Genomic DNA, 60,948 nt, shown 5'->3' on the forward strand with positions numbered 1-60,948 from the left:
GACAGAGGGAGAAGCAGGCTCCTCACAGGGAGCCTGATGTGGGACTTGACCTGGGACTCCAGGATCATGCCTGAGCTGAAGACAGATGCTCAACCACTGAGCCACCCAGGCCTCCTGAGTTGGTTCTTTTTAAACCTTAGGGTATCTCAGGGTTATCTCTATTTGAGTATATATCAACATATATCAATACTTTTTTTAAAAAAAGATTTATTTGAGAGAGAGAGAGAGAGAACACATACACGCAGGCACTCACCAAGTGAAGGGAGGGCCAATGGGAGAGGGAGAGAAATTCAAGCAGACACCTCGTTGAGTGCAAAGCCCGATGTGGGGCTTGATCTCACTACCCTGAGATCATGAGCTGAACTGAAATCAACAGTCCAACATTTAATCGACCAAACCACCCAGATGCCCCATAAATTGATATCTTTTTAATATTGAACTCTATGTTTCATGAATTTATTGACTTAAGAAATATCAAAATGCTGAAGTATTATTTAGCCATGTAGGTTATTGTTCACTGCAGAAACTGTAAGATCATAAAATGTTAGTAATGTTTGAGTGTTTTCAAAAAGACTGAGTTCATCATGGATTTGATTAAAAATCAATTTCGTAATTCTACATCCAAAATCTGTAAGACCGAAGTATAAAAATATAGTAGTCTCAAACATCAGATTTCTCTTATTGTGATGAAAGATGTTGTTGCTAACTAGTGTCAATCTCACGTTCTGTGACTCTGATCTTGGCCCTACCTCTCACCCATTGTACTTAGTGTATATATTTGGTATCTCTAGATTTGAAGCTTGGCTTTTTCTAGAGGATCCTTGCTCGACTTGATGTTTTGAATCAAGGTTTCATGCTATGGTGCGTCGAAAATGCGTCACTTACACCTTGTTATTTAGACATTCCTGCCAGACTAGCACTTATATCCCCTTAGGGGAGGACGGAAGAGATTCCGATTTCATAGGAAGCCCTATAGAGTTCACAGGTATACAGTAAAACTGGATTTAGGGCTTTAAAAACAAGGATTAATAAAAGGTGCTTTAATATGTTCAAAGTAATAAGGCTCTAAGAAAAGTCTTACTGAATAATTTTTGCTTAAAGATATCAGTAAAAATATTGTTATTGGGATGAATAGATATGTGAAATTAAGTGAAGTTTTGTCAAGACGATTTTTCTGGAGCAAATTAAATTACTGTTAAAGCTTCTTTGAAGAGTTGAATCTTGAGCAGTGTTTTAATGATGAAGAGATGGATCTAGGTAATAGAAGTTCATTCTGTGGAGAAGTGTGGCATGCATGATGAAATTAAGCCTTGTGTGTGTATTAGCCTGTACTGATTTCTTAAAAAGAGAAAGGCTGAGCAAAGACTACAAGAAAAGAGGAAAAACCAAGGCTGGGATGAATTTAGAAGAAGAAAGAAATGGTATATATGCTTTTGTTGTCTAATTAAAAAATCCTTATGGTTCTTGCATTACCTCACAGTGCTGAAATGCCATACTTGTATAACACTTGCCACATATTTTTATTTCTGTGTGAAATCACAATTAAAAAAAAACTCCTTAAGGACTTGAAACAGAGAGATTTATAGGACTCTGCTATGCACTTTGAAAATCGTCATGTTCAAACATATTGCTAGGCCACAAACAAAATTTTTTCTTCAAAGTAAATCCATCATTAAATAAAACTCAATGTAAAATAATTCCTAGTCATCTTTGAGAGTTCTTTATCAGTAGCTAAAACATATTGTTTCTACAATTTATATATTGAGAATATCTGAGGGCGTACTTTACTTGGCATGGTTGCCTATTATATATATAGCTAGACAAAAATCTCATTTTGAAATATTTTCTAATTTTTCTTCTAAAGGCAGACGATTAGTAACTAGTTAAAAATATACATTAAAATCAACTAAATTCATATGGCTTAGATTAAATAAAATGCTACTTTCTAATCAATAAGTCTGATATCTTTTCAAGATATAATACTAGACTAGATACTTCACCTATCGATGCTAAAAATTGAGGGAAAAATGTATGTTTTTTGATCTCTTATTTTCCTCTAAAAGTCTAGTCTAGGTTTTTTCTTTATTGTCAAAAGATTGGACAGGATTTATATTGCTTTGTGGGTAATGATAGAGGTACCTAATACTTTCAAAAAACATGTTTGTGTAAAATTTGAAAAATAAAATGGCATTTTTTGTTAAAAGCAGTTAGGTTATAAAGTCTTCATCTCTATTATAAGAAAGTAAATAGTTTAAAACTCTGGCATTTTTTTTCAAAGCACACCAACATTTTTAAAGTATAGGAGAATGTTATCCAAGAAAAAAACAGATATACATACAGGCAAATATGAATATGATCTCTAACCTGTTTCTGACCTACTGTATTCATGAAAAGTCTTCTGAAACTGTACTGGAATCTGGCCACATCTTCAGAACTTGTCCATCTTCATTAAGACTCCATAGACTATACTGGGTGATCTTTTTGTCTGAATATTCCCATATAAATTGATCTCATCAAGGAATGTAGGAATTTAACATGTAGAAAGTCCTTAGGTTTTTACAAGTATGTCATAGATCTGACTGTAACTACCAACTGCAGTTTTTAAGAGAATTTGAAACCAAGAAGTTTTGAAAGACTCCTTGCCATTGTTGCTAATGAGGCACATACTTGTCCAATATTTTCCTAAAGGACTTGGGATCAAAGCAATTATCCAAAATGTATGTGTGTTGATTGAAGTAACATGCAGTCTCTCACTCATAAGCCACCGCTATGGCCTACAATGTCCAGTTTTAGTTGAAATTGTTCACAACGTAATATGCATAAACCAGGAATTTTTAGCAGGTCCAGAAATAACAGATTCTGAATGGAGACAGAAAATTGGTCTTTTAAAAAAAATCTCTTTGATCTATTGATTTAAAGCAAATCGAACTAGCATTTCCTTTGTGAAATATATATGATAACTAATAGTTATCTCTGTCTATCTACCTATGACGAAAACCTTGCATCATGTAAATATATCCACATATAAACATTTTCTTAAATGGAAAGATTACTTTCAACATTTTATATCCTCAACATTTCATCATTGCATGAATACAAAAGAGCTCTCTCATTATACCTCTATTTAACTGATTTCTAAGATTAACCAGTATGGTTAATGCGTATTCAGGGTCAGTTAGCTGTATCCTAGAACATATCACTTACCTTTTTTCTGAACAATTAGACTATCATGCTTATCAAGAAAGTATTGTGCTTTTTAAAAAACTTGATGAGGCCATTTATTCTTCTTGTAACAAGTTATTGCAACTAGTCAAATATTACATAACTGGTAAAGCAGCAGTATGAGAAGAAAGAAAACTTGTTTTCACAAAAAACAAGTAAAATAGTTTGGAAAAATCTGTCAATTACCTGCAACCAAAGAGGTGTGCATAAAACACATTTAAAATATAAGATTAGGGCAGCCCGGGTGGCTCAGCGGTTTAGCGCCTGCCTTCGGCCCAGGGCGTGACCCCAGGGTCCCGGGATGGAGTCCCACATCGGGCCCCCTGCATAGAGCCTGCTTCCCCCTCTGCCTGTGTCTCTGCCTCTCTCTTTCTCTCTCTCTGTGTCTCTCATGAATAAATAAATAAAACCTTTAAAATATATATAAGATTAATTTTAAAAATCTGTGATGGTTTATGAATATTACTTTGAGAACAACTTCAACTAAAACTGGACATTGTAGGCTATCAGCCATAACAGTGGTTTATGAATGAGGGACTGCATATTACTGCAATCAATACACACAAATTTTGGATAATTGGTTTCAATCTTGCTAGTTAAAAAGAAGCATCTATAAGTATATCAAATTCTTTTTTTAATCAAAGAAATAACACTGTAAGAAGCCCCAACTGCTGTTTTAAAATTACATAAAGGCAATTCAAAATAGACTGATATAAAACAATTTAGCCAGCCTATCTGAAATCTAAAATTCTTCCTTCCCTTCCTTTTTTACTTATATTTTTTCCTTATTTTTCTTTCTCTTCTCCGCTCTCACTCTCTCTACATAAGCTCATTCTGTTTCGAATTTCTCAAAGTTCTTGTTTAGAGCACTTCTATTTGCATCATGTGCTTAGATGCTATGTAAAATTAAATTGTGATTCCAAAAATAGCATTTCCAGTTCTCTGCCGTATTTTAAGAATAGCTCTTGGCACATACAAACATCCCTGTAACAAATTAACAATAAGAGGAGTAAATATTCAAAAATGTTTATATTGGTTTATTTGAAAGAAGAAAAAGTTAAATTCCCATTCTAGAGCTTAAGGAGGTTGAATTACTTGTAAAACAACTGAGGAAAAATAGATTTGAAAATTATATTGTATGCTAGATAACTACCTTAAAACTTTTGTGAGATACAAATCAAAATGGAGACACCTCCAAAATGGAAAGTTCAAATAAATGGAAAATCTCCGCGATCAGAAATGATGGTATGTTTTAATTCTCCCTATTAATTTTTCACATAAATTTGATTAGTTATTTGTCTCATAGGGATAATAACTTTCTCTGTTTTGGAATTAGCCATTTATAGCTCTTCATCATTTGGGCACAGTATTTTTAGAGTCCCTACTCAAGATAGTTTTAACATTTGGATTTTGGCTTCACTGCTTTAACTGCATTGTGTGTTATGAGAAAGGAAATAACTAATGAAGCTGATTAAGAGGAGCATTCCTTTATGGTGAAATTCTGGCATCAGAGTAAGCTATATTTGTGAATGCCAAGTTTAGTTATAATGTTCATTGCTGCCAGCATAGATTATCTTTGAGGGACATATAAAAATAAGACCCTTTGTTAGGAGGTTTTCAAGACCTCAAATAACATTTAACCTTTTTTTTTTTTTTTTTTAACATTTCCACCATGACACAGTCTTCTCATTTTATAGTATTAATAAGTATACTGTGAAGAAAAAGTGATAGGTTTCAGTTATACTTCCAAGGAAAATCTCTCACAAGTTTGGATAAAATTTAGCCCTTTACTAAGCTTAATATGTATTCTAAAATTTAAAAAGATAGTAAGTAAATAAATGAATAAAATTTTTAAAAAGACAAAATTCAAGTAAATGAAAAAATAGACATTCAAAACATTCTTTTATTATTATTTTTTTTTGTTTATCTTTTTTTTTTTTATTGGTGTTCAATTTACTAACATACAGAATAACACCCAGTGCCCGTCACCCATTCACTCCCACCCCCCGCCCTCCTCCCCTTCTACCACCCCTAGTTCGTTTCCCAGAGTTAGCAGTCTTTACGTTCTGTCTCCCTTTCTGATATTTCCCACACATTTCTTCTCCCTTCCCTTATTTTCCCTTTCACTATTATTTATATTCCCCAAATGAATGAGAACATATAATGTTTGTCCTTCTCCGACTGACTTACTTCACTCAGCATAATACCCTCCAGTTCCATCCACGTTGAAGCAAATGGTGGGTATTTGTCATTTCTAATAGCTGAGTAATATTCCATTGTATACATAAACCACATCTTCTTTATCCATTCATCTTTCGTTGGACACCGAGGCTCCTTCCACAGTTTGGCTATAGTGGCCATTGCTGCTAGAAACATCGGGGTGCAGGTGTCCCGGCGTTTCATTGCATTTGTATCTTTGGGGTAAATCCCCAACAGTGCAATTGCTGGGTCGTAGGGCAGGTATATTTTTAACTGTTTGAGGAACCTCCACACAGTTTTCCAGAGTGGCTGCACCAGTTCACATTCCCACCAACAGTGTAGGAGGGTTCCCTTTTCTCCGCATCCTCTCCAACATTTGTTGTTTCCTGCCTTGTTAATTTTCGCCATTCTCACTGGTGTGAGGTGGTATCTCATTGTAGTTTTGATTTGTATTTCCCTGATGGCAAGTGATGCAGAACATTTTCTCATATGCATGTTGGCCATGTCTATGTCTTCCTCTGTGAGATTTCTGTTCATGTCTTTTGCCCATTTCATGATTGGATTGTTTGTTTCTTTGGTGTTGAGTTTAATAAGTTCTTTATAGATCTTGGAAACTAGCCCTTTATCTGATATGTCATTTGCAAATATCTTCTCCCATTCTGTAGGTTGTCTTTGAGTTTTGTTGACTGTATCCTTTGCTGTGCAAAAGCTTCTTATCTTGATGAAGTCCCAATAGTTCATTTTTGCTTTTGTTTCTTTTGCCTTTGTGGATGTATCTTGCAAGAAGTTACTATGGCCGAGTTCAAAAAGGGTGTTGCCTGTGTTCTTCTCTAGGATTTTGATGGAATCTTGTCTCACATTTAGATCTTTCATCCATTTTGAGTTTATCTTTGTGTATGGTGAAAGAGAGTGGTCTAGTTTCATTCTTCTGCATGTGGATGTCCAATTTTCCCAGCACCATTTATTGAAGAGACTGTCTTTCTTCCAATGGATAGTCTTTCCTCCTTTATCGAATATTAGTTGCCCATAAAGTTCAGGGTCCACTTCTGGATTCTCTATTCTGTTCCATTGATCATTGTGTCTGTTTTTGTGCCAGTACCACACAGTCTTGATGACCACAGCTTTGTAGTACAACCTGAAATTTGGCATTGTGATGCCCCCAGATATTTTAAAATTCCCCTGGCTATTCGGGGTCTTTTCTGATTCCACACAAATCTTAAAATAATTTGTTCTAACTCTCTGAAGAAAGTCCATGGTATTTTGATAGGGATTGCATTAAACGTGTATATTGCCCTGGGTAACATTGACATTTTCACAATATTAATTCTGCCAATCCATGAGCATGGAATATTTTTCCATCTCTTTGTGTCTTCCTCAATTTCTTTCAGAAGTGTTCTATAGTTTTGAGGGTATAGATCCTTTACATCTTTGGTGAGGTTTATTCCTAGGTATCTTATGCTTTTGGGTGCAATTGTAAATGGGATTAACTCCTTAATTTCTCTTTCTTCAGTCTCATTGTTAGTGTATAGAAATGCCACTGACTTCTGGGCATTGATTTTGTATCCTGCCACGCTACCGAATTGCTGTATGAGTTCTAGCAATCTTGGGGTGCAGACTTTTGGGTTTTCTATGTAGAGTATCATGTCATCGGCGAAGAGAGAGAGTTTGACTTCTTCTTTGCCAATTTGAATGCCTTTAATGTCTTTTTGTTGTCTGATTGCTGAGGCTAGGACTTCCAGTACTATGTTGAATAGCAGTGGTGAGAGTGGACATCCCTGTCTTGTTCCTGATCTTAGGGGAAAGGCTCCCAGTGCTTCCCCATTGAGAATGATATTTGCTGTGGGCTTTTCATAGATGGCTTTTAAGATGTCGAGGAATGTTCCCTCTATCCCTACACTCTGAAGAGTTTTAATCAGGAATGGATGCTGTATTTTGTCAAATGCTTTCTCTGCATCCAATGAGAGGATCATATGGTTCTTGGTTTTTCTCTTGCTGATATGATGAATCACATTGATTGTTTTACGGGTGTTGAACCAGCCTTGTGTCCCAGGGATAAATCCTACTTGGTCATGGTGAATAATTTTCTTAATGTACTGTTGGATCCTATTGGCCAGTATCTTGTTGAGAATTTTTGCATCCATGTTCATCAGGGATATTGGTCTGTAATTCTCCTTTTTGGCGGGGTCTTTGTCTGGCTTTGGAATTAAGGTGATGCTGGCTTCATAGAACGAATTTGGAAGTACTCCATCTCTTTCTATCTTTCCAAACAGCTTTAGGAGAATAGGTATGATTTCTTCTTTAAACGTTTGATAAAATTCTCCTGGGAAGCCATCTGGCCCTGGACTCTTGTGTCTTGGGAGGTTTTTGATGACTGCTTCAATTTCCTCCCTGGTTATTGGCCTGTTCAGGTTTTCTATTTCTTCCTGTTCCAGTTTTGGTAGTTTGTGGCTTTCCAGGAATGCGTCCATTTCTTCTAGATTGCCTAATTTATTGGCGTATAGCTGTTCATAATATGTTTTTAAAATCGTTTGTATTTCCTTGGTGTTGGTAGTGATCTCTCCTTTCTCATTCATGATTTTATTAATTTGAGTCTTCTCTCTCTTCTTTTTAATAAGGCTGGCTAATGGTTTATCTATCTTATTAATTCTTTCAAAGAACCAACTCCTGGTTCTGTTGATCTGTTCCACAGTTCTTCTGGTCTCGATTTCGTTGAGTTCTGCTCGAATTTTTATTAACTCCCTTCTTCTCTTGGGTGTAGGATCTATTTGCTCAAAACATTCTTTTAAAAATAATGTAAAAAAATAATGTAGAAGTAATAAAGGAAATATAATTGCAGTATGAAATTACTCATATAACATTAAGAAATAAAGGATGGAGAGGGTAACAGAAATGTGCAAATCCAGTAAGAATACTGCCATTGAGAAAATATACAGATCAACTGCCTGCATTTAATCATTCACATTTAATCATTCACATAAGACAACTGCTTGGGCGCAGTTTTACACAACCCATTCAAAGTAGGAGAACAGATTTTTCACATTAAAAAGGGACTTAGATATTTACAAAAAAAAACAAAAAACAAAAAACAAAACAACAACAAAAAAAAAAAGAAAGAAAGAAAGAAAAAAAGAAAAAGAAAAAGAAAACCAAAAAGCTGATACAAAAACCAACACAAAACAAAAATATTTTCCACCCAATACAGGAATCACCTGATGTGAAAATAAACTGAATAATATCCTTAATTGATGCAATCATCTGTGTTTGAAGACTTTCATGACTGAAACATTTCTACATCAGGAACCTCCCCTCAGCCCCCCAAAAAGCACACCAAAAATCCCACACTTTTATTTCATGTCCTATTTTCTCTAATTTTATAACATTCTTTCTTACTCCATTAAAATTCTGTTGAGTGCAACTTCCACCCACTGGTTATAGCTTAGTTCCTAGTTATTGCACTCAAACATTTGTGAACCCAACATGTTACACAATGTATTCTAATTTATGTGTTAGTCAAAGAAAGTCAAATAGCCCAGCAGACCTGTTGAAGCAGAATTCTTAGGAAAGAGGCAATATAGACAGGATAAGAAGCGTGTGAGTTCCACGCTACCTGCCATACTGTGGGGCAGCATAAGCATCCAGCAGGGCTGAATGTCAAACTCTAGGGGGATGACTTTGACAGGTCTTCATTCCTTCCCAGGTGTGTTCAGAGGCTGGGATATAATAACAATTAACTCTTACCTGCTGGATCCCAGGGGACAGTAGGTACCACTCGTTCCCTGGGGCAGTTATTGTTGTGTTTCAGATCCGAGGTGACAGATAGCTTTGTCATATCACTGTTCTTCATCAGGGGGCTTAGGAATACTTGACTAAGAGGGATGATTATCTTCAGTACCAGGAATATAACTATTTTCCACATAGCTTTGCAGGCCAACTTCTGTTTTCTGACAACTGCCTAAATGGAGTCAGGCCTGGACAAGTAAACCTTCCCTGTCAAAATATCTTCAGGTATCTTAAAGCAACTTGCATTTTTCCTTTAAATCATCCTTTAGGTTATTCAGATCATCAGCTTCAGGTTTTGAATTCCTTGAGTGCAAGAATCCCTTTTTCATCCCATTTATCAAGCACATGTCTAGTTCATAGTGCGCACTTCATCACTTATTAAATGCATAGGTAAGTAAGCCTTAATCCAGGATATTGTTTCAGCATGATTTCCACAATTTTGGAATTCATGAAGACTCCCCCTAAAACTGATGCCCAGACCCAGGGACTGTCTTATGGATCCATGTATTTAACTTTCTTTGATAATGCATTTGTAAATGAGTATAGTACAAAATTAGATGTTCTCTTTTTAGCAACAGAACAACGCTGTTGGCTCATATCAAGTTTGTGGTCATATAAAATCTTGGACCTTTTCATGAACTCCTGTCATTCCACAAGTCCAACCTTATATTACATTCAAAAGAAAAATGGTCTCATCTTTGAGCAGTTATATCCTGTACTTACAAAATTATCTTTTGAACTTAAAATCAGGGCCACATGGTTTTGTCTGTAACACTTTATCTTGCTGTTTGCAGTTCAGTTCATTCTGTCAAGTTCAGTTTGCATTCAACATGTGTAATCCTACATAGTAACAATTCTCTATTGCCTTCTGCAGATTTGACAAACATGTCTTTTTCATATCTTAAAAAAATATTCAGCCACATAGGATAGGGTGAGTCCCTGTGGCATGTTATAATCAAGTAGTTTTGACATGAATGCACTCATTACAATTAGTTTGGTATGTTTTTGATAAGTAGCTATGAATTAGGGCAATCTACATAAAAACAAGAACAATAGGAAAAATGTGGCAGCTATTACACCACCTTGATCTTTCAGTCTAGCACCATATCAAATGTAGCATGGAAGGAAGGACTAAGAATGGATTTACAACTTAGATCCACATACCATGCGACCAGCTGTGTGTGTTCAGCATCACTCTCGCTGAGTTTCAGGGTTCCTTATCTGCCAAAAAGATGCAGATAGGAACATTAGATGAGATGCTGTGTTTATTGTGCTGAGAACAGCTTGGGACTTGGAATAGGAATGAACTAAATGTTGAATGCCTCCTCTATAAAGAAAGAAAATTACATTTGGAACTGTGAACACGATAAACCCTTTCTTGCTATTCGTCACCTCATCCTTTGATTTGATTTCAATACGTATGAAGTTTATGGTTCTTTGAATTCTTTATTTTAGCTTATAAATATTGGTGTATTTGTGCATCTCTGGTCTTTGGGGCCTGTGTTTGTCTGGCACCTTTGAAAAATTGATGCCAAAATGGGATTAAACGTGCGAGGATGTTATTAGAGAACCACTTGTGCAGGAGCAAATGGAGAGGGAGTGGAGCATGTCTGGGATAGCTTTAAGATCACACTGTTGATCTGACCCTGAGTGAGGAGAAGGAGATGAAAGTTGGGCGGAAGCCAACAGTGTAGTGTAAGGAAGGTTCGGTGAGGCCATCTGGGAGCCCTTCAGCCAAAGTCCTCAGGGAGGTCTATGCCTTTGAGGGACAGTCCTGCCTTGGGACTGTCGTTGGCTGGTGGGAAGCGTGGCCTCAAAGGCCAAGTTCGGAGCACCGCAGCTGCAGTCTTAATCAGGTAAGCTTTCTGTAGTTGGAGGTTGTGAGCCAGGGCCTCTGAATAGTTGGGGTCTTTATTTAAAGGCAAGTGAAAATAACATATAGATCATGGTCAGCTATACTGAAGATTGTTGAAATAACATTAGAGACAGCATATTCTTGTTATAAAGACTTGTAAAACACGAGCATATTTGAATGCAAAGCTAACACATATAATTATCAATGCTGCCAACTAGTACAAATGTGCATCAGCATTGCCTAAAAGGAATAAGAAGAGGGAAAAAAGAAGGAAGGAGGAGGGAGAGGGGAAAACACCCCGACAATGAACAGTGATAAAAATGCCACCAAAATACTATGAAACTTATGAATTTTTATAACTTAAAGGGGCTTTTGAAAATACCTGATATAGACTGTGCATCTTAAAAATCAGAAGACAGGAGGCACCTGGGTGGTTCAGTCATTTAAGCATCTGGCTTTTGGCTTTGGACTCAGGTCATGATCTCAGGTTCTGGGATCAAGCCTCGCTTCAGGCTTCATGCTCAGCTGGAGACTGCTTGAAGCTTCTCTCCCCCCCTGCCCTTCCCCCTGTTCACATTCTCTCTCTCTCTCTCAATCTCCCTTTCCCTCAAAAATAAATCTTTTAAAAAAATTAGAAGACAGGACCAGAGCTTTAAGCAGTTTGGTCAAGACTGTGCAGATCCTTGATGTTCTTTCCATCTATCACTTTAGGTACCTACTTAACAGACAGAAAATTATGGAAGAGTCTAAAACATAGTAGGCAAAATGACATGGCAGTGGAGGAGTGAACCTTATCCCCACCACAGGTCACACAAAGCTAATTCTGCCCATATGCTATCGTCATTCTAGAAAAGTAGACATTGCTGTTGTTTACTCTTAGGTGAAGCAGTATTTCAAGTATAGGTCAGCAAAGGTTGGAAGCTGCATTCTGGGATAAGTGCTGGACATGATGTGACAAACAGAACTCTTAAATTACCAAAGGACTTTATTATTAAAGCAAAAAGATTGCATAGAGAATGCAGGTATAGTTCTACACACAGATGAGTGGGAGGACTGCACACTGACATGCGAATATGGGGGAACTAGCACCCTTCCTGCTGGATGTACAGAAGGGCTATTTGTGCACCTGCTTTAGAGAGGGCAAGGTTAGTTTGCACATCAGGGCGGGTTAGGAAGACAAAAGAGCTCACAAAGGTCAGCTTCTAAATTCTATTTTAAATCTAAATATGTTTTCAAGGAAAGGGCTTTCATTAATCCTACTGTCCTTCTTATTCTTCAGGACTGTACTAGACAAAATAATAAAAAACAGTTTATATGTTGGAAATGCACCAAATGGTATGAACTATCAAAATTTTTTTTAAAAATCATGACTAATGAAAGTCAGTGAGATACTTGACGATTAGGGAATTTTTATTTTCTTTACAAAAAGAACTCTATCTGTAGTTCTGTGGCTTTAAATTTCTAATAACCACAAGTAGATTTTTCTTTTTTTCTCAATTCATGAGAATGAGAAAAGGTAAATTATGCTGATTATAATTAGAGAGAGTAAGTATAATATAAAGATGACTTTATTATACAAAAGTTGTAACTAGAAAGCATGAAATAAAGATAGAAAAGTTGAACCACAAATTGTTTTTTGACGAAGTTCTTCTGGATCAAGGCCGCAGTGGTCACTGTCCAATCTCCCCCTGTCTGTCCATTCCCATGTGCCCCTGTACATAATTTTAGTTTTCAGAGGTTTAAATATAGGTTCTTGACAATAGGAGACAAAGTTTGTATTAGTCCACTCTGCTGAGATTATGATCACTTGACCCTTCGTGTAAAAACTAGGTAACAAAAATATTTCTTACCAAATACACCCAGCAAATTATTTCAATGAAACTATTAACAGTGGTTTTGACGTTAAACAACAACAAAAAAAATAAATGCAAGAGAGTAGCAGTCTCCACAAACTCATACGCAATTACTCTGAGTTTTGGTATAAATTGGAAGTGAAGGGGGCCTAAATCATTTTTATATTTTTCAGTGAGAAGTTTAACTTCGACTTAAAAATTCCTCTGCAATTACAGGCAGTGAATTTTGTTGACTTATATACTGAAAGATTCTTATTTGAACTCAGAAGGAAGGAAGGAGAGGTCTGTCAACAAACACAGGTTCAAGGAATCTGAGGTATTCGTAACAAATAATTTTCATCACTGTCTCTTGGTTTTTAACTCCTCCAATTAGTAATTTCGTCTCTCAGTGTCAAAGAAATGTAGCACCTTGCCTAAGGCCATGGGCCTAATGTTTGGAAGAACAAAGAACTCACAAGTTCCTAATTTTTATTTTTAATGCAGAATAATAGGCCACCCAGGCTCTGAAAATTCATAAACATTAAGATAAGCAATTAAAAACTATCTAAAGAAAATAATAAATAAAATTACTATGGGCTCTGGAAGGAGGCAGCCTTCCATTTCCACATGCCATTATTTATTTATAACTACTAAGTTTCCCTTTAGCTGACTGTGGTGCCTTTACTTTTAGAATCTGAAGACTGAAAGGAAGCCCTGAGGTCCCCTCTCTCTTCCCTAGCTCCATAAGCTGCCACTTCTCTATGCCTGTCCAATGTATGTCTGTGTTTTGAGCGACTGCGGGAGAAGGAGGCTGCTTAACTGATCAGCTCGAAATTCAGACTTATCACGGAAACAGGGAATTCTTATCTATAACCTATATTGTTCTTAAGATTTGGACTTAGAAAAGTATTGGTCATGGTCCAACTCTTTTCCCTACTGTATTCATATTTTCAAAGTGAATCTCCAACTTTTATTTTCCATATTTAAGAAACCTGGCCTGTTTCTTGAATAGGAGACTCCCAACTTGTTAATTCAGATCCTATTTAAATGTTTAAGATTGATGTTGGTGACTTTTACTATACATTGTCTTTTTCAAGACTTTCCTTGGCATCATGGTATGGAAGTAAAATATCACTTAGTAGGGTTAAGTTACAGATCTGGGCACTACTGGGTATTGCCACTCCTACCTGCCAGGCGTCAGATGTCTTTACTGTCTACGAGTCACTGCCCTAGAAACTAGGCACCTGCAATTGACCTCTTATCAGATTGATGGCTGTGAGATAAAATAGATATGAGGACAGATAAATAGTTTTGTGTTACCTGCTTTAAGAAATTGAACATCATGTCTTGTGACTTTAAACCTGTAAAGATGCCAAGAGACTTTTATTCTATTCCTTATCTAACAAACTGAAATGTTAGCTCTTAAAGATCTGCCCCAGGACAGAAAGCCTGGCTCACTTTCTTATAATTTCTTTCAGCGGAAGGAAGCCAGAAAATGTGTTAGTTTAATTTGGGCTATTGGATTTGCTACAAGAAAAATCAGGCCACACTACAAAGATTTATCAGATAATTATGTTTTATTTAACCACAAACTAACAGCTAAGGACTTACAAACGATTTAAGATATTTGGAGAAGAAAGAAAAATTCTGAAATTTTGAATTCCTTTTCTTTAAAATCACACTCACATTTCCAACTAAATAAATAATTATCTTCTCCATTCCTGAATTTGCAAGGCTCACTGGAATGTGTAATGGGCCAAGGAACAGACATTGCTTTAAGGAAGAGGTTATAATTATAGTTCTGCTACAGATTTACTCAGACAAATCGCTTACATTTGATTTGCCTCAGTTTATTTAGATGTATATTGTGATCAGCTGGTCTCCTTGGCAGATACTTAACCTAACTTTGTTTTATACATATGTGGAAAAATTATTTTTAAAAAAGAATGAAGACAGGTATCCTTATCAACTCATTTTGTTTGTGTGTGTGTGTGTGTGTGTGTGTGTGTGTGTGTGTGTAAATATGTTCTGCCAAAAGAACATTATTTTGGACAAACTAGAGGTAACTCTAGCATGGTTAAATATTTTCTCCTTGAGAAATGTGTCATTTGGTTTCATATACATATTTGAGTGTCTGTCATAACCTTTATCTGGTCACATGTTATTGGGATATTTTAATTTTTTGTCATTTGATTATTAATCAATTGGGCATAGATAGGGTTTATTGAATGTGTATAGTTAAAAATATGTGTGCAGCTAAATCTAGTTCCTTAAACAATGACTTCTTGGACATGAGGAAATATTTGGAGTGTGTGTGATTTCAGAGAAAAAAGAAATTCTGTAGATAGGGTGATGTACAACATTAATCTAATGTACAATAATAACATTTACCACTAAGGTCTTCATTCATCTTTACACATGACCCATACTTGGCATTATAGAAGAGTCTTTATAGGGGCTGGTGTCAAACCGTTTACAGTTTTAAGGAGAGAACATTTTTTTACATAATTAGATTGGTAATTCCTTTTATATTAGGGAATGAATGTTTCTTACCTTATTTTATTCTTTTTTGTTGTTGTTGTGTAATGAGGCTTGGAAAATATCACAAAGCCAAGTCAGTGGTTATGTTACTAATTTGATCATGTTGCTACTTTGGTGCATGCTTTTGTTGGCAAGATTTGGGGCCATTCATCCTCATCTCTGAGACATATACACAAACATACACACATATTCCTTTCATATTGCTGTTTATCAAAGTCTTCTCTCTAAAATGAATTCTTAACCTCTGTGAACTATAAGAATAGACATACTCTAAACTACCCAGATGGATAATGACATTAATGATGCTGTAAATATTACTTGCAGATAAGTGGATGTAGTGATTTTAAATTACAACATGAAATATAAGATTAGAATAATGTTTGAACTGGTAAGGATTATACTTAGTTTAGAATTTTTATTAGGAGTGTTTTTACAAAGTATGCCCCCAAAGTAAGATGTTACTCCTAGAGGAAAATTTAACAACTTGTTACAGGTCAGACTCTCTAATAATCTATTTTTAGATTAGTTAGCTGTTTGTTGTTAAGGTGAAAGGAGAGATGAATGGCATCCTTATAAGGAAGAAAAACCTCTGAAACCAAAGAGACTCCATACATCATTAAAGCTTTGCTCCATGAAAGGCAGATCTCCTCAAATGTCTTAAAAACATTACAGCCAGCCTGGTTGTCCTTGGGCTATACTTGCACTGGTCACTGGCTCACGGTCACGTCTGTTTTTCTGATTTCCTGATGGACTTTCTGTTCTACATTGCTACATAAACCACCAGACTGCACCCTCAATCATATTTGGAAGTGTTTCCAGAGATGTGGTTTTTGCAGTTAGTTGTTGTTCTTTTTTTTTTTTTTTTTTTCCCTACCCTGGCTGGCTCCTGGCAGGCAGTTCAATTTCAGCTAATCTTACCTCTTTTTTCTTTTCTTTCTTTCTTTTTTCTTTTACTTTTGCTCCTGCTTTGTTTAAATTTAAATCTAGTTGGCATTTATCAAGGAAGAAGTACTAAACAAATATTTTTTAAATTTCCAAAATCTTTTTAAAGATCCTTTCTTATTTTGACTTAACTATAATGCAGATCAAGGTAGATTATGCATGATATTTTGCTTAGATAATTTTCTCTTCATTCATTGCTATGGTAAATTTTTGTCCTTTAGAAATAATAAGAGATTAAAATTTTGCTTGCTGTTGCTCTTTTCAAAGGCTAGCTTTTAGGAAAAAATGTATTTTTGTTTAATGTTAAAACATTAACATTTTAAAATTGTTCTCTTTACCAACATTTCTATAGAAGAAAAAGAAGAAAATATAGGAAAATATATTTGTCAGTTAACAATATAGTATTGTATATTTGAAAGCTGCTGTTTACTTAAAGAGAAAAAGAAGGCACCTGTTTGGCTCAGTCAGTAGAGCACCTAACTCTTGATCTTGGGGTTCTGAGTTTGAGCCCAATATTGGGTGTAGGGATTACTTTATATATATATATATATAAAAAGGGATGCCAGGGTGGCTCAGCAGTTGAGCATCTGCCTTTGGCTCAGGGCGTGATCCTGGATTCCCAGGATCGAGTCCCACGTCGGGCTCCTTGCATGGAGCCTGCTTCTCCTCCCTCTTCCTGTGTCTCTGCCTCTCTTTCTGTGTCTCTCATGAATAAATAAATAAAATCTTAAAAAAAAAAAAACAGAAAGTTGCTAAAATAGTAGATTTAAAAAATTCTCATAATAAGAATATATATTTGTAACTATGTGTGGTGATAGATATTAACTAAATTTATTGAGGTAATTATTTTGCAATATATATATATTGCAAATCATGTTTCATACCTAAAACCAATACAATGTTATGTGTCAATTATATCTCAATAAAAGTAGAAAAAAAGAAAGAAAAAAAAATCTATTTGCCAGGCTAGGTACTGGATCCTTGATAAAGGTGAATTTCACATTCATTTATTAATGCATCAAATATTTATTGAATGTTTGCTATTTGCTAGACATTATTCAGGGCACTTGGATTAAGTTACCGAGAAAACAACAACAAAAAAGATCAAATCCTGTCCTGATAGAATTTATATTCTAACCACAGTTGGGGTGGGGAAGATCAGCGTGAAAAAATATACATAATAAAATTATTTGGTATGTTTGAAGCTAATAAATATACAGAAAAAAATATATAGCAGCCTTGAGGAATCCTGATGGAAGCATGAGCGGCAATTTTAATTGGTGCGGTCACCACGGGCTTCACTGAGCAGATGACACGGAGGCCTGAATGTAGGAGCATCCTTGGTATGTTAAAGAATCATCAGCAGTGCCAGCGTGGCTGGAGTGGAGTGAGCTAGGGGAAGGAAGAGCAGATGGCACCAAAATGGCCACAGGAGGCCAGATCTTACAGGGCCTCCTAAGCACTTGTGAGAATATTGGCTATAGTTCTAAATAAGAGGGGATGATCTTGAGGGATCTGGAGAATAGAATAAAATGATGCGACCTATGATCTCGAACAATTACTCTGACTTCTTTTTAAAGAAGCCTCTACAGTATTAATTGAGCAAGGAGGGACAATTATGATAATGATAGCTCAGATAAATGAGGTGGGTATAAATGGTTGGATTCTGGTGAATTCTGGATATTTTGTGAAACTGATGGATTGCACGTTGGCATGGAAGAAAAAATTAAGTATGTTAAGTTGCAAGGCTACCTAGATTCACCAAAGGATAGTAGATTGTAAGATTGTAGTCTTTAGATAGAGAAGAAGACCATGATTGAGTTCAGGAATATTTATTATTAAAAGTGAATAGCATAGAAGACTCACATAAATAACAAGATACTAAAGGGAAAGTGGTGACCTAGAAACCAAGAGAAGAAGAGAAGTATCAGATCAGCAACAATTACCAATTGTTTTAAATGAAACTATTCTTCATCAATCAGGGTTCAGGCAGGGAAGCAGAACCACTATGAGTGTTGTAGAATGAGGAGTTTATCGGTTATGCAACTGCAGGAGTAGCTAAGGAAGTAAGATCCAAAAAGGAGATTAAAGTTACCAGTGAAAAATGAACTGACCGGCCCTCCTGAAGCACTGGTGTGATGCGTAGGTGGGAGTTTGCGGGGATATATCTAGGGATCTAGGTGATTCCAGCTGTCAGAAGGAAACTGGAACTGATAGTTTGTAGAGAAGTCTGTGGAAGGCTATTGGCTCTGCATTTAGTGGCAGGCTTGGCTTGGTGGGTTAGCAGAGCTGCTGGTTGGGAAGACGAACTGCAAGGAGGGGGGGGGAGAGAGGAAGGACAAGACGAAACCCACTAGCACCTTGCATCTGTTTCTTAGAACAATTAGTCACTAGAATCTTCAGGAAGCAATCCATAATTCTTAAATTCTGTGATTGATTCTTGTGAACATTTCCCTTTTGGCCAAATCTAACTCAGAACTATAAAGGGGTAGAAAGAGATTCCAGAAAATGTAGTTAGAGCTTAGCAGTGCTGACACAGTAAGAAACTACCACAGTCCCCCACTTTTCAACTCAAGAACCATATATACCCGTTTAAATCATATTTCATTTTCACATAAATACATCATCAAAATACTGTATCAGCCTCACCTAATACAACTACCTCTGGTCCAACTGAAAATATACTATCCCACTCTCCAAAAGGTAATACAGAGTCCAACTGGCACAATACGTGTATTTGGATTATGTTCTGTTCTCTTCTAACTAAACCCATATTTCCCCCATTGATACTTATTAACTTATACACTGAGACATAAGTTTATTATATTAAAATATCACATATCTTAAGTATTAGAAGATGGGGAAAGGAAGAAAGTGAATAATATGCAAATATATTCATATCAGTGTAAGAAAGAAATATTCATAATTATGTTTTTATTTCTGCATGTGGTCACATGGCAATAGCTGTGATTTTTATTTTCCTTCTTTCCCTATATGTTTTGTTTCTCCCTTTGCCCTCAGATAGAACACTGGTTGTTTCCCTGCCTGGTGGGGTAACCCAAGCCTTTGTTCCTGAACAGTCTTTCGATGAACAATGTTGCCTATATTGGGATATTGTGTTTTACCATAGAATGTGGGAGAATTAGGTGTCTCAGAGGATATCCTGTGTTTCATCTATATTCCTTCTTACCCCCTCATATCAACCCAATTTCACTGCAATAGAACCATTTCTCCAATGTGTTTAGAAATCACCTTTTCCTGTTGGTACACTGAAATGAGAACTGGAGAGTGGCCACAGGGCAAATTCAGTTTCCAGTAACCACTGCTCTGCCTTCTGGTGGTAATACTCCACCCCGAGAGCTAACACCACTAGCCTAGCAGAGCCCAGTGTTGCAGGGAAGGGAGGCCAAATTTTTGTAGTGGATAATAACGAATAAAAGTGAAATGATCCACTCTCCTTTCCACCCCTAAGTCCCCAGAATCAAGTTGTGAATCCTGGATATGTGAGAAATAACACTGCATGTTGATTGTTGGTGTAGATGATATACCAGATCCTAGAGAACATTACTCTGTCTTGTGATAGCAATATATTGTCACCTAGTGGCCTCCATCTCCAGGTCGGTCCTCAAAGGATCCAGGCAAACTGGGCAAAATCTTGCCATTATTATGGTGTCTGTGATGACTTCTCACAGTTCACACTTAGAACTTGACACAGTGGGGTTTTCTGGGACTTGAATCTGGTGGTAGGTCTAGGAGCAACGCGGATGGATGGGACCAGATCTTCGGGAGGGTCAGCATTTCCCTGAGTGGACACCATGGTTGACTCCTGCTGGCAAAAGAAGCTGAACAGAATTTAGGGGTTTAAGGTCTTCAGCTTCACTTAAATCTGCACTCACATTATCTCAAATTTTAGGAACCCCCTGCTTCCCAAAAAAAGACTGTAATATTGGGAATTCAAAATACAGTTTACCCACTCATTTTGCTACCCACAGAATGAGACTTTGAGTTTGGCTTTAAGAAATTACTACTTGAGGCTATAGGAGATATAGTTTTTTCTTCTTGAAATCTTTATAATTCCTTATTCATATCTCTAGCTGGAAATTTAAAGGCATAAATTTATAATTTTCTAAGTTCTCAGGCACATTTAGAAGCAAAAAGTCAACTAAACTCACCATATTCCTGTTTTCCCTAAATATTCTATGGCAGCAATTTCTTGGTCACCTAAAGCCTTGATTCTACAGGCATTTGATTACAAGTATTCGTAGATGATAATTTAAGTAATTGTCATTACATGCTACAGACTATCCCACAGTCCCTTTGTTATGGTCAAAAGACTTATTTATGCCGTAAGTCTACTCAGACAAAATAACTAATTCTACACTTTTATCCTTAAGATCATATTAACTAATAATCTGGTTTGCCATAAAGTAAGAATTCCCACTATATTTTGATAGAAGATTTCAGATATGGATAATACTTAAACTTTTCAAATGATTTATCTGGATCTTACCTCAAATTTATCTTTAGGCAAAGAAAATTAACTATTACATACATATGTTATATATATCATATGTTTTGTATTTTATATACCATGTATATATTGTACCTTATAAATACTTATATATTTAAATTTTGAATTTTCCAAACTGGGCAACATTGATATACTTAATTTTAGTTTTATCATAGGACAATGAAGAGATCTTATTCAAATAACTTCAGTTTTAATACAATTTTACTTAAAAACATTTAAAAATATTGCATGAAATATGCACAACACCATAATATTAAAAAAAAAAAAAGAAGAAGAAGAGAAAATGCTCTGGTAATCCCTGCAGTTAGCATTTTTGCATATTTCCCTCCAATAATTTTGACATACTGCACATACTTTTTCATTTATATTACTTGAGCAGCACTATTTACAGTTACTGTCCCTCTTTTAAATTATGGCTTCTATAAGCATTATCTCACATCAGTAATGAGGCTTTTTCCTGTTTTTTTTCTTTTTGTTTTCCTTTCTGTTTGTTTTTGCTGTAGTTTTATGCTGTTGCATCAAATAGATGCACTACAATTTACTTAACCATTCCCTTCTTGTTAGTTAATTTTACAATCCAAAAGCCAGTGTATTTTTTACTGCAATCATCAGCAAACAACTTAAACTAGCTGAAGCCAAAAAAACTTTTTGGCTGAGCTAACTAAGAACATGAGATGTAGTTACTCATGATTTAGCAACTTAAAGTTCAATGTGCTATTTAATTACTGCCAACATACTTAAAATAGGATAAAATGGACAAGCCTGCACTCAAAACTCCCGTTTTGGTAAAAAGAAGCAGAGAGCACCCCGCGATCACTTGTCCAAATTTCATAACACATCCTGCAGAGCAGTAAGTACCAGCCCTGCCCTGGCAGCAGAATGAGTTCCACGCCCAGCCAATCTTCTTCTCCTTTCAAGAAAATTCTCCTGTTGTTTATATTGCGTGGTCACATCCGTAGGGTATTCTGGAGGAGAGGCCCTCTTTCTGGAAAGTGCTTAGCTTCATTGCTTATGTCCTCAGGGTATGGTTTGGGAGTCCAGAGATTGAGGAATGGGTAGAGCCGTGCCCGGTCTGACAGCCTTCTTCAGTTTACCTCCCTCAAAAGATTCGCAAAATGCCAACTTTGTTGCCTTGTGGTCAACTTCCAAGGCAGAGATCATTGAGAAATCAAAGCTCATTCATCAAGACTCTGGTCTGAGAATTCTCGTCTCTTAAAATCTTTTGGGGGTCTATGTATCCCCCTCAACCTCCGCTAGTGGCTTAGGTCTTTTTCTCAACAAATTGTGAATAGTCAGGGATGAATATAGAGAACAAATCAGCTCTTGCCCAAAAGTTATGATTCTTTATAATATAACAGTGGGATAATGCTCCCACTGTTAAATATTAGGACAACATTTGGCATGGATTTCACTGGAAAAATACATCTTGTAGTCATGTTTGTGAAACCTGGAAATGTAAGGGAGTTAATCTATTCTAGAGAAATCCTTTGACCAATGGGGATGAGAGCTGCTGGACAAATGTGCCCTTCTTTTCTTCCTTGGGCAGACAATTCTGGGGGTAAGCTTGAGTGTTTCTCAGTAGGTTCTAGGAGGACAGAGCCCACACTGACCACCCTGATGACCAACTTTACACAGCACTCTTCTGTTGATTCTCCCTCTTTCCCAGTTCCCCATCTGATTTGGAGATCACTTCTCAAAATATGCTACGTGCCCTCAAATACTTGTCCAACACTCCTTTTTTTTTCTGGAGAACAACTCAGGCTAAGTTACCTCTACTTTCATAGTCAGTCTTTTTTTTTTTTTTTTTTTAATTTGAAATTTGCCAGTGACAAGCCCCAGGATGCATTAGGCGTAGTTAAATTCACAAGCTTAGATAATTCCATGACAATTTATCTCCATGTCTCTTTTCTGTTTTTATCTAAGTTTTTGATTCAGGTAGACAATTTCTGCAGTGGCAAGATTACCATCAGCAATTCCTGTTTCATATCTTCTACTCTAAGGGAAACTCATTAGAAAAAAAAAGAAAGAAAAAAAAGCATGCTTTTTTCCCAAGAATTTTTACCGAAAATCCTGGTTGTGTTCAGTTGGTCTAACTTACATCATATCATAGGCTCAGTCAGTCACTGGCCGGAGTGTGGAAGGCTTTGATCCCAGGAATGATTGAGGGAGGGGCAGAGGTGTGGTTAGTAAAGGAAAAATCAGTTTACCACTCCAGAATAATAGCAGATATGTAATAAGCACTGTTTCTTTTATTTTATTCCTCTTTTTGCTCTCTCTCTGCTATTTTAGCAGTACAAATTTTTGGAAATGATTTCATTACTGTAAATTGGCTTCTTTGTAAACAAAGAACTTTACACTTTCCCTTGTCTTCTATAGGACAAAGGAGGATTTTTTTAAGTAATAAAATCGACTATGTTAAAATAACTAAAATATATGAGAAAAATAAAAATAAGTTATAAAATTCTGATGAAACCAGGAGTTAGAATAGAAACCCTAAATGTCATTAGTGGCCATATATGAATTTGATTTTAAGCTTTTAAGCTTTCTAGTGGTTACTATGATCAAGCAAACACAATTAGTGAGGAAAATTTGTGGTTTCAGAGAAGCAAAACAGTTGTTTAGAAAAGTAAAGATACCCTCTTGCCAGTACTAGGAATTCCTCCATTGGGTCTCACCAAGAGAACCATGTACTATTAACAACATATGAGTTCAGCCACTTTTTTATAGTCAATACATTGAAGTGCTTCATTAGAACGGGTCTTTCCCAAGCCCTTCAGTGTAAGTTCAGGGAATTATACTGAAATCTAATATGGAATAAACACTTCTATGGATGCTAATATACTAAAATGTGGGTATGGGGTTCTTTAAGAGCCTGATTTAATTCAGGAATAAAACGCCAAATATGAAGAGTAGTTTTTCCCTAGTATGATGCAAAGAACATCGGTCCTTACTGACAGACCATCCACTAAAACAGGACAAAACAAAAGGTCCCTGGTCGTATAAACTTGGGAAACATTGGATATTATCTTAGAATTGTATGATGTGGGAAAATAGAGCTGCATGTAATTAAATGTCTCTCCGAGCAGAATCACATTTAGTTAAAATGTTAATACCTGCCAGGGCATCAGCCCCACCCACTTATATTAAATCCACTGGATAAGTTCTCATAGGATGCAGCCTGCCCTGCTCTACCATCTGATTCTCAGAATCATTTAGAAATCATATAGGTACGCAGGATGAGGGGTGTGTTTTGACATTCTACTCCTAAATAGAATAGACAGACAAGGCAGTGAGTTGGATCACAAGGTAATACGATTAACAAATTACCTCACGGCTATGATAATGGAAATCAGAAACCTCTTCCATAATAGTAAATGGTGTTCATCCTACCATCAATAATCACCAAGAAAAAAAAAAATAATCACCAAGAAAGTAAGCCTAGGTTGATAAAATACCATTTGAAAGAGAAAAAAAGAATACTCCACTCCAACCAAAAAAACCTCTACAGACCATGTGGGAATTACCTGTAAGCAATTTAGAAGACTGATCAAAGGTAGGTCATAACACCAGACTTCAACAAGGGAGAGAGAACCTATTCCTGTGTGAGATGTTTTACAGTAAAAGTGTTCATTCTCAAATTTATCTGAGTCCAAAATATTCAAAATAATTCTAATAAAACTCAATGTTTTAGAGAAACATGAGAAACTATTCTAAAAAAAATTTGTATGAGACAAAGTCAGCGATTAATTCAGTTTTTAAATGAGAAAAAGAGGGGGTGCCTGGGTGACTCAGGAGGTCAATCAGCTGCCTTTTGGCTCAGGTCATGATCCTGGAGTCCCAGAATTGAGCCCTGCTCAGCGAGAAGTCTGGTTCTCCCTCTGGCCCTCACTCTGCTCCTTCTCCCCCTCTCTCCCTCTCTCTCTCTCTCTCTCTCTCTCAAATAAGTAATTTTTTTAAAAAGAAAAGTGCAAGTAGATTTTTTTTTTGCAAGTAGATTCTAAGGTGAGTCACAGAGCCATCAACATGGAAACACTGCCTTGCTGACAGAGGAGCAGGAAGATAGGCCAAGAGAGTCCTGGGCACACACACATTGGGCATCAGATTAAGGAGGCACCAAGCTTCAGGGGAGAAAAGATGAATCATTCAGTAGGTGCACCTAGAAAATGTGGCTCATTTTTGTGAAGAAAAGTAGTGAGACATTATGCACAAAGGTAAATTTTAGATGAAATAAAAACCCAAATATAAAAAGTGAACTGTAAAACCCAAGCAGAAGACCTAAATGAAAAATATTAGAGGTAGATAGGAATATATCAAATTTCAGGCTTTTTTGTTGTTCAGGAAAATTCATTAGGGACTGGATAAAAATATAGGCAAGGCCTAAAACAAAGCATGGATATCTAGAAAACATAAGAAATTCTGCAAATCAAAATAAATCCAACAAATCAAATGGAAATTTGTAAATGTGTATGAAATGGAGCTTGGGCCCCTGTGCACTGCTGGGAGGGGTTCAGCTTGCTGGAGATGCTGTAGTTATGTGATGATGCCTGTTTATTATGAATATACTTCTGAATCTATAATTTCTATGTTCTATATGCCTTGTAACTGATTCACTAATCCATACAGCATACTGACTGCATACTAAATGAGGAGGGGAGTTGGAGGTAACCAAGGAATTCGTCCCATGACAGCTAGATGATAAAAAGTGGGACAGATGCACACTGTAGAGTAGTGTGAAAAATTTAGGAGCAGTAAATTTGATGTGCATATACAACCCAGATGGATTGTGAAGGAGTGCAGAGTGAAAATGGGGGGAGAATCTTAGTACAAGAAGATTTATTTAAATGAAATAAGGAGGTATATAAGACAATTGCTAATATTTCTTATAGGTATGTACTGATCCCAGGTCACATATTAAAACTAGCGTGGCTGCCAGTGGAAGGAAAGAAGGAAACAGAAGTGGGAATCATGGCCCAAAGAGTAAGAATTATGAATCATGAAACAGAATGAAACAAAATGGTATTTTTCCTGGTTATTATTGGTATTATTATGTAACAAATCCTCCCCAAATTTAGTGATGTGAAACAAGAAAGTAAGCTTAGAGTGAGAAGATACTGTTCAAAACAGCAAAAACAATATCCACTCCCAGCAACCCTCTCCACCGCCCCCCCCCAAGAAAAAAAACCTATAGACTATCTCGGAATTACCTGTAAACAATTTAGAATATTGTTAAAAGTTAGATCATAGCACAAGAATTAAACAAATGGAAAGAGAGAACGTATTCTTGAATGAAATGTCTTATCATAAAGGTGTTAAAGCTCATATTTATCTGTGACTTCAAAATAATCCGAATAAAACTCAAGCATGATTTTGGAGAAACATGAGAAAATCTATCTGTCTGTCTGTCTGTATCTGTCTAATCACAGATTTGTGAATTAGGGAACTTGGAGGCTACACTGTGTCTAAGAATTCAACTAGGAAAATTTAAATAGCTGGGGATGTAAACATATGGGGCTGAATGATTTATTTCCAAGATGATGTCTTCAAACACAAGTTTCAAATCAATGGTGAGAAGACCTGAAGCCTGGCCCAGCTGGAACAGTTCCTCGGAACTCTGACAGATGGCCTCTCTATGTAGCTGAAGCTCCTCTTAGCCTCACGGCCAGATTCTAAGACTGATTGTTCTCAGTCCTCTCGTGAAGGATGCTCCAAGGGAACCAAGTGGAGGGTGCATGGTCTTTAATGACCTTGCCCTAGAAGTCACAACATCTCAATTCTGCCACACTTTATTGGTCAAAGAGGTCACAACGTCACCCTGGTAGAAGAAGTAGGATTATAGAGACCATCTCTGAGTGGGAGGAGTGTCAAGAAAAGCATGTGGGACTGGAGACACTGTTGAAGTCATCTTTGGAAAATATAATCTGCACAATTGTGTTCACTTAGATACTGATGACATTTCATGAAACAAGTAATAGTTTTAATCAACTCTGTCCCCCAAGTCTACTCCTCACACAAGGAAGGAAAGAAGGAAAAAGAATCGAAGGTGAAATTTAACCAATGAATAAAAAAATGGAAGAGGAAAGTGGGAGAAAGCAAAAGTAGAAAGTTTCTTTTAAATAGAGAGTTAGTAAAACTTCAAGTTGAAATATGATCAGGTTACAACATGAGGAATATTGCTTCTCCTCAGGGAACTAAAAAGCAGTTAATTGTTAAAAATGACATGACTGAATATTTATTCTGACAAGACTCCTCTTTCTGTAGTGCGGCAAATGAACAGGATGAAGATCATAGGAGGAAGAGGAAAGCCAACTAGTAGAATATGAACATAATCAGAGGGAAAGATAGAAGCTGCTTGAAATAAAATAGAGACAATGGAAATGAAAAGATATAGACTTGTTCAGGGCAGTGATATCAATGCTAATGAACTGAATGTGGGGGAGGAGGAAGTAGAATCATCAAGGCTAACTCCTAAACTGAGCAACTTTTCTGGGACAGTTGATTAGGGGAGGTTAATAGATTCAGGCTTACTCATGGATTTGGATTATCTAGAATCTTCGATGAAGTAACATCTTGGAGACCTCCGTATAAGAGTAGTTTGCTCTGAGTGTGGAAAAAAATTAACTATGAAGATTATAAAATTCAATTAAATCAATACTTCCTAAAATATTGTATCACAGTTTCCTTTTTTTGTATCACCTATAATATCATATCAAATATTTGAAATGTACAAATATTATAAAGTATTGTCTTAAAAAATGCATACATTCTTCGGGAGACTCACCTTAAATAATTTTTGACCCATCTTTTAAATGGTTTATGAAGGGAGTTTATCAAAGATGGAAAAAAATGACAGGTACTTAAAATATAATTCATCAGCAGGGGCTGGTAAATTTGTGGTCACATTTCAAACAATCAAGCTGGGAGGGAGAGTAACGTCATCTTCAGAGAGATGAACTACTTAATAGTACAATATTTATACCTAAAAATTAATGTGCTTTACAGTTCATATGAATTAACTCATATATTTGTAACAATCCTGAGTGAAGTCACATTATTATTTTTGCTTTAAGTATTTGGAAATGAAAACAGATAAATCATATTCCTTACAAAAGATTACCTGTAAGTGAAGAAGTTGGCTATAAGTTTAGGTGATTCCTATCCATATCAAAGACAACTCAACACCTTCATGAAAGAAAAACGTGAAAGTATTAATGAAAAACATTAGTATTTTATGCTGCGTTTTAAAAAAGGATGTATGTAATGAGATTTATTAATATTTTTAAAAACCCAGAAAGCTAAGAAGTCTAATTATTTTGGATTAGTGATTTCTTTTGAAATTAATTAGAGTATTTTTTAAAAAAGATTATTCATGAGAGACAGACAGAAATAGGCAGAGACCTAGGCAGAGAGAGAAGCGGGATCCCCGCAGGGAGCCCGATGTGGGACTCGATCCCAGGACCCTGGGATCACAACCTGAGCCAAAGTCAAACCATCAACCGCTGAGCCACCCAGGTGTCCCAATTAAGTAGAATAGTTTAGGTGATTTTTTTCTATCTCATCTGGAATGAGGTGTGGAGGGTTGGAATATTGTTAATTACTTGGCATAGCCAAGTAAATGACATTGTGAATAATGTCTGTGTAAAACTTATCTAGACATGAGACTTGGAATGTGCTTTTTTAATTAATTTTTGGAAGAATTGGAGCTTCTCATCTGTCTTTTGGCCAGGAGTGCTAATATTGGGTAGGGCATCATTATATTTTAGAATGTCTCATTTTTAGCCTATTTCTTGGAAGGCTAAGATTTTGGGAGGACTTAGGAATTAGCAATTGGGAGTGTGAAACATTTAAGGCAATGTTAAGATAAAAATTCAAAGTAATTTTTCACTATTTTTGTGAATAGCTCAACAAGGTAGAAGCCTTATAATAGTACATTGCCTTCAATATTGTCTTCAACTAAAGTACAGATAAAATTTTGATTCTTACACTTTTAGTTAGTAAATCTGAAACAATGGATAACATAAAATATATGGTTATGAATCTCCAAATAATATTCAATGAATACATTACCCTCCCTAAACAAAATCTACCAATCTATATTAAAACATTAAGATTCAGGTGGTATTGAAAATTATGGTGAGTATATAATGTATATATGTATATGGTGAAATATAACCATAACATGGTGCTTTATCGGGCTACTAATTTTCATATTTAAATCATATCATGGACAAACTTTTTAACTCACATTTTTTTCTATCTTAACTTCTGTATCTTGTAAGGTGGAATTAATCCACTTTGGTAGTGAGGCTTCTCTAAGATTATCTTTGCAGATAATCTTAATTAGTCAGTCTGCCTGAGTATCTAGGTCCACTTTTTTCTTATGATCAAATCCCTGCCCTAAAACTCCCTTCCCTTGACTTCATGCTAGTTGTATCATGTGTCCTTGCCTTAATCATCTACTTTACTTGGCACACTGGTTCCTCTGAAATGTGAATCTCATCCTATCCATATAAGTATTCTTTGGAACATTAGAAGTGTGTCCTCAAAAACCATGTCACATCGTTGAGATCTTGTTACTCGCTATTGGATCCACTGATACTGCTCACCACCTCTCTGGATCTCCAAAGCTTGCTGGTACTATGTCAAGTTTCCCTGATAACCTACTGAAAATCGTAACAATTGTCTTTGGGTGAATTTCCACCCAATACTGCCACTTATTATTCAATCCAAATCCAAGCTCTGTATGCATAGCTGGACCATCTGTGATGTAATGGAATCACAGACCTGGGTTCAACGCTTGGTCTTGATACTTGGCAGGTGTTTGACTTATCCAAATTATTCAACTTCATTGAGTGTTATTTTCTTCATTTTAAAATGAGGATATAAATAATAATTTATAATCTGACATTTAATTTATTCTGGAGAGTTGGTTATAGAGATACAGAAATTATGTAGATAACTGTATTATATGAATTGAACACTGAGTCTATGGACTGGCACTGTACTAAGCTCTTTAAAGGACTGATAATGATCTAGGGATTACCATGATTTCCACTTAAGTACCTTGCTAAGTAAGGCCACACAGTTTATTCTGACTCCGGAGACATAATAACTACTATGATCTAACGTATACTAATACTGTAAGAAATAGAGATAAAGCACTTGGCATAGCCTCTAGCGTTTGAGTGTCAATTCCACCATGACTTGTAGCTGAGTTTAACACGGGTAGGATTCCCATTTTGGTGTAAGTATGTCATATTCAAGTTCAGTTTCTCTTAGGATTGTCCAAATTAAGAAAGTATGTGCTCTATGTAGTATTATCACTAGCTAATATTGCTTTTCTTGTGCTGAATCTGTGTCTTCCTTATACTTCACTTATATCCCATCTGATTCCCTTTTATTTCCTACCCCATTTCGCATATTTACCAAAACACCACAATAAGTATATATTAAATACAATTATATCTTAGAGATATTAAAATTAACATTATTTTAACCTGATATAAAAGTAATGTGAATTGTGTAATTAACACAAATTAAATGAATTAACTCTATAGATGACCCTCGAACAACATGTGTTGGAACTTAATGGCCCTACTTATATGTAGATTTCTTGTGATAGTACAGTACACTACCATAAATGGATTTTCTCTATAATTTTTTAACATTCTTTTCTCTAGCTTTATTGTTAGAATACAGTACATAACACTTACAACTTATATAATATGAGTTTTTGACTGCTTGTATCAGAAGGCTTCTGGTCAATAGTAGGCTATTAACAGTTTTGGGGAAGACCAAAGTTATAAAAGTTATGAATTTTTGACTACACAAGGGTCAGTGCTCTTAATACCCATGTTGTTCAAAGTGTTAACAACTGTATTTGTATGAGTTACATGGCTTTCCACAGGATATCTATTAAAGGGACTAAATTTGTTGCTGGGATGCCTGGGTGGCTCCGATGGTTGAGCATCTGCCTTTGGTTCAGGTCATGATCCCAGGGTTCTGGGATTGAGCCCCACATTGGGCTCCTTGCCCAGGGGGAGTCTGCTTCTCCTTCTGCCCCTCCCCTCCACTCATGCTCTGTCTCTTGCGCTCCCTCTCAAATAAATAAAACCTTTACAAAATTTTTGTTGCAATTAATGAAAAGGTCTCTTAAATTGCATTTTAAAAGTAATTTATTTGTCTGTAGACCTTGGAATAAGTTGAAATATTATTTATTTACAACCCAAGTCACTCACCTGAAAATTTTACCACTACTAGTTATCAAGGAAACGGTTTGCTTAAATTCTTTTAAAAGAATATCGGTATCAAGAACTGTGGAGTATCTGAGCGTTTACCCTACTTGAGAAGTTATGAAGTTAGCCAGTCATAATTCAATGGATCGCGGCAGAAGATACAAGACTCCTGGATCAGAGACAAAGATATTTATTACTCGTAGTGTAGCAGGCTGCATAAGCTTCGTGTTTGCTGAGCTCCCCTTGCTGTCGTTTCCTACGTGGATGACCCAGGAGGGCTCAGGTGGATGCTTCACAAGCGGTAGTTTTGCATCACAGCCGAGAAATGCCAAGATTAGGGAATCTTAATCTTTTATAAAAAACTCTCAACCTGACTGAACTCGGCACTGGATGGAGGAATATTATCTGTATTGTGCTTGGAAATACAAAATGAGCAGACAGATTTCGTATGCTTAAGACAGAGACATTCCATCTCTCCTTCAAAGTTGTTCATAGTACAAACATCCTTGACAAGATCCCAGAACACAAGCTATCAGCGTTTCTGCTTGTAAAATGTACTGAAATATGGGGGACTCGCCTAGAATTGCCTCTTAACAGCTGATCAAATGGAACAGTTTTTATTTATTTATTTATTTTTAATTTTTATTTATTTATGATAGTCACAGAGAGAGAGAGGCAGAGACACAGGCAGAGGGAGAAGCAGGCTCCATGCACCGGGAGCCCGACGTGGGATTCGATCCCGGGTCTCCAGGATCGTGCCCTGGGCCAAAGGCCCGCGCCAAACCGCTGCGCCACCGAGGGATCCCCTGGAACAGTTTTTGACGTGATTGTAAGTTGCACTTTGATTAAACTTCAGTAGTTGTAATTGGTAATACAAATGAAGAAATATAATCATCTTGGTTTGGGGGAAAACCCATAGATCCTCAACAATTTTCTCTACTATTCTAAACAAGTAATTCCAGAAAATTTCATTCTACTTTGGCATTTTGATGACCCATTGCCAATACTGCTGGCTGTGCCACGTGAGGAAGTCTGTGGCGATGGGTGCAGCGGGAATACTTAAAGCTAGAATCTTAGAAGACCAATGTCAACTTTTATAGTTAACATCCTGAGCATTACTTTGCTCATTCAACCTACATGTTTGTTATATATTTAAGATATGTCCAGCACAATCGTACATATGCTGAGAACACTGTAGTTAATGAAACAGAACAAAAGTTTCTATCTTACGGATTTATAATCCAGTAGCAGAAAAAGAAATATTACCATCTTTGACATCCAAAGAAATAAAAATGATGCACTTCCCTGCCATAGCCCCTCCCTCCCACTCCTCTTTTCTGTTCTACTTTTCTCCATACTCACTACTAATGTGCATATATTTATCTAATATATAAAACTTAATTTGCTAATCATTAACATATTCCTACTGGAATGTGTGAGGCATAAGAGCGGGGATTTCTGTTTTGTTCAGTGCTAGTGTGCACACAAGGTACAAAAAAAGGCTTCTGACACAAGAAAAGATTTTTAAAAATGCTTGAAGAATACATACTTAAATGGATGAATAAAATAGATTTTATGGGAGCAAAGGCCTCCAGAGGAAATCTTCCCAAAGACCACTGAATTAGAGGAAGAAGATGAAAGTGGCCATTTGATAATAGATATGACATATTTACATAATACCAGAAAAGAAATCTTAAATGAAACTTCATTGGAAGCTATAATTCCTCTAACACTGAATATATAAGAAATAGGAAATTACAGTTTATTACTTTTAATGGAGCCATGTTTATAACTTCCAGACTGGTTTTGGCTTGGGGAAAAATGCTCACATACATAAAAGTGTTCATGGAACTTCTTTTGGACAGAAAACAGATCTAAAATCCAGCCAGGCATATAGAAACAAGACATTTTCTAAAAATACATCTTGATAAACATAGACCAGGTCAGTTCCTCCATATTTAGTTTTAAATCTCAATGGAAAGCAATCAACATAAAGGTGTATGGGAGGGTAATTCTGTAAACACATTTAAATAAGATTTTTCTATGCCAAGAGTGGTTATTATGCCAATTCTAAATGAGAGATTTATGTTTTTAGCTTTATTTACATATTCCAGTTGGCTTGGAATAGAAGAATTTGGGTTAAAATATATTTTGTCAGGTTACCAAAAAGCTAATCTTAACTGGGGCTTCAGCATTGAAAGGGACCGAAGAGACAGCCTTCCTTGTAATGTATGTAATGCATGCTTTCAGAAATAATATTCTAGAGAACTGCAAAATAGGACAGAGGAGGTGACCCTTTAAAAACAACCATCTAAAGGACTTTTTGATATTTCCGTAACTTGCCTGGATCCAGTGTAAAGGAAAGGTTTCAGGAAACTTTATTATTTTATTTTATTTTATTAATTTTAGAGAGAGAGTGTGTGAGTGGGAGGCATAGAGGGAGAGGGAGAGAGAGAATCTCAAGCCCATGTGGAGCCTGGAGCCCGATGTGGGGCTGGATGGTATGAGCCTGAGATCATGACCTGAGTGGGAATCAAGAATTGAAAGCTAAACCAACCGAGCCACCCAGGTGCCCCAGGAAGCTGAATGATTTACATATATTCATTTTTAAATGATGGTTTTAGTTTCAACTTTTTAGTTGAAAAATCTCCATCTGCAATAAGTATCTTTACAATAGTTTTTGCCTAAGGAGAAAAACAAACTTTTCTCATCTTGTTTTATCTTTGATTTCAAGAATTTTATTTTATTTTATTTTTTTAATAATAAATTTATTTTTTATTGTTCAATTTGCCAACATACAGAATAACGCCCAGTGCTCATCCTGTCAAGTGCCTCCCTCAGTGCCCGTCACCCATTCCCCCCCATCCCCTGCCCTCCTTCCCTTCCACCACCCCTAGTTTGTTTCCCAGAGTTAGGAGTCTTTATGTTCCGTCTCCCTTTCTGATATTTCCTACCCATTTCTTCTCCCTTCCCTTCTATTCCCTTTCACTATTATTTATATTCCCCAAATGAATGAGAACATATAATGTTTGTCCTTCTCCGATTGACTCACTTCACTCAGCATAATACCCTCCAGTTCCATCCACGTCGAAGCAAATGGTGGGTATTTGTGATTTCTAATGGCTGAGGAATATCCCATTGTATACACAGACCACATCTTCATTCATCTTTCGATGGACACCAAGGCTCCTTCCACAGTTTGGCTATTGTGGACATTGCTGCTAGAAATATCGGGTTGCAGGTGTCCCGGCGTTTCATTGCATCTGAATCTTTGGGGTAAATCCCCAGCAGTGCAATTGCTGGGTCGTAGGGCAGCTCTATTTTTAACTCTTTGAGGAACCTCCACACAGTTTTCCAGAGTGGCTGCACCGGTTCACATTCCCACCAACAGTGCAAGAGGGTTCCCTATTCTCTGCATTCTCTCCAGCATTTGTGGTTTCCTGCCTTGTTAATTTTCCCCATTCTCACTGGTGTGAGGTGGGATCTCATTGTGGTTTGGATTTGTATTTCCCTGATGGCAAGTGATGCAGAGCATTTTCTCATGTGCGTGTTGGCCATGTCTATGTCTTCCTCTGTGAGATTTCTGTTCATGTCTTTTCCCATTTCATGATTAGATTGTTTGTTCCTTTGGTGTTGAGTTTAATAAGCTCTTTATAGATCTTGGAAACTAGCCCTTTATCTGATAGGTCATTTGCAAATATCTTCTCCCATTCTGTAGGTTGTCTTTTAGTTTTGTTGACTGTATCCTTTGCTGTGCAAAAGCTTCTTATTTGATGAAGTCCCGATAGTTCATTTTTGCTTTTGTTTCTTTTGCCTTCGTGGATGTATCTTGCAAGAAGTTACTGTGGCCAAGTTCAAAAAGGATGTTGCCAGTGATCTCCTCTAGGATTTTGATGGAATCTTGTCTCACATTTAGATCTTTCATCCATTTTGAGTTTATCTTTGTGTATGGTGAAAGAGAGTGGTCTAGTTTCATTCTTCTGCATGCGGATGTCCAATTTTCCCAGCACCATTGATTGAAGAGACTGTCTTTCTTCCAATGGATAGTCTTTCCTCCTTTATTGAATATTAGTTGACCATAAAGTTCAGGGTCCACTTCTGGGTTCTCTATTCTGTTCCATTGATCTATGTGTCTGTTTTTGTGCCAGTACCACACTGTCTTGACCACAGCTTTGTAGTACAACCTGAAATCTGGCATTGTGATGCCCCCAGCTATGGTTTTCTTTTTTAAAATTCCCCTGGCTATTTGGGGTCTTTTCTGATTCCACACAAATCTTAAAATAATTTGTTCTAACTCTCTGAAGAAAGTCCATGGTATTTTGATAGGGATTGCATTAAACGTGTAAATTGCCCTGGGTAACATTGACATTTTCACAATATTTAATTCTGCCAATCCATGAGCATGGAATATTTTTCCATCTCTTTGTGTCTTCCTCAATTTCTTTCAGAAGTGTTCCATAGTTTTTAGGGTATAGATCCTTTACCTCTTTGGTTATAGGTTTATTCCTAGGTACCTTATGCTTTTGGGTGCAATTGTAAATGGGATTGACTCCTTAACTTATCTTTCTTCAGTCTCATTGTTAGTGTATAGAAATGCCACTGATACAATTGATATTGTATCCTGCCATGCTGCCAAATTGCCGTATGAGTTCTAGCAATCTTGGGGTGGAGGCTTTTGGGTTTTCTATGTAGAGTATCATGTCATCAGCGGAGAGGGAGAGTTTGACTTCTTCTTTGCCAGTTTGAATGCCTTTAATGTCTTTTAGTTGTCTGATTACTGAGGCTAGGACTTCCAGTACTATGTTGAATAGCAGTGGTGAGAGTGGACATCCCTGTCTTGTTCCTGATCTTAGGGGAAAGGCTCCCAGTGCTTCCCCACTGAGAATGATATTTGCTGTGTGCTTTTCGTAGATGGCTTTTAAGATGTCAAGGAATGTTCACTCTATCCCTATGCTCCGAAGAGTTTTGATCAGGAATGGATGCTGTATTTTGTCAAATGCTTTCTCTGCATCTAATGAGAGGATCATATGGTTCTTGGTTTTTCTCTTGCTGATATGATGAATCACATTGATTGTTTTACGAGTGTTGAACCAGCCTTGTGTCCCGGGTATAAATCCTACTTGGTCATGGTGAATAATTTTCTTAATGTATTGTTGGATCCTATTGGCCAGTATCTTGTTGAGAATTTTTGCATCCATGTTCATCAGGGATATTGGTCTGTAATTCTCCTTTTTGGTGGGGTCTTTGTCTGGTTTTGGAATTAAGGTGATGCTGGCCTCATAGAACGAATTTGGAAGTACTCCATCTCTTTCTATCTTTCCAAATAGCTTTAGTAGAATAGGTATGGTTTCTTCTTTAAACGTTTGATAGAATACCCCTGGGAAGCCATCTGGCCCTGGACTCTTGTGTCTTGGGAGGTTTTTGATGACTGCTTCAATTTCCTCCCTGGTTATTGGCCTGTTCACGTTTTCTATTTCTTCCTGTTCCAGTTTCAGTAGTTTATGGCTTTCCAGAAATGCATCCATTTCTTCTAGATTGCCTAATTTGTTGGTGTATAGCTGTTCATAATATGTTTTTAAAATCGTTTGTATTTCCTTGGTGTTGGTAGTGATCTCTCCTTTCTCATTCATGATTTTATTAATTTGAGTCTTCTCTCTCTTCTTTTTAGTAAGGCTGGTTAATGGTTTATCTATCTTATTAATTCTTTCAAAGAACCAACTCCTGGTTTTGTTGATCTGTTCCACAGTTCTTCTGGTCTTGATTTCGTTGAGTTCTGCTCAAATCTTTATTAAGTCTCTTCATCTGCTGGGTGTAGGATCTATTTGCTGTTTTTTCTCTAGCCCCTTTAAGTGTAAGGTTAGCTTTTGTATTTGAGTTCTTTCCAGTTTTTGAATGGATGCTTGTATTGCGATGTATTTCCCCCTTAGGACTGCTTTTGCTGCATCCCAAAGATTTTGAACGGTTGTATCTTCATTCTCATTAGTTTCCATGAATCTTTTTCATTCCTCCTTAATTTCTTGGTTGACCCTTTCATCTTTTAGCAGGATGGTCCTTAACCTCCATGTGTTTGAAGTCCTTCCAAACTTCTTGTTATGATTTAGTTCTAATTTCAAGGTATTTTTGGTCTGAGAATACGCAGGGGACGATCCCAATCTTTTGGTATCGGTTCAGATCGGATTTGTGACCCAGTATGTGGTCTATTCTGGAGAAAGTTCCATGTGCACTTGAGAAGAATGTGTATTCAGTTGAGTTTGGATGTAAAGTTCTGTAGATATCTGTGAAATCCATCTGGTCCAGTGTATCATTTGAAGCTCTCGTTTCTTTGGAGATGTTGTGTTTAGAAGACCTATCGAGGTTAGAAAGCGCTAGATTGAAGTCACCAAGTATAAGTGCATTATTATCTAAGTATGTCTTAACTTTGGTTATTAATTGATATATTTGGGAGCTCCCACATTTGGGGCATATATATTGAGGATTGTTAACTCCTCTTGTTGGATAGATCAAGTATGAGATAGTGTCCCTCTTCATCTCTCACTACAGTCTTCGGGGTAAATTTTAGTTTATTTGATATAAGGATGGCTACCCCTGCTTTCTTTTGAGGACCATTCGAATGGTAAATGGTTCTCCAACCTTTTATTTTCAGGCTGTAGGTGTCCTTCTGTCTAAAATGAGTCTCTTGTGGACAGCAAATAGATGGGTCCTGCTTTTTTATCCAGTCTGAAACCCTGCGCCTTTTGATGGGGTCATTAAGCCCGTTCACACTGAGTTACTATTGAAAGATATGAGTTTAGTGTCATCATGATATCTATTCAGTCCCTGATTTTGTGGATTTTTCCACTGGACTTCTTAAAGGGGAATTTTGAGAGTCCCTCTTAAAATTTCTTGCAGAGCTGGTTTGGAGGTCACATATTCTTTCAGTTCCTGCCTGTCTTGGAAGCTCTTTATCTCTCCTTCCATTCTGAATGAGAGCCTTGCTGGATAAAGTATTCTTGGTTGCATGTTCTTCTCATTTAGGACCCTGAATATATCCTGCCAGCCCTTTCTGGCCTGCCAGGTCTCTGTGGAGAGGTCTGCTGTTACCCTAATGCTCCTCCCCATAAAAGTCAGGGATTTCTTGTCTCTTGCTGCTTTAAGGATCTTCTCTTTATCTTTGGAATTTGCAAGCTTCACTATTAAATGTTGAGGTGTTGAATGTTTTTTATTGATTTTAGGGGGGATCTCTCTATCTCCTGAATCTGAATACCTGTTTCCCTTCCCAGATTGGGATAATTTTCAGCTATGATTTGTTCAAATACATATTTTGGCCCTCTGGCCCTTTCGGTGGCCTCAGGAGCCCCAATTAAATGTAGGTTTTTCTTCCTCAGGCTGTCATTTATTTCCCTTAACCTATTCTCATGGTCTTTTAATTGTTTGTCTCTTTTTCCTCAGTTTCCCTCTTTGCCATCACCTTGTCTTCTATGTCATTCACTCGTTCTTCCACCTCGTTAACCCTCGTTGCTAGGACCTCTAGTTTGGATTGCATCTCATTCAATTGATTTTTAATTTCTGCCTGATTGGATCTAAATTCTGCAGTCATGAAATCTCTTGAGTCCTTTATGCTTTTTTCTAGAGCCACCAGTAGCTGTATAATAGTGCTTCTGAATTGGCTTTCTGACATTGAATTGTAATCCAGATTTTGTAACTCTGTGGGAGAGAGGACTGTTTCTGATGCTTTCTTTTGAGGTGAGGTTTTCCTTCTAGTCATTTTGCTCAGTGCAGAGTGGCCAAAAATAAGTTGTATTGGGAATAGGAGAAAAAGAGAGGAGAGAAAGAAGGAAAGAAAAGAGAAATAGAAAGAAGAAAAAAAGGAAAAAAGAGAAGAAAAAGAGAAAGAAAAAGAAAAAGGGGAAAAAAAGGGTGGGGGAAGCAATCAGAAATCAAAAAGGAAAAAAAAAAAAAAAGAAACACGGGGGAGTATCTTCTGATTCTGTGTCTTTAAGTCCCTTGACTTCCCCTGGAACTTGTCCGTCTAGCTGGTCTTCTGGGGCAGGGGCCTGTTGTGCTGATTTTCAGGTGTTAGTACTTGGGGGAGCTGCTCTGCCCCCTTCCCGGTTCAGGGCTCAGTGGGTTTTGTTTACCCCATGAGGCCCCAGGAGGAACAGCCGCAGTGGCGGGGCCAGCTCTGGAGCCCTGGAGTCAGCCCCCGCAGTAACCCCGGAGCTCTCGGTCTGCAGGGCCTGGAGGCTCCGGGGCGGGGCCGCTGATCTGCTCAGCTGGGGCAGGAGCGTCCTCGCTGTCCTGGGCCCTCCCGGCCTCTGCCTGTCCCGGGGGGAGGCCGGATCCTGGGCTGTGTCCTGGTGCCCTGTGCTCCCGGTCTGCACTGGTGGATTCGCTCTCAGGCCCCGCAGCCGCCTCCGCGGAGCCGCCCCCGAGCCCCTCCGAGCTGCTCCGGGTCCCGCCGGGTCCCCGTGCGCGCTGCAGCCCTTAGGGAGCTCGGCGCACTCTCCCGGGGCGCAGGTGTCTGTCAGTGTCCCCGGGAGCCCGAGGGCATCCCTGCCCTCCTGGGTCCTGCTCCACCTCCCTGCGGGCCCCTTTCCGCCCGGGAAGGTCGGTGCAGCTCCTGCTTCTCCCGGACTGGGCTCTCCTGTCCTGGGGACACTCGCCCCGGCCTCAGCCCGGCTCCTCGCGGGGCTCCTCCCCCTTGGAGGCCTTTTGTTTCCTTATTTCTTTTTCCCCGTCTTCCTACCTTGATAGAAGCGCGAACTCTTCTCACTGTAGCATTCCAGCTGGTCTCTCTTTAAATCTTTGGCCAAATTCGTAGATTTTCAGGATGATTGGAAGGTCATCTAGGTAATCTGGTGGGGACAGGTGACTTGGGGACCCTACTCTTCCGCCATCTTGCCCCTCCCCTCGATTTCAAGAATTTTAATTCAGAATATTCATTTTTTAAAATCCTGTTCATGTTTTGTAAATATTCTAATGTATTCATGAGGCAGCAGCTTAGATGAAGTGCAGAATGAAAAGGAAGAAACTGAAGAAAAAATTGTATTCACAAGCAAATAGTCTTTACTTAAGGGCACTAATAATTTCTCAAACTGTAGAGAATAAATGAACCAAATCTTTCTGGGTGTGTCAGATTTTGCCTCAGACATAATATCATCTCTTGTAGAACCATTAGACAATCAGGAAGAAATACCACTTTTAAACTTCTAAGACCTCTAAATGTCTTTAGGCAATATTTTGATTTTAATCTGCAAAGAAGAGGGGGCCATATATGAATCTTAGGAACTCATAGGAACCCATGACCTTATGGGACTTCTTCTGCCTATAATTTTAATCATTTTAACTCATGATGGAAACAGCCATGAGTCTAATGTAGTTCAATTTATAAATGACTAATGTGAAGAAGCTGTATTACTTTTAGTTTTAAATCTCAATGGAAAGCAATGAACTTAAAGGTGTATGGGAGGGTAATTCTGTAAGTTATACCAAAGAAACTGCTGGTAGAGCAGAAAATGTATAAGCCAATCAATATATTTTGTGATCTATTTCTAACGAAAAATGATTAAGATACCAATGTAAGAAAGGCCCTTCGGACTCGTCTCTCATTCATCAGGAGATTACGCCCAGTGAGAGCCATCATAGGTGTTTTGTTTTGTTTGCCTAGTTTCAGAAATACTCTTTCTAGAATTCCAGTTACTTACTAGTATTTATCTGATGGTTAAGAGATCATTTCTTAATTTGGTGAGACCTGGATGGAAGCATACAGGTGGTGCAGGAGAGGGTGTAGTCTTTCTAAGAGGCCACAGCTCCTGGTATGCCAGGGCCCTGGGGCTGGCACCAGGAACAGCTGCTCCACAGGGCCCTGGTCGTGCCCCCATCATAACGTAGGTTTGGCTGAGCATCTACCCTCCAATCGTGAGTAGGATTCTCCTCCAGCACTTGGGCTAGTTCTGGGAACTGGAGATGAGACTCAAGGGAGAAGAAAGAACTGTAGGCTTTGGAAACATTAGATCCCGAAACTCTGCTCTTACCTAACGGAACTGAAAAAGTGAGTCTTGGGGTGATGGAAAATGAAAGAGCTTCTCACCAAAACAATTGTCAGAATAGCCCTGGGACTCCGGTACCTCCTAACCAGGCCTGCTGGATACATGGCATTTAGTTCACAGACAGCCCTTTGAGACAGAGAATGGTTAGCACCACTTCCAGGTGGGAAGATCCACAAGAATTCATTGAGTTTGACTTAGTGTCACATATGTAAGGCCAAACACACAAGATTTAAGATAACAGAATTCAGTGATTCTCAGTTTGAGGAGTGACTAGTGGGAAGAACCCTTCACCCCCACTCCTTCAGAGGCCAGGGCCACTTTGTACTTGGGCTATTTTAAAGCTCTATTTACCGCAAGTCTGCCCACAGTTTGACAGAGGTAATTGCATCTAATTTTATATTTTTATCCCCATTCCCCCTTTCAGCAAAGTTATTTTATATATTTGTAATACAGTTAGGTTTTTTGTTTTGTTTTTGCCGTAGTCTTCATTCTTTGCTGCAGTCTCCTGACTTCCTAAGTGATTTTTTTGTTGTTGTTAATGTGCTTATGCTAAGGTTTATTCTTTGTCTGACAAAGATCTTTGGATTTGAAAATGCGCGACACTCTGCACGTAGTTACCGTCCCCAGCCCTGACGGCCCTCTGCTCCACCCCGGCTCCCGCACCAGGCCGCTGGTGGTTTAGAGGGTCTCTAGTGTTGCCCTTGCAGCGTGACACACTAGAGCCACAGAGCCAGCCTTTCACATGGCTTCTTTCTCTTAGCAATATGTATTTCGGGCTCTTCCATGTCTTTTCAAGGTTAGATAGTTCATTTCTTTTTATTTGCCCCAATATTCCGTTGTGCAATGCACGACAGGTTCTCCCTCACCTCTTAATGACATGTAGGTTGCTTCCCATTCGGGATGATTATGAATAAAACTTCTGTAAACATCCCTGTGCAGTTTTTCACATGAATGTAAGTTTTCAACTCAACTGGATAAATACTTAAGAGCACAAGTGCGGCACCATTAAGGCTATTTTTGCTTTTTTTTTTTTTTTAAGATTTTATTTATTTATTCATGAGAAACAGAGAGAGGCAGAGACACAGGCAGAGGGAGAGGCAGGCTCCACGCAGGAAGCCCGACGTGGGACTCGATCCCAGGACCCCGGGGTCACTCCCTGGGCCGGAGGCAGACGCTCAACCACTGAGCCACCCGGGCTGCCCCTGTGTTTGCTTTGTAAAAAATGGTCAAATTCTCTTCCAAAGTGGCTGTATCTCTCTCCATTCCCACCAGCAACGAATGAGAGTTACCGGTGCTACACATCTTCATCAGCATTTGGTGTGGTCAACGTTGGGTATTTTAGCCCTTCTAATGTATGTGCAGTGGTATCTCATTTTAATTTGCGATTCCCTGATGACAAATTATGTTGAATGTCTTTTTATACATTTCTTTGCAAACTTTAACCCTCCTTTCAACGGGATTGTTTGCTTTTGTATTGTTGAATTTTATTAGTTACAGGCTTCAATGCCATAGGTGTCCCCCTAAGGACTACTTTCACTATATTCCACACATTTTAATAATTTGTGCTTTAATTTACATTTAGCTCAAAATATTTGTTAATTTCTAGAGACTTCTTTGACCTGTTATTTAGAATCATATTGTATGATCTTTAAATGTTGGATTTTTCTAGCTATATCTCTGTTAATGATTTCTGTTTAATTCTTTGTCATCTTGCTTCTTTCAGATTTGTTGAGTTGTATTTGATAGTCCAGTATGTGATTTAGCTTAGTGAATCTTCCATGTGGGTTTGAGAAGTATTCTGCTGTGTTGATGCATTCTATAAATGTTAATTAGATCCACTTGGTTGATGATTCTGCTCAGGACAATTATGTCCTATTAATTCTCTGCCTCCCTGATCTGTTTATTACTGATAGAGGGACATTGTTTTTGCTTGTTTGTTTGTTTTTCATCCTAGAAGAGTTGTAAGTACTCTATGGTTGTCTAACATTTTCATGTCATAAATTTCAAAATTCTTTATAACATCTTCCTTGGGACTTATATAATCTTCCTCCTTTTTTCCCCCCACTAAACAAAGAAAATATTTTGTAGGCCAAGTCATATTTTAAAGATGTATTTCCAGCAGCCATCCTGGAACCACAGCAGACAGTAAGCATTAAATTCCCAAAAATTTAAAAAGCTGGGAACCTCTGCTCTTAAAATCTGCTTGTCTCTGTTAGTATTGCTTAAGTGTGAATCTCTGCGACCCTCTGTAGAGGCCACAATCCTCCCTCTTCTAGCAACCTACAAAGCTGACACATTGGTTAGAGCTGAAGTAGAGCAAAGTCAAGCAAGACAGTAACTGAATCTTCGGCCCTAAGGTCAGCCCGAAGTGGCAAATTCTTACTTCTGAAATAAGATAACTAAATTGCAATTTGTCACAGACACAGCCAGTTCAATTATAGCAGTACAGCTACTCCAAGTAATATTCCCTTCTAAAATGCTTAGGTCGGGCTTACTAAGATCAAGCACTGTGCTATGCATTTTGTGTGTGTTATTTTTAATCCTCACAGAACCTGTTGGAAAGGATACAATTATGCCTTTTTAAAGATGAAACTGAGATTTGGGGAGATTACCAAACTTGTGCAGTTAGTAAGTAGAAGAGAAGGGCTTTGAACCAAAGTTTTCCTGATTTTACCAAGTTCTTTATAATTAATCTATTCATCTACCCTGTAGATAGAGAAAACAATCTAGATACAGGGAAGGAGAGCATTTGAAATTACTTTCATAAAATCAAATAGAAACGTGGTTAGCAGTTAAAGAAAAAGAAGGCATTGTACTTATTTATATAGGTGTCTAAAATGAGCAAATTGATACAGTTATTACGTTTTCAAGTTATCTTTGCTGATCATAAAATAGAAAAGTGCTGCCTAACTTTGAAGCTGTGCATTCTGTCTTCCATGGTAGAAACCAACATGGTTTGTGTCTGAAAGCATTTTGTGTAGCATTTGTGAATGGGTTAGTGGTTGAAATCCACTTCCTAATTGTCATGGGTCTACCCACTGCTATTGTTACAGACTTACTGGTGATTCCAAGGTCTGGTATGCTACGAAGAGGCATTACTTACCCTGCCCCCCTCCCTCCCAACTTGGTATTTACCCATTCAGCAAAAACAGGGTAGATACAGATTAATTCTGTTCCAACAAAATCTATTTCCGCCACTTCTCATGTTAAACATGCTACTCTAGTTTATGAATAGGCCCACGGGACTGTAAATTTTTACCTTTAGAGGCTATAGCCTTTCCAAAAGTATTTGAAACTTGAAGAGATCTGTAAACATTTATGTAGGAATCATAACCACAACCCAAAATAAACAAACATAGGAAACCATTAGGGTGGCTGGTGAAGTTTAAAACAATAATAAATATGCTCACATTGCTACTAGGAGATAAAATAATAACAAAACCAATGGCACAATTAAATATGTTTCTCCACATGGTTATTTATTTTTCCTTTAGAAGTAAATTTAACTCTTTTATTGTTGAAATAGCTATATATTTTAAATTAAAAAATAAAAGCCATAGTGAAAATGAAAATGGTAATGTCTACCAATATTATGTATACACTGTGATCTTGGGTAATACAGACCACAATAACGATTTCCATCAGTATGGTTTTTTGTCCCTTTTGAAGATTTAAGGGTTGATGTCATTCTAAACACCCAGACCTAAATAAATATGCAAAAGGAATGCAAATTTCCACTCTCTTGTTCTACACTTTTCTCATTTCTTTGACTCATTCCTCCTGCAATTACATCCATAGATGGCCGTTGCTCTTAAAGAGAGTGAGGGAACTGACTGCAAAGCTCCATCAAAACTTACGTTTGTAAAGGTTTACAACCTAGGATAAAAAAATGAATGACAACAGTTGGAAGTATAACACATGATAATGCATAAAATATCATAAGAATGAAACAAATAGCTATAGGGTTGCAGGGAACAGAAAGTTCAGTGATGGAACAGAGGTAGAGAATGGAGATGCTTATTATGTAAAAGAGGTAGAATTTGAGATGGTCTTGAATTCCTACTGTGCCTTTGTAGGAAAAGGCACTTCCAGTTTTGTGAAGCCAACTTGTACACTTCTGAAATCTCCTTCCCCATGATGCTTTGGACCCATTCCTATCTCAGCGGCTGTGGCTGTGCGGGAAAGACTTATCCTAACAGGCCTGAGGCACTTATCTGGAAGCCCTACTTTTGTGGGTTTGGCCGTTGGCTGGCCTGTGGAAATTCAGCCTTTGAAATGTTTGATACACTGATAAGGTTGTTTTTACCTGACTAGGGCACTCAACACCTGCTTTGCTTCTGAGAGTATGGAATTTCATTAGCTATGGTTTATCGTTGTGCCTAGGTGACCATCTTCCAATAAACCTTCAGCCTGAATCTCAAACAGGTTTCCTAGGCAGACACATTGCTCAATGAAAAGACACAGGCTTTTCACTGCTGAAGGTAAGGCTCCGTTGGAGTGGCCTCTTTCCAGACAGAGAGTGTAGAAAGCTTACATAAATGGACACCTCCCGATCTGCCTACTTCCTTTTCTCTTACTGCAATCCTGCTGTGTATGCTTGCTGTGTTGTAGTGAATACAAGTTATGTGAGTCATACTAGTGAGTCACTGAGTGTCTGGATGATCTGTGGGTCCTCAAACATCAACCCCCTTCATTTTTCATGATTTTTTTCTACCTAGAAGGGACACCATATTGAATTATTTCAATGCAACTGATCATTTTAAATGAAAATAGCATTAGGGGTTAGGTCACTGTCCTACCTAAAGTCTTCCAGTGGGCTCTCATGACACCTGTCATCTTCTAACTCTAACAATAATTTTCAAGTATCATATACATCTTACCGTGATGGCCAGGTTCTAGCCACGCTCATTTACTTTCAATTTCTTAAAAACAGCAAGCTTCCTCCCACCCTGCCCATATTTGGGGTCTTTGCTTGTGCATTAACTCTTTCTGAAGGATTCTCCACCCAACTCTTTTCCCCAACTACCCACCGAACACATTTGACAGTGTACATTGTTATTTTCCCTGAAGTCTTACTTTAAGTATCGTTGTCTCAAAGAGGACTTTTTTTTTTGACTCTCCAGTCTGTTTTTTTTTTTTTGAGATTTTATCTATTTATTTATGAGAGAGAGAGAGAGAGAGAGAGAGGCAGAGACATAGGCAGAGGGAGAAGCAAGCTCCATGCAGGGAGCCCGATGCGGGACTCGATCCCAGGACCCCAGGATCACGTCCTGGGCCAAAGGCAGGCACTAAACCACTGAGCCACCCAGGGATCCCATTGACTATCCAGTCTTAAGTAGCACCTTTCCACTCTGTTATTTGTTTGCAAAACACCGTAATTGATTCTCTTATCATTGATCACAGTTTTTAATTATATATATATATTTTTTTCTCTCCTTAATTTTGTGCCTTTGTCATTGGTCTAAGTTCTATGAAGACAGGGATGAATTTAATTTGTTAATCCTGTATACTTAGTCCTAGTCAAGTAGCCTAGCACAGAGAAAGCACCTGATAGTTATTAAATACTATTTTAACTTGAATATAGGAGCTAGATGTGGTTAGTATTACTCAAAGCAGAAAGACCACAGGGAAGAAAAAGTACATTCAGTTATTTCATTAAATGCTTGTTGTTCTGGAAATTTTGGGATCATATCAACTTTACTCTTAGTAGAATAGATTTTGTGCAATTTTCTGGGTATTGTTGGATCAGAACAATGATACTTAGAGTTTTTTTTTTTTCAGTATTAGATAAATAAGAGGAAAGCTAATTATAAACTCAAAGAATAACATTTCCACCCTGGAGTGATGTGTGTGAGAATGTGTAGGGGAAATTGAAGGGGCCATTATCTAGTGTGCTCAGATATGCCTAAGAAATTGGAGACTTCAACTAAATGCAAAATTCTGTCTAGACTAAGTTGAAACTCTCCCCTTCAGAGATAACCAAATGATTTAATTCCAGAATTGATTTGAGTTTGTTATACCTAAAAAAAAAGCTTGAATCTCAACTGATTGTACTTATTTATGATCTTCTATAAAAAATCTACCCAGTGCCATGTGATTTAATTTTAACCACTGGCCCAAAACTGATTATGAATAACTTTCCCTGAAGGTCATTTCCCTCAAAGACAAATTTCAGGAAAATCTTATTTTTAAAAATATTTAATTAATTAATTAATTAATTAATTAATTTAGAGTGTACCACCCAGAGGAGGGGCAGAGGGAAAGGGAGAGAGAGAATCTCAAGTGCACTGTGCGCATTGCACGTGGAGCCTGACACAGGGCTTGATTTCCATACCTCTGAGATCATGACCTGAACCAACATCAAGAGTTGCAGGCATACTGACTAAGCTACCCAGGCACCACCAGAATAATTTTATTTTAGTAAAAACTGACTCTAGGAAATATTTTTAATTTCAAAGACATTAATATTTATACCTCTAATTATAATAAAGTTTTTGGAGCAGAGTTTTTGAGGCTACGTTTTCCTTTGAGAGCAACAGTTACTAAAATCTTTCCAAATACTTAAATGTATAATAACTGGTCATGTATATTTTCATAAAATGTATTTATAGAAATAGCCTTATATGGCTCCAAAGTTTAGGTGTAAGTATGGTCAAATCTAGCAACCTTGACTCATTTTGCTGACTTTAGCTGAAGTAAGATAAGTAACTGCATCAGCCAATATTCAGGAAACTTTGTTTAAATATCTTGTTTAAAATACTTGGTTTTGCAAGGCATACCGACTTTATCAGAGGATCCATCTTTAAAAAAATAGTTCTAAAAAGTTGGAATCAAGTTGCTACCCTTGCTGAAGAAATGCTTGAAAAGAATAATATTTATGAAGTAAGAACCATAGATATATTACATAATTCACTAGACACAAAGTGGGCACTCAAATACTTGCTGATTATTTAATTTATCCAACATAACCAAAAATGTATTTTGGGAGGACAGGGAATTCTTTCTTTCTTTCTTTCTTTCTTTCTTTCTTTCTTTCTTTCTTTCTTTCTTTCCTTTCTTTCTTCCTTCCTTCCTTCCTTCCTTCCTTCCTTCCTTCCTTCCTTCCTTCCTTCCTTCTTCTTTTCTTTCTTTCTTTCTTTCTTTCTTTCTTTCTTTCTTCTTTCTTCTTTCTTCTTTCTTCTTTCTTTCTTTTTCTTTCTTTTCTTTCTTTCTTTTTCTTTCTTTCTTTCTCTCTCTCTTTCTTTCTTTCTTTCTTTCTTTCTTTCTTTCTTTTCCTTTTTCTTTTTCTTTTTCTTTTTCTTTTTCTTTCTTTTCTCTCTCTTTCTCTCTCTCCCTCCCTCTTTTCCTTCCTTCCATTGTTCTATCCTTCCTTCCTTCCTTCTTTCTCTTTTCTGAAGAAGGAAAGGTAAATTGTCCTTCTATGTTTAACAATAAGGAATATCAAATCATAGCTGCAGGATATTATCTATTTAGGCTTTAAATTGATTTTGCTATGTTTATTAGAATGCCTTCTGATGAATTACATTCCAGTGCTTTTCTTTTCCTTTTTAAGTAAAAATATCCCTTCTACTCATTATAAACTAATTGTACATTCAATTGAAGAAAACTATACGAAGCAAATTGATGTTTCTTCCTTCTTTCAGTGAAAGTAAACAGGGAAGCAAATAACAGAATCAATGCTTGCTTTCTTTTTCAAGCAGTCTCATGAAGAGAAGATTAAAATGGTGGCCAGCTGGGATGAAGAGGCTGGCAGACAGGATTCTGGGGTGGAGTGGGAAAAGAATACGGGGCCAAGATCCAAGCATTCCACATCCAGCTCCACCAAGTCTATCTGGGTGTTCTTCAACAAACTTCCCAATCTCTCTGATCCTAGTTTCTTCCTCAATAAAGTTGAAAACCATAAATGCCTTGAAAAACTTCCCCAAATATTCAATGAGATAAAATAGACTCTCATCTGGTACATATCAGCACTTTGGGCATTAAACAAAAGTCAGCTTCTTCTCTTTAGCTCTAAATAAGCCACTGGGCTAGGGAAATTTGTACAAACTCAGCAATTTCTACTCTGAAATATGTGGTGTCAGTTAGAATTAAGCTCTACCTATTTCCCTCCCTTCTTCCTTCTCAAGGGTTAGATAAAGAGTGAGAAAAGAACAGAAGAAACATAGCTATTTTTTAAACTTTCTTTATTTGTATTATTTTAACATGGTGTTTAGGATGCTTAAATCCACTTATTTAAAGAGTGGAACTTGTGCTAATTTGTCTTAACTACAGGATGCTGTATCTGCCTTCTCCGTAACTTAAAATGGATGTCTAAGGGCAGCTTTGAGTTAATATGGCTAAATTCCCAAACTTGGTCTCCCCGAGTCCTCAGCTTAGTAAAACTCATCATCATCTACATATTTGCTAAGCCGCTATCTAGGAGTTAGCCTCCTTCTTCTTTTTTCTTCTCTCTTCTCAACCTCAACATCCAAATGGGTATCATCAAAATGACCTTCAAAATATATTCCAAATTTGTTCTCTGTACTTCAGCTCCATTAACAACCTCCAAAGATATCAATGCTTTGTTCTCATTTCATAATTTTCATTTTATTATTTCATCAGCATTTCACCATTATTTCTTCCCAATTTACTAAAGAAAGGAGAAGGACTCCTTCTCATAAGTATATTCTGCACAGGAAAACCTGCACAGGCCAACCTTATACGTTGAATATATAAATCATTGAATGTATAAATCACTCAGTTCCTTAAATATCTTCAGGGCTTTACTTAGCATAGAAAATACAACCCAAATATTTATGCTTATGAGTCACTAGCCAATCTGTCCCCTGTGTACCTTCTTGACCTCAACTCACATCACACAAACATTGGCTATCTAATTGTTCCTCAGACATATTATATACTTTAGACAATTTTAATTCTGCCTTAAATGCTCTTTTCCTCTTCAAAAAGGCTATTTCCTGTTGAAAAGTAAATCTGAGCATTAATGATACCTCTTCAGTAGGGCTTTGCTTATCCAGTCAACCTAAAGAAACCATCCTGAACCCATTGATCACACACAGATTTTGGCTTATTTGCATTTGTCATACTCAGGTAGTTGTGGTTGTTTTTATTTGTTTTCCTTTTTTTTTTTTTTTTTTTTGCATACCTCTCCCTAGTATGTAAACTCCATGTAAGTAGTAATCAAAAACTGTTGAATGAAAAGGAAGGAAGAAGTGAATAGATGCTTGTTTTATTCTTTCTATCATTTTTTAAGTCCTCAATAGCTTAGATTTTGTGCTGGGTGCTATAGCAGTCAGCAAAATATTTTGCATAGATTTGGCAATCAGTGCCTTTTTTAAAGAAAATGATTTTATATATTTATTTGAGAGAGAGAGGGAGAGAAGGAGAGTGCATGATCATGGTTTGGGGGAGGGGCAAGGAGAGAAGAAGACAGAATCTCCAACAGACTCCTCATGCCTGTCATGCTGAGAGCACAGAGCCTGAGGTGGGGCTCAATCTCATGCCCTTGAGATCATGACCTGAGCTGAAGTCAAGAGTCAGAGGCAGAATTGACTGAAACTCCCAAGTGCCCCTCAGGGCAGATTTTTGATTAAAATGTTCCATCTCTCTTTTATTCCTGTAATGTCAACACAGCACTGTTTTCTTGTACCACATATACTATTGCCAATTTTAGCATGCATATAGCTGGTTTGAAACAGGTATGTAATTACAGAGGGCTCTAGAGTTGTGTATTTCATAGTAAAATAAATACAATGAGTATTTCATAGTAAAGTAAAAAGTAGCTTTTAATTTCAAAGACATGCAAATTATCTGCAGTGATTTAGAGACAGTGTTGAGTCTTGTAGTTCTGAATGAAATCCAGCAGCATACTGCACAACTTCAAGACCTATTAAGAAATGTAGAGGAGGGGATCCTTGGGTGGCTCAGTGGTTGAGTGCCTCCCTTTGACTCAGGGCGTGATCCCGGGGTCCTGGGATCGAGTCCCGCATCGGGCTCCCTGCATGGAGACCGCTTCTCCCTCTGCCTGTGTCTCTGCCTCTCTCTCTCTCTCTCTCTCTCTCTCTCTCTCTGTGTCTCTCATGAATAAATAAATAAAATCTTAAAAAAAAAAAAAGAAATGTAGAGGAAATTAGGATTATACATTGAGGAGAAAAGTCAGAGAGTTTTGTAGCTGGAAGAGGTCTTAGAGATTGTTAAGGTCCATGTTTTATTTCTTGTATCTGGGAATTCAGAATGAGAACAGTTACTGGCTTGCCTAGTTTCTTAAAAATAGGTTTAGTAATCTCTTACCAGTCTTTATAATTACACTTCTAAAAATGCTGTATAATTTACCAAATTACCAAGTTAGCAAAGTAATAATTTTAAAAGAGAGGTAAATAAAAAGAGAGAGATGGATAAAAAATAACAATACAGAATTTATATCAGTTTTTATCTTCATTTAATAATTGATAAAATTTGTGTTGCAAAAAAGCCATTCCAGGGAATACTCCTCAAACATTACCAACTTAAACTGTTTGTAAATAGAGCACCAGGTTTTTCTGAGATAGATTCCACACAAGTTTTCATGTAAAAGTCAAATCAATTTGAGGGCACCTGGGTGGCTCAGTTGACTAAGTGTCCAACTCTTGGTTTTAGCTCAGGTTGTGATCTCAGGGTTATGAGATTAAGCCTTGCATTAGGTTCCAAGCTCTGCGCAGAGTTTACTAGAGACTCTTTCTCTTTCCTTCTCTCTCTGCACTTCTTCTGCTCATGCACCCTCTCTCTCTCAAATAAAATTAAATAAATAAATTTTTTTAAAGTTGTACTCGTTTCTAAAGTTTCTGAACCATATATGATTGGTTTGAAATTAACGAATTTAGGATTTGTATGACTTCTCTTGTTGCTGTTTTTTGATTGTTTTGATTAGAACAAATTACATATGTAATTCTTTGGTCTTTAAAAAATATCAATATATCGTATTGATGTGTTTAAGTGTATATTCTTTTCTGGCCTTCAGTTCCTATCACATAAGGAGGAATATTCTCTTTTGAAATCTTAAAGATAGAGCTACAAAGCCAAAGGAATAATAATAATCATTGTGATTTCCTAGTAAGGGAACTCCAGAAAATCATTATAAAAAGATCATATGCTTTAGCATTTTGATAAACATGTGTAAAGATAAGTTTTCTCAAAATTTTTATTCAAGAGAAATAACAATACTTGGAAGGGTAAGTTATAGAGTACAGTTCTTCAGGCACGCAAGTCAATGTTCTTCCCAATTCATGCCTTTAAATTCTCTCTCCCTTTTCTCTTCCAGTCTTTTTTGTTTTTTGTTGTGTAGTTGGGAAAAGGATTTGGTAAGACATTTATTAATGTGGATGCTATTTAACTCAAAATGTCTTTTAGAGTCTGTGTTGGAAGAAAATGGATAGTTCAGTAAATGTGTGCTAAATAAATCAGTTAACTTGAAAAGAGGAGAAGTAACTGGAGTTTGATGGTACCTAGATAATTGTTGGAAATCATAATTGGAAAATGGCGTTACACTAGAAAGTGCTGAGTCCTTTGAACTCAGCTTCCATTCAAGCTGAATCAGGACCAGTATGCTAGCCACCCTAAGCACTTCTTGAAGAGTGGCCTCTGTGAAAGGGAGGCTCTTGTCTCTCAGGTGGCTGTGTCCTCAGATGGAAGTGGGGATGAAGTCCAAAGGGTGGTAAGAAGGTTCTACTTCTTTCTAGGCCTATGAAAGATAGAATTAAATGATAAGTGTTGAAATGTTGTTAAAATTAAACATTCTCTGCCATTTAATAGAAGTCATTCTATTGCAACTATTTCGGAACTTCCAAGTGTACAGGAAAAATTATTAAGATAAATCATGAGATGTTCTTTTACTGCTTGAATGGAAGCTGTTTAGGACCTTATCTGTTATCTAGCATAATCTTGTTGACTTGGGGGTAGCACTTATATTACAAGATTGGGCTTTTTTTGTATTTGTGTTAAAAAATAAAAAACCTGTTTTTCAAGGGTGAGAATGCCTCTTCATTTTGCCATGAGCAAACAGTCAACTTCCAAAGTATTTACTTGCATTCTTAAAAAACAAAACAAAACTATATTGCGCATACTTGGGGGAAAATCACAATATGATATTTGGTTTGAAAGTTTACTTTTCTGTAACTTAACCTTACACCTATACACAGACATACTTTTTCAACTTGAGAACAGAGACCTGGAAAGAGATGCCATGCGTCATTGCTATATGTCCTTTTATGTGTTTTGTGTTTTTGTTTTTAGATTTGAAAATGTGGAATCAGAAGAGCCAAGAAAGGAAGGTTAGAACACATTGAGTTCATTCCTTCATTTTACAACTGTGGAGAGAGATTACAGCCAGGTTGTTGATGCTGGAGAGGGACTAGTAGCTGGCTAGATAACCAGACCTACAGATTTACATCTTTCCTGGCACACTTTCCTGACTCTACTGATAAATTTGGGAATAAAAGATGCAGAGAACCGCTGTCACCAGCTATAGTGTGTGTATCATTGTGGCATCTGAACATAGCAGTGCCAGCATTAAATAACAGCCAGGTGATCTTTTCTGTAGTTTTGATTTATAAAAAGAATTTTAAACTCAATTCTCTTACTAATTTGGAGAAAATATCCTTACATAATATAATTTGAGAACACTTAAATATAGTAAAAATTTGAAATATCCTGATCACTACTTGATAATGTTACTCTTTGCATTTGAAAATGTTTTCATCTTAGGGGTCGCCCTCTTAACTCCTAACTACTTGAGTTAATTTAAGCACACACTTACAGATCAGTAACCTATTGACAAGGAGTTTCAGAGAAAGAAGGAAATTGGAATTTATTGCCAATTGTCCAAAAGAAAACAGATTAAGTTCCTTAAAATCACGTTTTAGAATTAGATTGGATTTATTTTTTTAATTTTATTATTTATTTATTTATATTTATTTATTTATTTATTTATGGATTTAAATAAAAATGTAAGAAACACATCTATTAAAAATAAAATATATCTGATGATATTTACTATTAATTCTCTTTGAAAAACATGAACTATGTTTACAATAATATTTCAATTAAATTCTTAGAAAAAGAAAACACTTTTAATATTTTTGAAGGGAAGAAAAAGATAAAATTAGGACTACAGTAAAGAAAAGTATCTTCCTAGCTGGATAATGCCCTGGTTATGAAAGTTCAGAAAATAAGTAGTAAATATTCTACTGTAACTTTTTAAAATGAGAAATTATAATAGGATGAAAATTTAAATAGAGTGAAGGAAAGCATGTGAAGCATTACATTTTAGACTTGCCCTTTTTCTTTGATATCTTTGAGGAGTGGGCCTAGATCATTGATGTTACCTGGTATCAGTTTTACATGAGAAGATATGCTATAGGTGATAACAATTAAGTCAGCCCATAGTTAAAAAAAGAATAAGGACTTTTTTCCACTGATCAGCATTTAATAAAGCTTCTAATATTTGAGGAGCTCAAGGTTTTTAACATCTTTCAACACTGCACATAGAAGGAAGGAAGTTAGGTTCTGAAAGTAGAAGCATAAACCTAAAATAACTAACTAATAACAGAGGATGTCAGTGGCTTTGAGTTTTTGCATTTCCTTAGATCTACAACTATGGTATATATTGAGAGATTAAATGTCAAGGATAAGCCATTAATTATTAGTAAAACAAATAGGAACATTTTATAGGAAACAAATAAGATAATGAAGTATAAGTTTTAGTCAGGGTTATGATGGTGAAGGTTTAACAACTGATTTTTTGGGCATAAAAACATTCCTGACCATTTCCTGATTTCTATTGTTTAAATACTCCCCACATTGCCTGTTGTAGACTATGAGTGTGGCACCTCTGAGGGGTGTTGGGAAGAGATGTACACTGCACGATGGGCTCGCAAGAACAGAGGTGTGTCTCCTCCATCAGCCGCCAATTTTACCTTACCCTTCATGCTTTTCTTTCTTTCTTTTTTTTTTTTTTTAAGATTTTATTTATTCATGAGAGACACAGGGAGAGAGGCAGAGACACAGGCAGAGGGAGAAGCAAGCTCCCTGCAGGAAGCTCGATGTGGGACTCGATCCCGGGACTCCAGGATCAGGCCCTGAGCCCAAGGCAGAGGCTTAACCGCTGAGCCACCCAGGCGTCCACCTTCATGCTTTTCTATACGTGGAATTTCCTACTTTCAGGTCTAGATACAAACTTGATGCACTGATATGATCTATGTACTATTTTGTGAATTACATTTTGCTTAAGATGAAATAATCACTGTAGCACTGATTTTCACTTCATTATTAAGACAGTACATTTGATAACTGAGTTGCAAAGTGCACTCTTAACACTAATAGAATGTATTCACTTAGAAAATGACCTAATACAATGTATTTATTTGCTTGAGAAAATTGTATACTGAGACTCTATTTTACATTGGTCAGGACAGTGGTACTCAGCAAGGAGGTGAAAGGCTCGTTCTGGGTGCAGTTGGCTTCATATGAATGCTCTCCCTTTATCCGTCTCTTCAATATCCATATTTCCCACGCTGTGCTTGACCCTTAAATCATCTAATTCTTCACACCCGGAAGCTCAGTGCCAAATGTGGGACCTGGTTTTAATAGCACCATGAAATCCTGTGGTGTGAGTATGTTTTGTTTTCTCCTTAACTGTATTTCTTTTGCCTATTATATGTTTATATGAACTCTGATTTACTGTTTTAAATATTTTATCTAAAGCCCCCTAAGCTCACTTTGTATATTATAAGACAATAAAGGAAGGTATAAGTCTAAAACCTTTTGCATACAATTGTACCTCATTATTTGTGGATTTTACATTTGCAAACTTAGCTACTTGATACAAGTTGTGTGTAACCCCCAAACCCCCAAAGCTACTTGATGCTTTCACTGTCATTCACAAAATGTGTAGAGTGTGAAAAATTTGAGACCCTTGATGCACATGTTCCCAGATGAAGTTGAAAAAGGTGATTGTTTGACTTCTTGTTTCAGTTCTCATGATGTAAACAAATGTCCTTTTCAAGGTCTACTTAGCACCACATTTTCCACATCTTTTTAATTTTTAAAATTGTTTTTTTGTTTTATTTTTAAAGACTTTACTTATTCATTTGAGAGAGAGAAAAAGAACAGGCAGTAGGGTGGGGCAGAGACAGAGAGAGAGAGAGAGAGAGGGAGGGAGAGAGAAGCGGACTCCCTGCTCAGCAGGGAGCCCGATGTGAGGCTCGAGGCTGGATCCCAGGACTGGGTGATCACCACCTGAGCCAAAGGCAAATGTTTGACTGAGCCATTGAGGCGCTCCTTTCACATTTTTTTGTGTAATTTTTTTTTAAGATTTTTTTTTTTTTTTTTAAATTCATGAAAGACACACGCACAGAGGCAGAGACACAGGCAGAGGGAGCAGGGTCCCTGCAGGGAGCCCGACGTGGGACTTGATCCCGGGTTTCCAGGATCACGCCCTGGGCTGCAGGCGGCCCTAAACCACTGAGCCACCTGAGCTGCCCTTTTTGTGTACTTTTTGTTGGTGATTTTGCTTCTAACAGTGGCCCACAAGAGTAGGCCATGTGAATGCTGCCTGGTGCTCTAAGTGCAAGAAGTCTGTGATGTGCCTTATGGAGAAAACATGTGTTAGATAAGATTTGTTCCGCCTGAGTCTCAGTGAGTCCAAAATCTGACGGCACAAGCTAACAGGCTGGAGACTGAGGGAAGAATTGCCATTCTGGTCCGAAGGCAGACAGCTAGCAGAGTACCTTCCTTGTTGGGAGAGGCCAGTCTTGTTTTAATAAGATCTTCAGTTGATTGGACTCTTCCACATTATGGAGGGTCATCTGCTTTACTCAGAGTTCAGCTGTTTAAGTGTTAGTCATCTAAGAAACACCTTCATAGAAACATTCCTAATAATATTTGACCTGATATCTGGGCACTGAACATCATGGCTCATCTATCTTGACACATAAAATTAATCATTGCAAAAACCAGTTTTTTTTTTTTTTTAAAGCATAGGAAATAGTACTTTTGTGAGGTTGACAGCCAAAGAAATATATGGTAATGTTATTAAGGAAGATGTCAGGCCTTTGTTGGCTGGTATATTATATGACTAATGATTTGTAGGAAATATATATTGCCTAAGGTGTCTGTAAACACCAATATACAAACAAGGATATCTATTAAAGAGTTGACAAAAATACTGTGATCAGAGGCTCTAAGGAGCCTAGTCTTTTATTTCCTAGGAGCAACGGCTATTTGCTAATTCAGTATTGGGTGGTGATGGTCTACCCAACTACCGTGAATAACCAGAATCAACTGTCTATGCAGATGGTGTAAAAATCTGTCTCACGATATCATACTCCTACAGTGATTTGCAGGCCACACATCCTCATGCCTTCCTGGTTGCCTAAAAGGAAAATTAAACCCCAAACGTTGCATATTGAATTATCTTAGCCATCTCTACCATCCTTTCTCCTACCTCCTAAAATTCTGTCCTTCCTTTACATTCCCTAACATCCATCAAAGAGATCATCGTCCAATCAACAAAGCAAGTCAGAAACTATGACACCCCTCTTTAGTCTTTCTTTTCCCTTAATAAAACTCCCATGACTCTTATGATTGACACATCCTGGTTTTGTTTACTTGCTTGTATTTTGACCTTGTACCTTCTGTGAATTCAAGTTATTCCACTCTCTCACTATCTCTGTGGTGTAGACTTGGCAGCTGAGGACACTAGGTTTACAGTCAGATGGAGCTGACCTTGATAATCAAAAGGAAATGAAATTGACTACACTTTAGTAGATAGGAAAGTATTGGGTAAATTAACTTAATATAAGGCTCAGTTTCCCCACTTGCAAAGTGTGGATGATAAAGCTACCTATGACACAATATAATCTGGAGGATTAACTGTCAACAAATTTACACACGAGTGCTTTGTACAGCTGTGACTGACACTATCATCCAAAGAAGTGATTACTCTTATTTCTCTAGAAGTCCATCACTGCTGAGGGCTAGAAATGTGACAGTGAATTTCCAATGAATGGAAGCCATGTCAATGGCTTCTGTTCTTATAAAATTTATAACCTATTTGTGGAAATTCTACTTAAATAAATAATTATGTTTATCTTAGCTTTTTCTTTTTCTTTTGCTTAGGCTGCTCTGTTTTCAGTGGCAATCTTCCCACTTGAGAACATTGGAATTGGAGTAAGAGTTGACATGAAAAGATAGGAAATGTCTTTATTTCATTTCTGCAACATCACACCACAAGAGTGGGTCCAATTTATTTCTAGCAAAGGCAGTTATCAACGGGTTAGGTTTTTTCCTGTACTGAAATACACATTCTCCACAAGACTAAAATCATTCCATTTGTTTCTTATTTTCGTCAACACACTGTAACTATCCTGAGGAACTGTGTCTTTAATTATCATGCTTTGTATAGGGGACAGCCTGCAAGGACCAGGACAAAGCAAAGCAGGGAAGAATGCCTTTGAATTCAAATTTCAATCACATTGTTGTTTGAGTCTTGAGATTAAAGATGGGGACAAATAAGAGCTAATGTGGGGCCTGGGGACAGTGAGAAGGGGTGTTTTGCAGATGTTTGAACGTCACTGAGAGCTACTGGGATAGGCCAAGGATCTATGCCTATTACCTCTATGTGAATGCCTCTAAAGCAGCATTACCCAGACATATGGAACAGGTTTTTCTGTCTCCAGAAAGAAATTAAAATTTACGGGAAGGAAGTAGAGGGAGCAGACACAATTTATTTAGGATGTGGCTCCTATGGACCAAGTTGCTCAGAGAACGACCCCTGCAAGCCCCCATGCCACAGTGGCTTTTGTGACTGACCAACTCAACCGTGTGTTTAAAGCTTTTTAAATTTCCCCAGAGCTGAACTCTCTGAAATGCAACTGAGATCTCTTTAGTTGATCCAAGAGGTTTACTATGACTTTGAACAAACCTCTTGGAATCAAATAAAAAAAAATTTAAAGGGCCCAACTATCCACTAAAGAGTTCAGAATCCACTGTAAATCCCAAATTAGCAGAGATTATTATTATGCTTTAACTTTTTTATATCTCTTAGCACTCTCGAGGGTAATTCTGGCTTTATCTTGCAGGTTAGAAGGTAAGAAAGCATTTTTAATGCAGCATCTTTTGTTTCTAAGCAGAACACACACAGATTCTTTTTCATGTGAAGCTCAGTAAGATACAGTATTTATCTCTAGAAAACATCAGTTTATTAAAATGAAAAAAGATGAGTGCAGTCCAAAGAAGAAAAGTATGAAGTACTGCTTCACAACAAGCAAAACACAAGATATTTAGTAGTTATGACTTATGTCCAAGAGACTAGAATCATACCTGTATTTTAGTTGTTAGGTTTTCCTCTTCTCTATATATTTACCCTTGATTATTGCCTGCAAAATACTCTTTCTTGGCAAACTTTATTTTCAGCAGCAGGAGGCAAATTAGACATTTAGAGAAGTCTCAAAGCAAAGCAGGGTAGAAAGTCTTTAAATTCAAATTTCAGACTGTTGTTTTAATCATGAGATTAAAGATGCGCACTAATAAGAGTGTGCAGACAGTGAGAATGGGGTGTTGTACAGATGTTCAAAAAGTTACTGAGAATTATAAATGGAAACACCCAGAAACTGTGGCAATTACCTCTAGCAGAATGGAAAACTACCCTTTTGCTAACCATATTTGTTATAAATACATTAGATTTGTAGTATGGATTCTGCAGATATGAAATAAAGACAATTTTTAACTTTTCATATCAAGTGTTGTTTTGATGTTGCTTTTCAGGAGTGAAAAGTCTTTTATTTTAATAAGGGTTTTAATGAATCTTTACATATGCAAAGTCCAAAGCTGATGAGTGGATTGTATAAATGGCCATATGTGAAAATGTGATGGGAAATGTGTTTCAAAGGCACCTGAGGGTACAATTGCCTGAGAAATGGAAAATCAGAGAGATAAGAGGAGAATTTTTAAAAATATGGCCAAAGCACAGAGAGAGAGAGTCTAGAGTCAGCAAAGGGTGGTGGAAAGAGGGATTCCAAGAGACACAGTGGTCAACTGACTTGTGAGAACACCCAAAAGCTTAGGAAAATGATACATACAAGAATGTTTTGGCAGTTTCTCTAAGGTATTAAGGGAAAAGAGATATGTTCCAAGTTTGAATTATTGTAAAAATCAAAGGAAAGAATGGTCACATGAAATAAATGTGAGACATTCTTAATCTACAAGAACACAAATGAAGGACTTGAAGTTAGTGTAATTTTGTATTTGCTGCAAAAATCAGACTTGGGCTAGCAGATTAAAAGGAAGCCTGGCTCAACATGGGTTTAGCAGAGCCTTATGAGTATGGAGATCTAAGGAAATCATTGGTAAAGAACTGATCCTAAAAAAGAAAGAAACCAAATAAAACTTGAAAGATTTTTTTTTTAACTTGAAAGATTAATGAGAAGAGAAATTTTTGAGTAGAACAGGGTATAATTACTGAGGCTTACATTGTACTTTGACACTAAGTTTGGTAGAGAACACCAGGGAAAAGAGGGGAAAGAAAAAAGGAGTTGAATCAGGCGTGCGCGCGCGCGCACACACACACACACACGTGGTGGGTATAGGCAGTGCTCCTTTAGAATCTGTAAACCCAATGCAGGGCTAAAGAGGAGAGTATTTTCTTGTATTAGTCAACATGTATGTGTACTGGGGTTCACAACATGGCAGTCTGATTGAGGGATTTGGCCCAGGAAAGAGGGTGCTGCAGTGATCATTTAGCGAGACTAACCCA

The 60,948-nt window shown here is 37.2% G+C and overlaps 1 long non-coding RNA gene across 1 annotated transcript; it reads left to right on the forward strand.

Annotated features, from left to right (window-relative positions):
• The first annotated feature begins 29,585 nt into the window (after positions 1-29,585).
• LOC112661530 (uncharacterized) lies at positions 29,586-55,954 on the forward strand. Its single transcript, XR_003137769.3, has 3 exons — positions 29,586-31,963; positions 53,430-53,467; positions 55,605-55,954. It is a non-coding gene; the product is annotated as an uncharacterized LOC112661530 (long non-coding RNA).
• Positions 55,955-60,948: the final 4,994 nt, after the last annotated feature.

Source organism: Canis lupus, chromosome 18, assembly GCF_003254725.2.
Source record: "Canis lupus dingo isolate Sandy chromosome 18, ASM325472v2, whole genome shotgun sequence".
NCBI lineage: Eukaryota > Metazoa > Chordata > Mammalia > Carnivora > Canidae > Canis > Canis lupus.